Source organism: Microtus oregoni, unplaced genomic scaffold (assembly GCF_018167655.1).
Source record: "Microtus oregoni isolate MIOR12 unplaced genomic scaffold, Mior012 000011F_ref0000422, whole genome shotgun sequence".
NCBI classification, from domain to species: Eukaryota; Metazoa; Chordata; class Mammalia; order Rodentia; family Cricetidae; genus Microtus; species Microtus oregoni.
Genome location: NW_024543070.1, coordinates 3264785 through 3336873, shown reverse-complemented (window position 1 = coordinate 3336873; position 72089 = coordinate 3264785). Strand labels below are relative to the sequence as shown.

Here is a 72089-nt window from a genome sequence, read left to right as displayed (position 1 = left end):
TTCATATGAAATAAAAAACAACGCTCTGATCTTGATCGACACATAGTAAAGAGCAAACCACCTTACAAAGTGAGGGATTTTCTCAGTCCTCTCCACTTAATAAAAGGCTTTGTGAGGGATAAAGGAAACTTGATCCATTTTATTTGCATTGAGTAGTCAGTACTAAAACAGATCTGTGTACGACAAAGGAGAGAGGATGAGCAGAACGATGCCTCGTGTTTTCTTATATATAGCAACTGTCTTTCTGCACCTTCCATCCTTCATCCTCTCTCTCTACTATCAGATCACCCAAATAAGTATTTTCTAATGAATATATATGAGCTGTAACCAAGATATTTTAAATTTTGATGTATCCATTTTTATAGTCATCTAAAATGTTACACACAGGCAGAGTCTGTCTGTCTGCCTCATGCCTGAGCGTGGCTCACTAGCATTGGCTGCATTTGTCTTTTCTATCACGTTGAGACTCTTAGTTCACATTAATTGTGGAGGCTAATGACAAAAGCACAGATGTGGACCTAATTACACAAATAACGTTTTTGAGGCAAATGAAGGTTAGACAAGTATCTCTGAGAACTCTCAAAGCAATGGTTATGATGCTGGTTCCATGAAGAACGTGGAGGGCAGTGTGCATTGTTCCTGAGCATATGGTAGAGTATGCATGCCAAACTTCTAAGGGCCTGCCTTGAAACAGTTGGGTTCGTCTTTTCATTTTGAGTAATGATCCAGATTCAGCAAACATCATCTGTCACAATGAGGCAATTTTTAAATAAAAATTTATATTCTCATTTAGTTTGGCTTTCATTTTATTTATGAGATTATTTCCGAGCTCATAGAAGTGATGGGAATTAGAGGGAACTTCACCCTATCTCCAGCTACCATTGGATAGAAACACAATATCAATATACTACTATATGCACTGCTATTTTAAACCAAGAAACAAAAAAAATGAGTCGTTTTTTTATAACTCTTCCACATTCAGAGACTTTTTAAAATGGGTAGTTTACCAACAAGCGCAAAGCTCTTAACCATTTTATAATACTGATTGAAGAGAAGTGTGACTTGTTTTTTAATTACTAGAAGTTTCATATTTCTGAATATTGTCCTTATTTTGATAGCATTTCTTCCTGTATTTACTAATTGCATTTCATTCTACCCTCAGAAAACCACTCCTGTACCCCATGTGGTCCAAATAAAGCAGGCTACTGTTGCTTGCTTATGCAAAGTGGAGCCACGTGACCCTGATCAAAGAAATCAGACTCTTCCAGAAAAGTGAACATTTACTGGAGAGACCAAAGAGTACAGAAAAATGGAACCAAAATATTGCCCAAAAAATGACTCTTATATCATCACTATCAGAGTCCCTGGAGCAAAAGTGGGTTTCTATTTTGATTGAATCCTTGTTTAGTTCATCCTTTTATATTTTAAGTAATACACTAGTGTCATTATCTTCCCACTTCAGTTAACCAAATTCAGTTTCTGTTTATTACTACAAAGAATTTCCAATGCACTGCCACACACAAAATAGCCCAAACTCACAAAAATCTAAATATCAAAAATTACTCAAAGACATAGTGAGAATATGGAGTATGTCTTTTTTATAAAGCTTCTCTGATGACTTTTCATGGATCCTATGAATACCAAGACCTCTATAAATGAATGAATGAATTAATGAATGAATGAATGAGCAATCAATTCTGTTATAATATTGGTGCTTATCATTATTTATTGCTAAGTTTGTTATCATTGAAAAATGTGGGCTGGGGAAATTGCTCAACAGCTATCTGCACAAGCACAAGGATCCGTGTTCAAATCTCTATCACCCATGTAAAATTTCAGTGCAGTGTCTGCTTGAAACTCCAATGAGGGAAGTCAGAAAGGCAGCTCCCAGGAACCCATTGGCAAACTACTTGACCAATGATGAGCTCTGGTTTCAGAAAGAGATGCTATGTTGAAAAACTAAATAGGAGAAGCAACTGAAAAAAACATCGCCACCTCAACCTCTGGTCTCCACATATACCTGAACTACAAACACACAAATGCATATAGTGCCCCCTCATATACAAGAAAAATGTAAATAACGGGGAAGATACAATCGAATCTCTCCAAATAAGGTAGTACTTCATATAGGAACTTTTTTTTTTTACTGTGGTACTTAGTTTAATTACAATTCAGGTATATTTATAAGCACGTTTGTGCTATTTGTTGATGATTTATTACTAATATTCTCTTCCAATAATTGCAGAAGTTGAAGGAAAAGAGGAACATCATTACAATCACAGCAGCTATTTAAATAATAGATGATGTTTATGAGTACATTTTAAGGGAACTCCATTAGACATTTTATTTCCCTTGATACATATAAATTTTCTTTATTTTGTGACTAAAATATTGATGTCAAATTGTGACTAAATATGCTGTCAAATATTACTTAACAGAAAATTTTCAGTGCTAGCATGTCACTTAAGATTTAGGACATATTTTAACTGGAGGTATTGGATAGATATCTGTGGGAGCCCACATGTGACTCAGTCATTTCTGACTTAAAGAAGTCATTCGAGTTCAAGCTTGCCTGCTCTGCTTTTTCCAGTAACCTTGAGGGCTATGAGTAACGTCTGTGTTAGCTCCTAGAAAGAGTGTTTTTGTCCAGTTGAAAGAGCACATTTTTCTATTAAGATTTGGGCTGGCGTATGCCAGCCAAAGACACTCCTCATTAATGATTAGAAGCTGCTTAGCTGTGGAAGACAATGCAGCTGTTTGAGCTTCCTCCCAAGGACAGTGCAGGGATGTGGTTAGCTCTTTGTTGTGCCTTTTACCTGTGGTATATATACTGGTTGAGAAATAAACTCGAGGCTGTTTGGTATTGACCTTCAGTCTATCCAATGTTTCTTTCTTCATTTCTTTTAATCTTCCATTTCCTCAGTCTCAGCACTCCCTCCCAGGGTATCCCCAGCCGATTTCTTCCAGAGTGCACTCTGGCAGACAGCTCAGTTGACCCCTACAAACAGAAGGAAACCAGCTTGATGCCTGAAACCCAGGCAAAAATATTGGGGATGGTGGTGGGCACCTGGAATCCCAGCACTGAGGAGGTGGAGACAGAGGGAACCCTGAGACATTCTGTACAGGCAGCCTACTCTAACCACCAAACCTCCAATCAGTGATAGACCCTCTCTCAAAAGATGCACGGTGAACAACTCAGAAGTACACCTGAGGTTGACACCAGCCCTCTGCTTGATTGCTAGTTGTGGCTTTTCCTAGGAAGAAATGAACAAATGTCTATCACCCAAAGAAGGGCAACTATGACAGACCAAAGAAAGGATTCTACCAAAGTCCAACTTGGTGGAGCAATGACTATTCTGGGGTTATTTACATGAGTATGTGTAGAAGGAGGCCGCTAGTTCATTCCCAGCTGCCTGAAATAATCACACAGAAACTGTATTAATTAAATCACTACTTGGCTATTAGCTCTACCTTCTTATGGGCTAGTTCTTACATCTTAATTTAATATATTTCTATTAATCTGTGTATTGTCACATAGCTGTGGCTTACTGGCAAGGTTCCGTCCTCCATCTGTCTCCAGTGGGGCTAAAGGCTTCTGCTGAGTCCACCTTCTTTCTCCCAGCATCCTGTTTAGTTTTCCCTGCCTAGCTCTACTCTTTTGTCCTATCACAGTACAAGGCAGTTTCTTTATTCACTAACCAATGAAAGCAACACATATACAGAAAAATTTCCCACATCAAGTACGGGTTACTTACAGAAGCATGAACAAAGGCATCAATGAAAAGAACCATCACAGCATGGGGAATCATTATTCACAAAAACTGTAACCTTGAAGCTGCCTTAACAACTTGCAGACAGATTGACAGATTTCTGTCTCCTCTCCTGGAAAATTACCTCTTCTACAACTTATAGAATGGAGGGGTCTTGTGAGTCTTGTTAGTTTTAGGAACTTCCTGACATTAGTGAATTTTTCACTTTTTGAATCTTAATGAGTCACCTTCCCAGACAGAAATAGTTATTTGGAAGGATTTTGCTATGCAACACAGAGAAACACGCATGCACAACGTGTACACATGTATGCATATGCTCCTGTACATAAATAAATTCAAATGAAATTTTATTGCCTGTATTCACTATTCTGAACTACATTTCACTGAAATCAAGAATATGCTTTTTCAGCTATTAAAAGCACATGCTGCTCTTCAAGAGGGCCACAGCTCACTTCTCAGTAATAATGCTGGATGCCTCACAGCTGCTTGTAACTCCAGTTACAGGGGATACAATGACCTCCTCCAGCTTCCAAGGACACTGAATTGCTGTGCTCAATCCCACTAACATGCACAAACATATACACAAGATCAAAAATAAAGCTAACATGTTTTTAAAGATCCCAGATGTTCAGGAAATATGGCCAACATTTGACAAAAGGGGCCGCATGCAATTAAGCTTCTGTATTGCAAATGAATCAATCAAGTGAAGAAACAGATGACAGAATGAGAGAAAAATCTTGCAAACTGTATCTGACAGATTAATGTCTAGAATATAAGAAACTAAACCATACGCAATTAAGCAGAAAGTAAGAGTGTTTACTGTGTGAGTAAAAGGATCTGAATTCAAAATGCAGCAATAATATAAAAATGTCACACAAGACCTTGTGTACTTGTGTACTTATATGGCAGTATACAACACAAGGAGAGTAGGGACACTATCACTGTAGTTTTCTGGCTACAAAACTTATTGAAATATCATGTATCAAGAAAATAAGGCAGATAGTGATTTATCAGGATACCCTATGTCCTCTAGTCTTCGTGTACATGAAGGGTCATATACATCCACATACAGGTAGACATACACCACATAGATAGGACACAGAGAGAAAGAGAGGGGAAGATCAAAAAATTCATCCAATAAATGGGCTAATGAAATGAAGAGATAGCTTTCAAATAATTAGTACAAACTGCCAGTAAACACAAAGAAAACAAGTTTAACTTCACTAGTCAACATATAAATGCAAATCAAAATTAAATTGAGATTTCATTCTAGCCCGATTAGCATTTACGTTATTAAGAAAAGGAATGATAATAAGGATACAACCTGAGAGCTACCCTGCTCAAGTGATAGCCATAGCCTCTGGTCCCCTACTCTTTCCCCTGTCCTCCACCACTCCATCCCCTCTTTCCTCCCTTCTCACCCTCTCCTCAGAGGTCGACTCAAGGTTCCCACACTAGCAGCTGACTTTATTTCTGCACTTGTTGCTAGAAAATAAAAGGAAAAATGATATATGTAAAAGAAACACCACTAAAGCTTAAATCACACATTAAATCCCACACACTAATAGTGGAAAACTTCAACACCCCACTCTCACCCCTGGGCAAGTCTGCCAGACTGAAATTTTATAGTGAAATAAGGGAACTAACAGATGTTAAAACTCAGTTGGACTCAACAGACATCTATAGAACATTCCATCCAAACATAAAAGAAATCCAAGAAACAACAATCTTTACAAAGCCACATATAACATAAAATAGTTTGGATTAACTCTAACCAAACAAGTGGAAGACTTGCATGATAAAAATTTTAAATCTTTGAAGAAAGAAATTGAAGAAGACACCAGACAATGGAATGATCTCTCATGTTCTTGGGTAGATAGAATTAACATAGTGAAAATGCAATCTTACCAAAAGTAATCTACTGATTCAATGCAATGCCCAGCAAAATTCTTCACAGACCTTGAAAGAAGACTGCTCAACTTCATATGAAAAAGCAAATAAAACCCAGGATAGCCAAAATAATCCTGTACAATAAAAGAACTTCTGAAGGCATCACAATCCCTGACTTCAAACTCTACTACAGAGCTACAATACTGGTATTGGCATAAAAACAGGCAGGAGAACCAATTAAATCTAATTGAAAACATGGTATCAATCCACTCAACTACAAACACCTAATTTTTGACAAAGAAGCAAAAAATATAAAATAGAAAAAAAGAAAGAAAATTCAACAAATGGTGCTGACATCACTGGATATCAACATGTAGAAGAATTAAGAGTCATATCTATCACCATGCACAATACTCAAGTCCAAATGGATCAAAGACCTCACTGAACCCCATAGAAAAGAAAGTGGGAAGTACACTTGAACACACTGGCACAGGAGATCACTTCCTAAATATAACCCCAGCAGCACAGACACTGAGAGAAACAATTAATAAATGGGATCTCCTAAAACTGAGAAGCTTCTGTAAAGCAAAGGACACAGTCAACAAGACAAAACAACAGCCTACAGAATGGGAAAAGATCTTAACTGACCCCACATCGGACAGAGGACTAATCTCTAAAATATACAAAGAACTCAAAAAATTGTTAATCAAAATAACAAATAACCCAATAAAAAATGGAGTACAGACCTAAACAGAGAACTCTCAACAGATGAATCTAAAATGGAAATGCTCAGCATCCTTAGCCATCATAGAAATGCAATGTCTGAATCTCCTGTCCAGAATTATGTTCCAAAGCCTTCATTGAGGATTCTAAAGTATGAAGTTTGTCCGTTAGAGATAACATCTCATCTTTGGACATAATTTTTATGGCATAAACCATGCCTTCTTGTATTGACAATCTTTCCGTCAATCTGTCATAAGCTTTAGACAAAATCCAATTGTCACATTCAGCAGTTTTGATTCTCTCAGTTAATGTTTCAGTTCCTATAGAAAGGGACTGAAGCTTATGATCCAAATCAGCTGTTCCCTCTTCCATAGTAATGAATTTCTCCTTAACATCAGCCTGGAGAACTTCAAACTGATTCTTGAGAAGATTGTTGTCATTCTCAATTGTTTTTAAGCGTTCAATCTCTGCCTTAAGAATCCTGGATTCGTCTCATAAAGACTTTATCATACTTCTATTATCAAACCATTTAGTGCCAATGAAAACTATGAATACCAGAAGGATCCATAGATGTGGGGTGATAACACCTCTTGTAAAATCTCCCACATGGTACAATTTAAAAAACTGTTAAATTCTTGAACAGTAACGTGTTCAGACATTTTATTTATAAAAGAAAATTTTTTTACTTGCAATGATCGGTTCCTGCCAGTGGTGGTCTCTGTGTATTTGGAGCCTGTTCTAGAACTAGCTCTTGTAGACCAGGCTGGCCTCAAACTCACAGAGATCTGCTTGTCTCTGCCTCCCAAGTGCTGGGATTAAAGGCGTGCGCCACCACCGCCTGGCCGGCCTCAAACTCACAGAGATCCACCTGCCTCTGCTTCCCAAGTACTGGGAGTAAAGGCGTGAGCCACCACCGCCTGGCTGGCCTTGAATTCACAGAGATCCGCCTGCCTCTGCCTCCCAAGTGCTGGTATCAAAAGCGTGCGCCACCACCACCCAGCCAAGTCACTTTGTATCAGACCAAATCTGCCGCTGTGGCTGCTTTTGTTGCAAAACCGCAGGTACTTGAGCTTCTGCTAATTCAGGCACTGGAGTTCGCTGCAAACTCAGCCAAGGCAGGCAGAATGGGACTGTGTGGCTGTGTGGCTCGGACTCGGCACTGGGGCTGGAGTCACGAACTAAAGAACAGCACCCAGGAGGGTGCTGTGTTAGCTAGCAGGCTACCCGCTTGAGTCGGGGGCAAAATAGCCTGACGTTGGATGCCAAAATGTAACGGCATAAACGAATGCAGACAGATTGTAAAAATATATATACAGCTTTAATGGTGAAATAGGCTTACAGAACCACCGTTCCCGCCAAAGCAGAAGTAGCGGCTGGGAGCAAGCTTGCCAAATTTATAGGCAAACATTAGCCCGAGGAGAACACGCCCCCTAAGGGGCGGGACTTATCCCTACAAAACTTGACAACAAAGAGTAAACTAAGAGAGACATGCATTAATATAATCTACATGGGAAGTAGAAAAAGGCAAGATCTCCCGAGTAAATTGGGAGCACGGGGATCATGGTAGAGTGTATAAGAGGAAGGGGAGGAAAGGAGGGAAACAAGGAAAAAATATAGCTCAATAAAAAAGTAGAAAAATGAAATAAAGAATAATATATTGTTATCTCATCTATAGATCCTGGCTTTATATAGGTTGTAGAATCAAATTGTCTAGGGAAGGTTATGACCTATGCGTCATAACCCCTTTGGGAGTCAAACAAACCTTTCACAGGGGTCACTTAAGACCATCAGAAAACACAGATATTTACATTGCAATCCATAAGAGTAACAAAATTACAAAGTTATGAAGCGGCAATGAAAATAATTTTATAGTTGAAGATCACCACAGCATAAGGAACTGTATTATAGCATCACAGTATTAGGAAGGTTGAGGACCACTGGTCTAGGGAAACAAAGAGGATTATAAGAAGGGAAGGGAAAGAAAAAAAGAGGGCAGCAGGATATGAGAAAGAACTAGGATCAAAATAGATATATACATGTACCAAAGATTAAAAACAAATTAAACTAAACTAAAAACCTCAAGAAAACAATTTACCAGGAATGTTTTAAGTATATGCTGTGTTGTGCTGGAGCAAACACAGGAAACAGACATCACTATAGGAATACCATTCACACTGATGTTTATCCCTGGGTGCCTGGATATTATTTTATAACTTGAAGGCAATGTTTCATGATGTAATCCTGAAGGGCACTGGCTGCTGTCTCACCACGAAGCATATATCCAAAATCTCAGAGCTAAAAATGTGATTGGGTTTTGACAGTAGTTTTAAAATATAAGGAAAAGAAAAGCTTGGAAATTGAATGCACACATTTTTCTTTATCAAAGCAGTTAATTTCACAGATCCCTTTTGAACAGTAAAGTTTATAAACTCCTACTCCCAAAAGGCAGGGCTTACAGAAAAAGAAATACAAAACAGCGAACATAGAAAGAAAACTGTAAGACTTTTGCTTCTTATACTGTATATACTGTCATTTAATTTTACCATTTTATGGCACGTTAAGTTTATGAATTAAGTAGGTGTATGCTAAGAACTAAGCATCATTTTCTCTAATACGTAGAGTAATCTTAAAACAAATAAAATTTGAGGAAATCAGACTGAATTGTAGGCAGAAGTTTCTGTACCATGAGCTACCCCCAAATAATCACACAAAGACTTAATATTGATTATAAAGGCTCAGTCAATAGCTCAGGCTTGTTACTGTGCCTTATCTCGGTACACATGTCCACCTTGCTTCTCTCTGTATCTGCTCTTTAGTAAACTAATCACAGCAACATATATTCACACAGTATAAAGGAATATTCCACACTGAATGAGCTATGCAAAAAGAGTAATTCAAGAAGTAATAAGTAAGACCTAGTAAGTCACCACTGTGTGGCACAGACAGGTACCACTGAAAATAACACAAGACTGTCACCTAAAGAAATTCATGATGTCAACATAAAAATAAAAGCTTCATTTCACATCTGAAAAACAACCAAAGGAGCAAGTTGTAGAAATTATATCCTATTTATTTATTTATTTATTTATTTATTTATTTATTTATTAAAAATTTCTGCCTCCTCCCTGCCACAGCCTCCCATTTTCCTCCCCCTCCCCCAATCAAGTCCCCCTCCCTCATCAGCCCAAAGAGCAATCAGGGTTCCCTGACCTGTGGGAAGTCCAAGGACCACCCACCTCCATCCAGGTCTAGTAAGGTGAGCATCCAAACAGCCTAGGCTCCCACAAAGCCAGTATGTGCAGTAGGATTAAAACCCAGTGCCATTGTTCTTGACTTCTCAGCAGTCCTCATTGTCCGCTATGTTCAGCGAGTCCGGTTTTATCCCATGCTTTTTCAGACCCAGTCCAGCTGGCCTTGGTATATCTTGCTTTTCCTGGTTGGATTGCAGTGCTGAGTAGTTCACTTGAAATAACTTCATACAGAAGAAGTTAGTAGAGAAACAACCACAAACCCTCCTATTGAAACATTTGCTGAATCACATAGATGCTGGAACTCTATGTTTTTATCTTTATTTACTTCAAGAAATTACAATTTTATCCCTTTTGATTTTTATTCAACGTATTAGCTGTCCATGAGAGTGTTAATTTCCATGTATTAATATGATATGTAACATATCTTTTATTAGTGAGTTCCAATTTTCTTTTATAGATGATGCATGCTATGGCTCTGATTAGCATTTAATGTGTTGAGATTTGTTTTGTAGACAAACATGCCAATATATTCCTTGCACAAATGAGAAGACACTGTGTTCTGTAAGCATCAGATAGTTTGTAAATATTTGTTAGGTTTATGACCTAATTCCAAGTTCTTTGTTGATTTTTTTCTGTGTGAAATGTCCACTAATAAATAGTGGAATGTTAATTGCTTGACAGCATATTAGAATCTCTGCCTTATCTTGAATATAGAAATGTTTGATTAATGTATTTCAGTGTTACAGTAAGGTGTATATAAATACTTACTTTATACATCTATTTATATTAAGTATTTATTTAATCAACTGGTGATTGAATTGACCTTATTGGTCTCATATTATACTTTCTAACTTAATGTCTGTTTCAAATCAGTGCCATTGCCTTTGACTTTAGAGTTCTGTTCCCGTGTTTTATATTCTCCTATCACTTCTCCTTGGTTTTTCCATCATTTCTCCTTAAGTGTATCTGTGACTTTGTCAATAGTGCGCCCCCCTGAGGATTTAAGTAGAACAGTTCATCATGGCAGGGAAACATCAGCAGAGATGATGGTGTCTGGAGTGGTCCGGCATAAACTTCTCACATCTTGCCAGACCAGGAAACAGATGGGATAGGAAGCAGGACTAGTCTACAAAGCTCAGGACCTAATTCCAGAGTCTCAACACCTTAGTCACAGCTACACTTCCCAGAGTATCAGCAACCTCCCAAAACAGTGTCATCAGGGAACAATTAGTCAAACACGTGGGCCTGTGAGAGACATGGCACATTCAAACCCTAACAAGAGGGGACTGTGAAGCAGGAGGCAGGAAGAGGGACAAGAGAGGTAATATACACAACAGGACAAGCAGAAAAGAAGCTGCTGGAGGTGGGGGACTAGAAAGGTGTGGAAACCCGGACAGGGAAGACAGTGAACTGCTCAAAAGCAGAAAAATTGATAAATATGTATGAAATTTCCATAATGAAACCAGCTACTTTATAGGTTACAAATTAATTTTAACAAATTAAATCTGTAAAAATGGGCTGTCATCGCTGTTATCTCTTGCTTCAGTATAAATTTACTAAGACTCCCAGTCAATCATTATAGATGCAAATATGTGTCAATAAATATTCTGAATTTTGGGTTTTTTTTTAATGTTTAACTGAGTTGTTTGTTGTTTTTTAACTTGGTTGTTTTTTGTTGCTGTTTTCTTAAGTTATTACATAAAAGAAATCTAAAGATAAAAAATTATACTTTAGAAAGTTTTGCCATAAAATTTGTGACACATAATAGCTACCAGTCAAGTTAAAGAACTGAGCCATAAGCCTTCCGGCTGTCTGATGAGAAATCAAGCTGGGTCCAGTGAAACTAAAATGCATTCAGAAAACAGTTCTTGTTAGAGATGGGGACCACACACATCACAGTGAAAAATTGTAGTTGAGCGCCTCACGACTGCCACCTTGAGGACGGAAAGAGAACTAGGTACAAAAGCCTTAGCAGCCTTGTGGAAGTAGAATTTGAATTAGTACTCACTCTTACCATTTCTATATTCTATTTACAAGGGTTTGTTCTTTCTCACATTGTTCTCCTAGATTGCCTTTTCCTCCCTATTATTCTTGTTTTTTTTTCTCCTCAGGAAATTCAAATGGCTTCTTTCCATGACGATCGTGATAGTACTCCTCCATGTTCTCTTCAGTTTTATATTTGTTGTATTTTACCTTCAGTAACCTGCCAAAGCCTCACACACTTATTCCTGTCAACCAGCTCTCAGGTGCTTAGTTGCATCCAGAACTATCTATGAGACACAACAGTCGCCTGTGTCGTGATTTAGGAGCTCAGTAAATTTGCTTCTTATTCTTCCCACCCACATTACTGGAGTTTGCTCTTCTGCTCTCTACGCAGCACCCTGCACCGTCTGTGATGCTCTCGGTTGTCAGTTTCACACAAACGGGCGGTGGGAACCTCAGTTGAGTAATCGCCTCCATGAGACTAGGAATGTCTTTACGGCAATTTCTTCTTTATCCTGTTACTTCACAGAATATATTTTTAAACACACAAAATAAAATGAGATTGCAAAGGAAAGCAATCATGTTGAAACACAGCTGTGCTGGAGGGAAGCTGAACTGACAATACACACATTTCAAAATACCGAATTCAGAAAAAAAGCAAGGTGAGAACTCGTCAACTAACACTTTAAATAAACTGCAATAAACTTTCTATGTGTGTATTTTTTTTCTCAGTTCTTCTTAAGTCTGCAAATTTGGATGATGTACTCTAATTACTGAACCAGGTTTGTTGATGTGCGAGAAAAAAAGAAAATGTTTTTAAAATTATTAGAGATACACAAATACATTAAATAATGAAACTAAATCCAGAAGAAGCATGTCTTGATTGCTAACTGATGCAGGAGAGCCAGTGCCCTGGAAACAGTGCCATCTCTGGGCAGGTGGTCCTGGGCTGTATTGTTAATCTAAGAGCAAACCAGGAAGCAGCAATTCTCCCTGTTCTCTGCTTCAGTTTCTCCTCCCAGCACCTGCCCTGGGTGCCCTCAAAGGCAGACTGTAACCTGTAATCTGCATCAAACCCTTTTTTCCCATGATGCTTTATGTCATGGTGTTTATCAAAGCAACAGAAACCAAACTAGAACAGTAAGTACATAATGTATTTCTTATCTACCCCTAGCAGAAATACACATCTTCATATCAGCCTTGCCACATGCTGTGACGAGTACCTCAGGGACCTACATCCAACAGAGAAGTCGCAGTGCTCTGCCACAGGCATGTTGATTCTCTCTGCCTAATGCTATGCCACCTCACGTGACTTCGCAAATTTCAACTCACACGATGAAAAAGTGATATGCTCGGAAAGTCAACTTGGCACAAGCTAAAGTCATCTGTTTTGTTTTTTTTTGTTTTTGTTTTTGTTTTTTTTTCTTTGGTTTTTCGAGACAGGGTTTCCCTGTGGTTTTGGAGCCTGTCCTGGAACTAGCTCTTGTAAACCAGGCTGGTCTCGAACTCACAGAGATCCACCTGACTCTGCCTCCCGAGTGCTGGGATTAAAGGCGTGCGCCACCACCGCCCGGCTTAAGCTAAAGTCATCTGAAAGGAGAGATCCTCAACTAAGAAAATGCCTCCTTAAGATCTGGCTGTAGGACATTTTTTAAATTAGTGATAGCTGAGAGACGACCCAGTTTATTGTGAATCATGACACCCGTGGACAGGTTCTATAAGAAAACACGTTGAGCAAGCCGTGAGGAGCAAGCCAGTATGCAACACCCCTCCATGGCCTGCCTCCAAGTTCCTGCTTTGCTGTAGGAAATCCTACAGCCAGTAGCCTTTAAGTTATCCGTCCACTGGGGGAGGGAGGGGCTCGTATACTATTTATGCCGGTGTAACGTGTGCATCTGGCCTCTTTTCTGGCTACAGGATTCAGTTACTCTTCTCAGCTCCAGCAGAGGCTATTGATTTGTGAGTCTACCCCTAGAAAAATAACCATCTATTAGTCTCAATTCTGAGCTAGCGTGGAATTTCTTTTAAGCGTCCATCTTCACGGCCTTGCTTGTGTTCCTGCCCTGAGTTCCTTTAGAGATGGACTAAAATGTGAAAGTGTAAGCCAAATAAACTTGATTTTTTTCTTCAACTTACCTTTGGAACATGGCTTTTTGGCACAGCAATAGAAACCCTAAACTCACCGCGGATCACTATTTGGGAAAATGCCTTACATGGGGATTTCATGGAGTCATTTCCTCAACTAAAGCTACCTCATCTCCAATGACTCTAGCTTATGCCAATTTGACACATAAAACCTCTCAATACAACTGATCCCTTGTCCACTTGACACACAAATACATTACCATCAATCCAAAACCCTTCCTTTCTTATTTATCCTCAAGATCTCATATCAAAATCATAATTTTGGAAGTCCCACAGTCTTTACAAAGTCAAACATTAAGTTTTCAGTCTCTAAAATGTCCAATCTGTGGGCTCCTTTTAAATTCAAAATTAAATACCTTCTTCAAGAAGGAAGAACCAGGGCACCATCACAATCTGAACCAAGCAAAATCAAACTCCAACAGTATAAATAATTAATGTCCAATTATCTGGGATTCACTCAATGTTCTGGACTCCTCCAAAGGGCTTGGGTCACGTCATCAGCTCTGCCCTCTGCAGCACACACAGTTTGTCTTCTAAGGCTCCAACTGTCTCTCCACAGCCTCTACTGTTCTTGGTGGTCTTCCCATGGTACTTGCATCTCCAAAACACTGGACCTTGTGCCTTTTACAGTCTTTGATTTTGTTTGACTAATTCTCATTGATCTGATAAGAGTTCAACACTGAAGTACCACATTTTAATTTGAATTTTCCTGTTACTGTTGGTGATGTGCTCATTTTTCACTTCATTTTTCTTTCATCAATAGTATATGTCTATCCTTTGCCCATTTTTAAATCAAATTTCTTGACCATATCAATGATAACTTATAATACTTGGTATATATAATCAAGTATTTAGTTATAATGTTATTAATAATTATGGTAAATGAGATTGGACATGTTCAGGGTTGCATGGCTGTAGATATGTCCCTGCCCTACTAAGGAGCTATCAGCAGTTGATAGTTATTGAGGAGAAAGTGTCTTTCTTCATTTGTAACATGGCTGTGAATAGGTTGCTCATTGCTATATATCCATTTGTATAAGGGCAGAAGTGATTTAGTGGATTATTAATAACAAGTTTTTAAAATGAGATAATAGGCATCCTGGGCCTCTGTTTTTTCCAATATTTCTGTCATTTTCCCTGAACCTTAGATTTAGAAATTGTATTACAGATATACAAGTTGTGTTTGGGCACCCCATGCTCACTAACTCTCTGCATTTTCACGTTGTGTATCTCTATGATAGCCTCCATCTGCTGCAAAAATATTTTTTTCAGGAGAAGTGAGAGCTACACTGACTTATGAATATACAATTTCTTTCCAAATAATATGGGTAATGAAATGTCAGGTCTATCAAGGCTAACCAAATGTGTTTTGTGTGTGAATATATATATATATATATGTATGTATATATATATACAAATTCTAATTGATATTAATGATCTTATAAAGAACTATAAATAGTGATAAGAATTTTAGATTTGCAGACTTCTTTTATCTCTATTTTAGCTATTTATAAGTTTTACATACAGTATGTATAGACAATGTAACAACTCTATAAGTCTTTAGGGGTGTGCTACATACAACTCATAACAAAGCTTTCTATTTTTATAATAAATATTTATTGTGTCTTATTAGAAAAATGAGTGAGTTTTAGTGGATTTTTAGAGATTTAACTGAATTTTTGACATGTATTACTTCTATGCTTTTTTATTTTAACTTCTATATCACAAATAAGGTATGATCTTATTAGTGCAAAAGAATGCCAATTGTGTTTTTAATTGTCTTCTATTACTCAGACAAAATTTGGTAGGAAATTATATGGTTTTGGTTTATTTAGTTGTTTTTGTTAGATAGATAGATAGATAGATAGATAGATAGATAGATAGATGGATGGATATTGTGTGTGTGTGTGTGTGTTTAGAATCTTTCCTTTTTTTATTTTATTTTTTTTGAGAAAAGGAAAAAAAAGTATCTGCCTCCTCCCAGCCTCCCATTTCCCTCCCCCTCTTCCCACCCGTCTCCCCCTCCCCAAAACTCCTCTCCCCCTCCCTCTCCAGTCCAAAGAGCAGTCAGGGTTCCCTGCCCTGTGGAAAGTCCAAGGTCCGCCCCCCTCCGTCCATTTCTGGAAGGTGAACATTCAAACTGGCTAGGTTCCCACAAAGCCAGAACATGAAGTAGGGTCAAAACCCCGTGCCATTGTCTTTGGCTTCTCATCAGTCCTCATTGTTCGCCATGTTCAGAGAGTCCGGTTTTATCCCATGCTTTTGCAGTCACAGTCCAGCTGGCCTTGGTGAGCTCCCAATAGATCAGCCCCATTGTCTCAGTGGGTAGGTGCACCCCTCATGGTCCTGACTTCCTTGCTCATCTTCTCCCTCCTTCCGCTACTCATTGGGACCTTGGGAGCTCAGACCAGTGCTCCAGTGTGGGTCTCTGTCTCTATCTCCATCCATCACCAGATGAAGGTTCTTCTTATTTAGCTCCTTTAGGTTCACCAATTGTAGACTCCATGACCCTTATTTATGGCTAGAATTATGAGTGAGTACATCCCATGTTCATCTTTTTGGGTCTGGGATACCTCACTCAGGATTGTGTTTTCTATTTCCATCCATTTGTATGCAAAATTCGAGAAGTCATTGTTTTTTACCGCAGCGTAGTACTCTAATGTGTATATATTCCATACTTTCTTCATCCATTCTTCCATTGAAGGGCATCTAGGTTGTTTCCAGGTTCTGGCTATTACAAATAATACTGCTATGAACATAGTTGAACAAATGCTTTTGTCATATGCTAGGGCATCTCTTGGGTATATTCCCAAGAGTGATATTGCTGGGTCCAGGGGTAAGTTGATCCCGAATTTCCTGAGAAACCGAAACACTGATTTCCACAGTGGTTGCACAAGATTGCATTCCCAATGGATGAGGGTACCACTTCCTCCACAACCTCTCCAGCAAAGGCTATTCTTGGTGTTTTTGACTTTAGCCATTCTGACAGGTGTAAGATGATATCTCAAAGTTGTTTTGATTTGCATTTCCCTGATTGCTAAGGAGGTTGAGCATGACCTTAAGTGTCTTTTGGCCATTTGAACTTCTTCTGTTGAGAATTCTCTGTTCAGTTCAGTGCCCCATTTTTTAATTGGGTTGATTAGCCTTTTGCGGTCTAGTTTCTTGAGTTCTCTATATATTTTGGAGATCAGACCTTTGTCTGTTGCGGGGTTGGTGAAGATCTTCTCCCAGTCAGTAGGTTGCCTTTTTGTCTTAGTGACAGTGTCCTTTGCTTTATAGAAGCTTCTCAGTTTTAGAAGGTCCCATTTATTCAATGATGCCCTTAATGTCTGTGCTGCTGGGGATATACATAGGAAGCGATCTCCTGTGCCCATCTGTTGTAGGGTACTTGTCACTTTCTCTTCTATCAGGTTCAATGTGTTCTGACTGATATTGAGGTCTTTAATCCATTTGGACTTGAGTTTTGTCCATGGTGATAGATATGGGTCTATTTTCATTCTTCTACAGGTTGACATCCAGTTGTGCCAGCACCATTTGTTGAAGATACTTTCTTTCTTCCATTGTATACTTTCAGCTCCTTTATCAAAAATGAGGTGTTCATAGGTTTGTGGGTTAAAATCCGGGTCTTCTATACGATTCCATTGGTCGACTTCTCTGTTTTTATTCCAATACCACACTGCTTTCATTACTGTAGCTCTGTAATAGAGTTTGGAATCAGGGATGGTAATGCCTCCAGAAGATCCTTTATTGTATAGGATTGTTTTGGCTATCCTGGGTTTTTTGTTTTTCCATATAAAGTTGATTATTGTCCTCTCCAGATCTGTGAAGAATTTTGATGGGATCTTGATGGGAATTGCATTGAATCTATGAATTGCCTTTGGTAGAATTGCCATTTTTACTTTATGTTGATCCTCCCAATCCAAGAGCAAGGGAGGTCCTTCCATTTTCTGGTATCCTCTTCAATTTCTTTCTTCAATGCCTTGTCAAACAGCTCTTTCACTTCCTTAGTTAGATTTACCCCAAGATATTTTATGCTGTTTGTGACTATCGTGAAAGGTGAAGCTTCTCTGATTTCCCTCTCTGCTTCCATATCCTTTGTGTATAAGAGGGCGACTGATTTTTTGGAGTTGATCTTGTATCCTGCCACATTCCTAAAGCTGTTTATCCACCAAAACTCTTTGGTGGAGTTTTTCGGGTCACTTATGTACACTATCATATCATCTGCAAATAACGAAAGTTTAAGTTCTTCCTTTCCAATTCGAATCCCCTTGATCCCATTATGTTGTCTTATTGCTATTGCTAGAACTTCAAGCACTATATTGAAGAGGTATGGCGAGAGTGGACAGCCTTGTCGTGTTCCTGAGTTTAGCGGGATGGCTTTGAGTTTCTCTCCGTTTAATTTGATGTTAGCTGTCAGCTTGCTGTATATAGCTTTTATTATATTTAGGTATGACCCTTGTATCCCTAATCGCTCCAATACTTTTATCATAAAGGGGTGTTGAATTTTGTCAAATGCTTTTTCAGCATCCAATGAAATGATCATATGGTTTTTTTCTTTCAGTTTATTTATATGATGGATTACATTGATAGATTTGCGTATGTTGAACCAGCCCTGCATCTCTGGGATGAAGCCTACTTGATCATAATGGATAATTTTTCAGATGTGTTCTTAGATTCGGTTTGCCAGTATTTTGTTGAAGATTTTTGCGTCGATATTCATGAGTGAGATTGGCCTGTAAGTCTCTTTCCTGGTTGAGTCTTTGTGTGGTTTTGGTATCAGAGTAACTGTAGCTTCATAAAAGCAATTTGGTAATGACCCTTCTGTTTCTATATTGTGGAATACATTAAGGAGTGTAGGTATTAGCTCTTCTTGGAAGTTCTGGTAGAATTCCGCATTGAAACCATCTGGTCCTGGGCTTTTTTTGGTAGGGAGGTTTCTGATAACAGCTTCTAATTCTTCGCAACTAACAGGTCTGTTTAGATTGTTCACCTGGTCCTGGTTTAACTTTGGTATATGGTATTTATCTAAAAAAGTGACCATTTCTTTTACATTTTCCAGTTTTGTGGCATACAGGCTTTTGTAGTAAGATCTAATGATTCTCTGAATTTCCTCTGTGTCTGTGGTTATGTCCCCCTTTTCATTTCTGATCTTATTAATTTGCGTTTTCTCTCTTTGCCGTTTGATTAGATTGGATAGGGGTTTATCTATCTTGTTGATTTTCTCCAGGAACCAGCTTTTTGTTTCATTGATTCTTTGGATTGTTTTCTGTGTTTCTATTTTGTTGATTTCAGCCCTCAGTTTGATTATTTCCAGTCTTCTACTCTTCCTAGGTGAGTCTGCTTCTTTTTTTTCAAGAGCTTTCAGGTGGGCTGTTAAGTCTCCAATATGTGCTTTCTCTGTTTTCTTTAAGTGGGCACTTAGTGCTATGAACTTTCCTCTCAGGACTGCTTTCATAGTGTCCCATAAGTTCGAGTATGTTGTTTCTTTATTTTCATTGAATTCAAGAAAGACTTTAATTTCTTTCTTTATTTCTTCCTTAATCCAGGTATGGTTCAGTAGTTGACTGTTCAGTTTCCATGAGTTTGTAGGCTTTCTGGGGGTAGCATTGTTGTTGAATTCTAACTTTAATCCATGGTGATCTGATAAGACACAGGTGGTTACTAATATTTTTTTGTAACTGTGTAAGTTAGCTTTGTTTCCGAGTATGTGGTCAATTTTCGAGAAGGTTCCATGAGCTGCAGAGAAGAAGGTATATTCTTTCCTCTTTGTGTGGAATAATCTATAGATGTCTGTTAAGTCCATTGGCTTCATTACCTCCATTAATTCTCTAATTTCTCCGTTAGGTTTCTGTCTGATTGACCTGTCCATTGGTGAGAGAGGAGTGTTGAAGTCTCCTACTATTAGTGTGTGTGGTTTGATGGCTGCCTTGAGTTTTAGTAATGTTTCTTTTACGTCCATGTGTGCTTTTATATTAGGGGCATATATATTCAGGATTGAGATATTATCCTGGTGAATTGTTCCTGTTATGAGTATAAAATGCCCCTCTCCATCTCTTCTGATTGATTTAAGTTTGAAGTCAACTTTGTTAGAAATTAGTATGGCCACACCTGCTTGTTTCTTAGGTCCATTTGCTTGATAAGCCTTTTGCCAGCCCTTTACTCTGAGTAGGTGCCTGTCTTTGTGGTTGAGGTGTGTTTCTTGTAAACAGCAGAATGTTGGATCCTGTTTTCGTATCCAATCTCTTAGCCTGTGCCTTTTTATAGGTGAGTTGAGCCCATTGACATTAAGTGATATTAATGACCAGTGGTTGTTAACTCCTGTCACTTTTTAGTAGTAGGGTTTGTGTGTCTCCCTTCTTTGAGTTGTGCTGGTGAAGGGTCTCTAGATGTCTGAGTTATTGTGGTCATTGTTGGACTCCTTGGTTAGTGATTTTCCTTCTATTATTTTCTGTAAGGCTGGATTTGTGGCTACGTATTGTTTAAATTTGTTTTTATCCTTGAAAATTTTGTTTTCTCCTTTTATAGTGAACGAAAGCTTGGCTGGGTATAGTAGTCTGGGCTTGCATCCATGGTCTCTTAGTTTTTTGCAGTACATCTATCCAGGACCTTCTGGCTTTCATGGTTTTTATAGAGAAGTCAGGTGTAAGTCTGATCGGTTTACCTTTATAAGTAACTTAGCCTTTTTCCTTTGCGGCTCTTAATATTCTTTCTTTATTCTGTATGCTTTGTGTTTTGATTATTATATGGCGAGGGGATTTTTTTTTTGATACAGCCTATTTGGTGTTCTATATGCTTCTTGAACCTTCATAGGTACATCTTTCTTCAGGTTGGGAAAGTTTTCTTCTATAATTTTATTAAGTATATTTTCTGGACCATTGAGCTGCACTTCTTCTCCTTCTTCTAGTCCAATTATTCTTAGGTTTGGTCTTTTTATTGTGTCCTATATTTCCTGAATGTTTTGTGATGAGAGTTTGTTGGACTTGCTGTTTTCTTTGATCAGTGCATTTATTTTCTCTGTTATCTTCAGAATCTGAGATTCTTTCTTCTATCTCTTGTATTCTGCTGGTTATACTTGATTCTGTAGTCTCTATTCGTTTACCTAGATTTTCCATGTCCAGCCAGCCCTCTGTTTGTGTTTTCTTCTTTGCCTCCATTTCAGTTTTCAAGTCTTGAACTGTTTCCATTATCTGCTTGATTGTTTTTCCTTGGTTTCCTAGGGTATCATTCACTGATTTACTCAATTCCTCAAACTTTTGTTATACTTCTCATCCATTTCTATAAGGAAGTTTTTTATATGCTGTTTAAGGGCCTCTATCACTTTCATAAAGTCAGTTTTTTCTACTTCTTCTTGATTAAGATGTTCATGTCCTCCTGTTGTGAGGTCGCTGGGTTCTGGTGATTTCATGTTGTTTTTCAGATTGTTGGATGAATTCTTGCATTGACGCCTGCCCATCTCTTCCTCCGAATACTCCCCTATGGATCTTCTTTTACAGGATCAGGTCTTCTTGCCCACTGTTGTACCTTCCCAGTGATGTCATTCCCCAGTGATGGTTCTCCTGGTGTCCAGATCGGATCTCCATGCTGCTTGGGAACCTCGCAAACAAAGGGCCCACTCTGCTTGCTGCAGGCAGGCTATGAAGACAAAGGAACTACCACCCTCCCTTTTGCCCTCCCGATTCAGGTTCGGTCCCAGAGCCCGAGCAGGCTGAGCTGGGAGGTGCTATGCCGCCAAAGAGGGGAGGGAGGGAGGGAGACAGGGGGTAGAAGGTTCTGGATGTAAGCTGGGTGGGATAGGAAGAGAGAGAAGGTATCGGGCAGTATAGCCCCTGCAGGATGACCAGGAAGTCTGGATAGAGATTTTTAATGGATTGTCAAAGTGCTTCCTGGGCTCCTGCTTCTAAAACTATTGTGAATCTCTTCTTCCGTATGAGGTATCTCCTTTATATGGTAATTTTCAAAGTACATTTTAATTAAAATATAATTACATAATGTTCACAATGCCCCCTTTTCTTTCCTCACTCTATCCCCTGCCATTATGGTCTGTGGTGGCTTAATGAGAATGGCCTCGTGGCTCTTGTGATTTAGTGCATGGTTCACAGTTAGTGGGCTATTTAGGACAGATGAGGAAATGTGGCTTTGCTGGAGAAGGTATGGGGATTGAACTTTCAGGTTTTAAAGACCACCATTCATGGTTAGCTCTTTCTCTCTCTATCTTATGGTTGTTGCCTTAGAATGTAAATTCTCAGCTAATCTAATGCTCTGAAAGATAAAAAAAAAAAACTTAACAATATGGTTTTTGTTGCTAGAGTTTAACCATATAACATGCTGACTCTGAAATCGTTCATTTTTTCTCATTCTCTGCTCTTGGAGGTGACATTAAAGTAATGTCACCCATTTTCAATGTAAGAAAGAGACACACAATGAATAAATAAAGCAGATGATTAATCTTTCACAACTATCCTTTAACACAAAGGAGACTGTCAAATTATCTCTCATGTAATTCATCACTGTCCTTTATTTTCTGAGAGGAGTGGAGTGGTGTCCTTGATCCTGGTAGCATGGCATGACACATTTGATTCATTTCCAGAAATACATAGGAAAATGCCAAAAATACTACTCTTAATTGGACTGCTTAATTGGACCCTTTATTCTTGTGTTTCCTCTTCTGTTGTTCTTCTACTATGAACTGCTAGGAGCTTTGGTAACAGTGGATGACAGTATTTATGGATACTGACTCTTTAGACTAGAATTTAAGTACCTTCGCAAATGATAAAAGATGTATGATTTTTCTCCACTCTTTTGTTTTGAAGTCTAATAACTCTTTATTACAGATTCATTTACTACCTTGTTTAATCCCAACCAATAATTTAATATTGAATGAATTTAATATTAATTTGTTACTGTTTCCTCTCTTAAAATTTTCCACTTTTTTGTCTTCTGTGACCTATATTTGGGTCTTCTCCAAAAGTCAAAAATCTTCTTGTATTCTTTGGAGCCAACTCATATGTCACCTGCTTAACTAAGCCTCCTGAGGTTACCATTAAAAAATTTAGTCAGTTAGTTAGTTAGTTAGTTCATTAGTTAGTTAGTTCTTTAAGGATAGTAACATTATTTCCTATAAAAATTTATAAGAACAAGATAACAATGGTAATTCCATTTTTAAAATAAATAATATCAAACTGGATTATGAGTTTGAATGTGAGGTCAGATGTGCTGGCAATATAAGACCCAATTTGTACTCAGTATAAGTCAAACCCACAGTATCTAAAGTCAACCAAAGGTCAGAGTGGGAAGAAGGGACAGGAGGATGTTGAGTACAGACAAACTTACGTTTAAAATAATATAGTCCTTTTGTAATTATTTCGGGGCTGAGCTGCCAGGAATGAACAAACAGCCTTCTGCCTACAAGGCACAATGGATTCTAGTTCAAATGGGAAGTGAAATCCATGTAACAGTTAAAACAACCTGAAATGCATAAACTCAATGTACATTTGCTTTCATAACCTAAAGAAGACCATTTTCTTCACAGTGATGAAAAACTTTGACTGTCTCCTTTAGGGTTTCTATTGCTGCAATGACGCACCATGACCAAAAAGCAAGTTGAGGAGGAAAGGGTTTATTTGGTTTACACTTCCAGATCATAATCCACCATTGGAGGAAAGCAGGACAAAAACTCAAGCAGGGCAGGAACCTGGAGACAGGAGCTGATGCAGAAGCCATGGAGGGGAGCTGCTTACTGGCTTGCTTTCATGGCTTGTTCAGCCTGCTTTCTTATACAACCCAAGACCAGCCCAGGGATGACTCTGCCCACCATGGATTGAGCCCTCCTCAATTGATCACTAATTGAGAAATTGCATTATAGCTGGATCTCATAGAAGCATTTCCTCAACGGAGGCTCCTTCCTCTGATGACTCTTGTGTCAAGTTGACACACAAAATCAGCCAGGATAGTGACCAACCAGATAGGAGTCCTTTCCAATTCCAGTAACAGTATTGTTGATACTACAATCTGATATCAGTGATATCAAACACTAAAAGTGTCTTCCCAACATAGACTATTTTATATCTCCAGTGCCCACCGATGCTGCATTAACTTACCATTCTAAGCCATCTTTACTCTTAAACTAGTGACATAGCACACACCACAGTTGAAGTAAAGTTTCTAGTGCCGCTGCAGTTTCTTTAACAGATAGAAGTACTTGAGAAGGTATAAAATCATCATAACTAACTTACAAAACTAAATTGTAAAGCACCACTTACCTGTTCCTTCAAACATTTGTTTAATTAATATGATTTTAGTGGTAACAGTTACATGCTTACTGGGAAAGCTTAATTAAGAAATACAATGATGAAATTAGTAAAGATACTAACGGAAGCCATCTGGACGTTCAGGATCTCCACCCATAATGCCTGTGCTCATGTTATGTTTTTAAAGTGCATCTAGGAACAATTTAGAGAGCTGATAGAGCAAGACCAGATGCACTTTCTAAACTGATTATGAAGCAGATGGTTTTACGATCACATTTGTGTCGTAAAAGGTGCTATTCTATTATGTAAGATTCACATTTATGACACATGCTCCTCGTTTAGCATAGTCCTCCTGTCAGATTATCTAAGACACTTCTTTCTACACATCTGTTCGGTAAGTGTGCAGACTGATTCTCTTAGGAGGATGGATAAATTTCCCAATTACATTGTTCAAAGGATGTTGTATACACAGCTCTAGTTTTCATACTGACATGATGACATCAGCACAACTCACAGTATGGGGAAGGGTGAAAAATTAACACGGATGTTTGAAAACGAGGCTGGAATGAATCCATTTCACAAAATCTATAATCCGTGTAACCTAGTGAGATTGGATAGAGCCATTCTGTTCTTTTGCAAAAAGAAAAATCACCACAAGCTTGTTTAAAGTCAAGGTACAGTACAATTTAGAAGTAAATCTAGATTAAGAACTATAATTTAGAGTATTTATCTGAAACTTCTAAATACTAAATAATATTTGCCATTACTTAACCATAATAGAAAACAAGTGTTTCTGTTGAAATGGTCATACCTTTCAGAATAAACCAATTGGGTAGCTGTGCCTGTTGTTTGTACAGTAAATTTTAATTTTTTACTATTTTTAGATGCAGTAAAACTGCTAGCATAAGCTTGCCTTTTCTATAAACTCAAGCTTATGTGTCTTCAAAACCTGGCACTTTTCCCTGACTAATCTGTGGAAGTAAATTGATTTCAGATTTGAGTGGTCTAGTGGGAATAACACTGCAATCTGAATTTGCTAGATTAGTGCTACTGGGAGAAGACCGTATTCATTCAATTAGCATTTCTTAACTACCTACAAATGTTCCTAGGATTGCCACTGGGAAGAAAAATATAAGTGGATCTTTGTACTTGCCTTCAAGCAAATCTTAGTCCAGCTCAGTAAAATATTCCCAGTGGGGTAATAGTGGCACTATTACTTTGGGAGTAACCAATAACCATCTAATGGGACTTAAGAGTCACTCAGTAGGGGGTAATTTATGCCTGGAACTGAAAACCTAAACAAGTACCCACAGCTGATGAGGTCATAAATAAGGACAACCTATTACTGCCACTTTTCTTTTTCTTTCTTTCTTTCTTTCTTTCTTTTTTTTTTTTTGGTAGGGGCGGGTTTTTTTTTGATATAGGGTTTCTCTGCAATTTTGGAGCCTGTCCTGGAACTAGCTCTTGTAGACCAGAGCTGGCCTCGAACTGAAGGATCTGCCTGCCTCTGCCTTCCGAGTGCTGGGATTAAAGACGTGCGCCACCACCGCCCAGCTTTACTGTCACTTTCCAAAACCAGTAAAATTCCTAAAACAGTCTAAATATTTGTCCCTAGATGAACAGATAAGTGTGATTCTTTCCCTTTGTCAAAGAAGCTTCCTTTTGTAGTAGATGGAAACCATCACAGAAAGTTGCAGTTATCAATATCCAGGAAGAACAGACTGTGGAGTGTACAGCCCAAACTGACATACCCACAACACAACTCACACCTATGGCTCAGAGGACTGGAAGACAGGCAAAACCATCGGACCATGATGCTTATTGTGAGGTAGTGTTTTCTAAGTATGAAAGGGAAACTCCGCCCTTAGAATATCAAAACTGTGGTCACCTAAACAAGACCCATACAGCGACAACACCAGTCGATAGGCCAATGTGGATGGGAAAAATCCCACAAGGTCCTACCTCTGAATGAAGAGCTGCAAGCAATTAATGGCTGCTGAGAGACAGAATCAGTCTTCTCCAGGGGTGATCTCTGATAGGTTACCCAATCTCAAGTGATCAGCCCTAAATATAAATAAATATGAGCAGCAGCAAGTGAACTCAGCAGGCTATACGAAGTCATGAACTTGAGAAAGGGTGGGGTGACAGGAGAAATGGAGGGGTGGAGGGAAGGGTGGAAATGAAGTAAATATAGTATTCATATATGAAACTCTCAAAAAATGCTCTAAATTTTTTATTAAAAACATACATAATTAAATAAAGATTATCCCCCCCCCAAAAAAAAGAAGAAAAGGAGAAACATGCCTGATGATAAATCAGGCTGAAATTTTTAACGTATATTTTAATTATATATTATAAATTTTAATGAGATATATTACAAAGTAAAGTTTATTAATATTTCCTAAAACTCATTAATAATAGCAACTTTTGACACTTTGTGTTTTAATGGTTGCCTTGAGATCAATTTTAGTTTTTAGAATAAATGGAAAATTTTTATTAAGTAGCAAATAAAATCATTCATTGTTGCATAAAACTGAAAATAATTGTATGTGTATATAGATCTATATTGTAAGTCTTGGAGAGAATTACATATTATGTGTATTATATATATAATATTTGTATATAAATATTATGTATAGCTACAAAGTTGTAATGCTATACTATAAAACAAAATTACACACATGATTATATGTATTGAGAGAATTTGCATTATTATAAACAAATATTAAAATGTAATTTAATGAAGGGCCTGAATGGCCACCAGAATGGGAGCATGGGAGAGCTGGTCCCCGCCCTCATTTGCCATTCAGCGGAGTGAGCAAGGAAGAGATGCCTAAACTATCCCCTCACTGCCTGTGGCAGGTGGGATAGTTGGCCTCAGGGACCTAAGAGCAGGAGAGCTGGCTCCGGCCCTCCCCAGCTGCAGCAATGCAGAGAGTGGGCCCTTCACCTCACCTGGGCAGCACAGTAGAAGTGGCCTTGGTGGTATGGTTGTGGGTCAGCCAAACCTGAGGGCATGAGAACAGAATTGGCAGCAGCAACCCTTGCTACCTGTGGCATTAAGTGAGCTAGCTGCGGAAGTGCTGGGGCGCTCCCTCTGGTGGTGAAGATGAGGTAGAGCTGGCAGGCTGACCAACCCAGCTACTAACCGGGCCCAAAACCAGACTTATGAGTTGGCCCATCAGGACAACCTCCACCCAGCCACAACATCACCTGCGGGAGCATGTGAAGGGGTTGGTCCTCCAGACCCAATGCTACAGTATCTTCACGAAACAGAGCAAGAACAGAATATTCAAGGAGAGTCCCAGTGAGGGCCCATCCTCAGTAGTGTAGCCGAAGCCAGAGGCCTCAAACCAGACCAAAGACTCATTGTGACAAACACTAGCAAGTAAAGATGTATAGAATAAAGGGTAAACTGTGTGACTCACTGTGTCGTGCTACAGCTTCCACAACGGAGTTTTTTTCTTTTAGATTTTATTTTATTTTATTTGCGGGCGGAGGTTGCAAGGGCAGAGGGCAGATATGAAGGGATGGGAAGAGGAATGGGATTAGGGTGCATGAAATGAAATCCACAAAAAAAATCAATAAAACATTTTTTGAAAAATGAAGGGCCTGAAGATATAGGTGATGGAAGACAAATTGTAAGTTGCAGAAAGCATACCGGAGGAGTTTAGAAAATTCAACCATTTAAGGATAGAAAATGAAATCAGGTCAGGTAAGATATACAAATTACAGCAGTGCACCAGATTAAACTAACAGTTCACAGGAAACAGCCCTATGGGTTTCTCCCAATACCAGCTGGAGTGATATAACACTTTGAGTGATGGAAGGAATTAAGTATCTTCCAGAAGCATGCCCTAAAACTACACATTCATCAGGTAGGAAAACCAAGCAGTGGGACTAGCCTCCGCAAGGTTTCAGAGCTTTGGCTTTATAGGAATTACAGGTCATTCCTGAGAACTGGAATACTCAGTTGAAGGCAGAGGGAGGGGTCAGAAAAGACCCTTAGATGTCAGTTACTTAGCTACAGTTAGACAGGAGGGGGGTGCTCTAAGGCTGTTACAGTGTATGATTACACCTGATAATGAGGCAATGCACATTTTTTATATGCCAGAAGAAAGAGGTTTTGGGGGTTTTTTGTTGTTATTGTTTGTTTGTTGGGAGCCAACAGAGAATATTTGATAGCTTGTAGACAAGAGTATCCTTTCCTTTTCAATCATGATTCCTTTTGACAATGCAAAAGTTGAGCCCGTCATAAAGTTTAGTCAACAACGCAGACTTCAGGCCCCATACCCCTCCATCCCCATCATACTGCAGAACTGCAATTATATATTATCACAAAAATAGCAAAGTTGGTTACAAGTTTTCTACAGATAACTTAGCATCTGTGGCTTGGAGATTTCACTACTACAATATAACTCACTTTTTACTAACCAATACCAGAAATGGTCTGTACACTTAGCTTTACTAGATAAATATTACCTTTTAGCAACTCTCCAGATGACCACTTTCTTGTGTTTCTCTATTTTTTCCTCCCCACTAAAATACATGTATTTTAGTCATCCTTCCCCTCCCACCTCCAACTCCCCATATGTCTCTACTACCTACCCCTATCTACATGTATTTAGAACTTGTCTGTGGAGAAGCATTTACCCTCCCTTTCCAGTCATTGACTGCCTATAGTTTTTTCACTTAGGGCTTGTAAAAGAAGACTTTTCTCTGTCTTGCCCGGTCCCAGTGGACCAGTTTCTCTCTGTCCGCTGGTACCTGTAGTCACTTATGAAATAATCGCTCAGAGTCTAAATGTTAAAAATAATTGTTTGGCCAATGGCTCAGGTCTCGTACTGGCTAGCTCTAACTATAAATTAATGCATTTTTATTGACCTGTGTATCACCACATGGCCATGGTGTTAACTCTAACCTGCAACTCTCTTCTTTGGTGGCTATGTGGTGTCACTTCTTCCTCATTCTCTATCTGTCTTGTCTGTCTGTCTGTGTTCAGATTTCCTGCCTAGGTGTATTCTATCCAGCCATTGACTGGGGAACAGCTTTATTCATCAACCAGTAAAAGCAACACATATACAGAAGGACATCCCACATCAAGGGCTGGTGCCCTATGGGATTCTTCCACATTCATGAAGAGAATTAGCTACTACCATCTTGCTAAGTTGCTAGTTTCCAACTATCTTCTAAGTGCAGATCCTGATACCCACAAGTAAGTGTAACTCTCACACCTCCCCAAAGAAGCTCCTCTTTTTGCAGTGGACAGAAGCTATTACAGACATACTTAGTGGGTCAAAATGGAGAGAATCAGCAACAGGGGTTTTCTCAGTCCTATGTAGGCCCTCTATAACACAACATCAACAACAAAAAGGGATATTGAAAATTCTTAGCTTATAGCAATGATGAGGGAGGCTGTAAATTCATTCAAATCAATTTAAACACTATGCATATGCATCTATATCAAACTGTCCTGGCTAGTTTTATGTCAGGTTGATACAAGGCAGTGGTTCTCAGCCTGAAGGTCATAACCCTTTTGGGAGTCAAATGACCCTTTCACAGGTGCCACCTAAGACTATAGAAAACACAGATGCATTGTAATTCATAACAATAACAAAATTACAACTATGAAGTAGCAATGAAAACAATTTTATGGTTGGGGTCACCAAACATGAGGAACTGTATTAAAGGGTTGCAGAATTAGGAAAGTTGAGAACCAGTGAGCTAGAGTCATCAGAGATGAAGGAGTCTCAACAGAGAAGTAATCCCACAAGGTCAGGCTATAGGCAAGCCTGTAGGGCAATTTCTTAACTAGTGATTTATATGGAAGGGATCAGCTCACTGTGGGTGAAGCCATTTCAGGGCTGATGGTGTTTCTTGACTCTACAATAAAGTAGGCTGAGCATGCTGTGGAAAGCAAACCAGTACACAGCTTCTGCCTTAGTTCCTGCCTCCAGGTACCCACCGTGTTTGAGTTCCTGTCCTCACTGCTTTTGATGATGAACTTTTATATGGAAGTGTGAGGGACACAAACCCTTTCCTCCCCAAATTGCTTTTGGTCATGGTGTTTCATCACAACAAAAGCAACCCTAACTAGGACACAAACATCATGTGGTGTTCTATTAATGTTCATTGCTATGTTTTATGCATCGGTTTAAAACACATTAAAAATGCCAAATTGGGAATATATGGAGCTGCAGAGAGCGTGCTCATTTTATGGTAAAAAATATTTGGATTTTATCTTGTGATCAGTGAGGAAATACTGTCCAATTTTTGGAGAGAAGTGGTGTGGTTGCACATTCTATTTCTGATTACTCCTCTAGGCACAACATAGAATTTACAGCAAACAACCAGCCAGGAGTACTATTCTAAGGTCAAGTGAGAGATGATTAATGTCCCATACTGATGTGTGGCAGTAAAGGGCAAGTGAAAGATGACTGGTATCCCAGACAGAGATGTAACAGGAGGGAGGAAAGGCCTGAAGAGAAGAAGACAGGGGAAAGGACCACGTCAGCCATTGATGCAAAAGCTTGAAAGGGGAAAAATCCATGATATTGGACTTGTGGACCAAAGCTAGTCATGATATAAGTAATGGAAGGGTTTGTATAGGGAAAGTAATGTGAACTTTTTTATGACATAGGAGGAACACCAGTGTGAACCAATCAATCTTAACAGTTTTCAATACTGAGGTGTCAATGTTCAGTTCCCCATCAGTCATAGATAGACTAAATACTCGAATATAAAAATAAAAATTAGCAGGAGAAAAAAATGGAAATCAAAAGAAGTTTACAAGATTCTGACAAGAGTATATATTCTTGCTTGGATAAAAAGTGCATTTAAACATGATCAGCAAACTGCAAGCAGTCTTCACATTCTTAAAATAGCCAACAAGTTGAGTTAAATCACTCTGAATTGTCCCAATACCTTAAAACACATGGAACAAGGACCCACATCGCTCCTCTTTTCTGCTCGGCATTGATACTATTTTTTTTTTATTTGATAACAGTTAGCTATGTCATCCTGAAAACCGCAATATGAAGTCAGTGATGAAGTCAGGTACTCAGACCCTGGGAGATATGTTAAATAGTGATGCATTACATAGCTTTTTTCTTTAAATGAAGCACTGAAGCAGAGAGAATTAAGACACTCAAGAAGCTCATGAAACTGACAAGGATCCCTATCTCCAAGATTATAAAAGCAGTGAACAATCACTGCAGAGGGCGGGGGGAGAAGGAGTTTTTTGTGAAAATGCCTGCAAGTTGCGGGAACTTCAGTGGTACAGCTTTCCTTAGTTGTCAACATGCTGTGTAGTACTGCAGCTGCCTGGGTCACTCTCCTGCGAGTAATCCCAATACACGCAGTGTTTCACAAAGCAAGACTTGATGGAATTATCCCTTTGTTCCGTTGCTGTCTGGTCTGCCATAGCTGTTTGTTCTCATGCACACATGGTAAGAGCGGGGAGCCCTTTTACTGTTTCATAGTGGACTTTTATATTTGGTATAATATTCAAATACTCTTATGTCATTAAGTGTTTCTGTACAGAGGCTGAGGATGTGCAGCGATACACCACCGCCATCAACCACTGCATTTCAAGGTATTAACCTTATGAAGCTCTCTCATGTTAAATGCAATAAGGAAATTAAAAGGTATACTGCCTGGAAATTAGAAAATAATGTCACGTTCATTTCTATGGATAGACCTTTAATTTCACACTGTTGCAGAGGACATCAATGATCTTAACTATGAAGTAATATCAACATATAAAATGTTATATTTATAAAGCCAAAAAGCTTTGACTTTCATTGTTTAAAGCATAGCTATATGAATAATTCATTACTCAGCTAATTTTATGAGTTCATTTTCTTATTTCTGTTTAGATTCAGAAATATATACTGAAAGTACACAAAATCATTTAATATTAAAATCTTATTAAATTCATAACCAAAACTGGCATTTGTCAAACTACATCTCTCAGTACATAGATAGCATTCCATAAAACTGAGCATAGGTCACACCTGGGGACTGATAGGATTGGAAAGCCATGATATGGTAGTACTAAAACACACTAAATGGTCAGGGGGCTTGAAAGGCAGGCTAAACCACGTCAGACCTTATACAACACAAAATAGAAATGGAGAGATTAAAGGTTGTAAATTGGATAAGCAACATAGTCTCCTCTTGAGGGAATGGCCTGGCAGCATATAAAACTAGACTTAGGAAGAATCATCAGTTTTCTAGCAATTTTTCCAACCCAGGCAAGATATGATGAGTATAGATAATAACACAGAGAGAATGAATGGATTTGAAAGACATTTCGCTGCCTTTTGAAGGCAGTCAACATAAGACAGATTGTCCCATCGCAGGCATTGGGAACGAACTGAGCTCATTCACAGCCATGACAACCTTACCACCGAACAGGTGCAGCTAAATGCATGAGAGAAAGCAGCCAACTGATTGGGAGCATTTTTCTAAATGGATTTTCATGCAAAGTACGTTTTTCAAAGACAAGCGCTGACATTTTTAAAGTGTACAAGTATATTACTAAAATTTAGCAAGAAAACTGAAGTAACTGTTTAGAACAAAGCCAAGTACCTGTTGGCTTTACAAACTATTACATCTATCAATCAATATAACTTTTAAGAAAGCAGAATTTCATTAATGGCCTTTGTCACAAGCTTATAGCACATATTAATAATAAAATCAAGTTTAATTTAGTATATTTATTGATTTTGTACTCTCCACAGAAGTCTTCCCCTTCCTTGTTCCCACACACAGAGCTAGCCTCTGCATAACCCAGTCCTTGGTTACCCTATGCAGTTTGTTATTTCAGACATGATCAAGGAGTAGGTTTCAACAACAGCATTATTGACAATTGGGCTATGTAATTCTTTGTGGAATTAATAGTGACCATGTGGTTAAGGAAGAATGTGAAAAGTCTGCTATGAAAAATCTTACTATTCAGCAATGATTCTAAATTAGACAATAATACATGTGGGAGACAAGAAAGGAAGCCATTAGCTCATCCCACACTTTCAAATGACCTAATTGGCAAATAACTGGACTGACAGTCTTTATGTAGACCACTGTGGCACAGTTTAGTGTCCAGATAACTGGTAATTGTGACTAGAGGGTGTTATGGCATTAAAGTAGGAAGCAACTGATGCAGCAATTATTTCCAACGAGATGAAATTGAAATAGTACTTGACGTCACAAAATGGATCAACAACTATCAATTCTCTTCAAGTCTACCCCTTGGTAGGTAAACAGCATCCCTTAGAGAAAAGTAAAGGACATGCGCACTAGCTCCTTATGCTAGTCATCATGATTCTATCCATTTTATCCAAAATTTGCTTTTAGGTTGCTTTATATTTCTTAATAAAATTACTTTAATGAATGCATATTAATTGTAAGCTTATGTCATGTAAGATTGTCAACATAGTAAGCCTATGTAGAATAGTAAGCTTTTACATTTTCATACATACATATACAGGAAGTACAATAGTGGAATTATATATTAACCATATTTTTAAGGTTTAGATTTGGGGATTTTTAAACCTCTACACTTAATTCCATAGTGTCCAGATTAATATATGACACTATCAAAATTGTTCAAGTGTTCCTTTTCCTAAATTCAACATCTGTAGTTTGTTTTCTTTTTCTCTTAGACTTTGGGGGCTCTATCATCCAACTCCCAAATAAATAAATACATGAAGACTTATTATTACTTATTAATGCCCGGCCTTAGCTTGGCTTATTTCTTGGCAGCTTTTCTTTTATTTTTTTTAAAAATTATTTATTTTATATATATGAAGTTCTATCTGCATGTATGTCTGTGTGCCAGAAGAGGGCATCAAATCCCACTATAGATGGCTGTGTTTTACCATATGGTTGCTGGGAATTCAACTCAGGACCTCTGGAAGAGCATCCAGTGCTCTTGACAACTGAGCCATCTCTCTATCCCCATGGCCAGCTTTTCTTAACTTAAATTATCCCATCTATCTTTTACCTCTGGGCTTTTCCTTTTTTCTATTTCTGTATACCTTTTCTTTCCTTCTTACTCCATGGCTTGCTGTGTGGCTGGCCCCCAGTGTCCTTCTCTTTCTTTTTTTTTTATTGAGAAAAAAACATTTCTGCCTCCTCCCAGCCTCCCACTCCTCCCCCCTCCCCCCACTCTTCTCTTTCTTCCCTTGCTCCTCCATCTCTCTTCTCAGATTTCTCCTCCCATTTATTCTCTCTGCATGTCAGCCCCTCCTATCCTTTCTCCTGGTCAGCTGTTGGCTATTCAGTTCTTTATTAGATCAATCAGGTGTTTTAGACAGGCAAAGTAACACAGTTTCACAACGTTTAACAAATACAACACACCACTGCATCATTTAAAAAAATATTCCATATCATAAACAAACATAACACATCTTAAAATAATATTCTACAAAAACAGCCTCACCACATTTATTGTTACTTACTAGATGACAGAAATTCTGCTAGGGGGGTCTATCCTGGTTTGGATAGACAAGTGATCCAACATATCTGCAACAAAATCCTTTTCTTTTAAATGATAACAAATTTAAATTTAAAATATTTTCTCTGAATAGCATTTAACATAATTCAGTTTGGTCTCTCCCAAATTTCCATCTTTATGATTGAATAGAATCCAGCAAAAGTTCTAAAAACTGGCTCTTATGTTACACATCCATATTCACAGATATCTTGAAACATGCTTCTACCAGTTTAGTAAGATTCACAAATTGTTTTTTTTTCTGAAAAAAAATGCTTTGTTTTGAATTTAAAAATTTTAAAAACAACAGTAGTCTTAATTTCAGTAGGAATGTAAAAAATATATTTAAGAAATTTTAACTTTTTAAAATTCTCCATCTAACAATGTTTGAGGCAACCTTTAAGAATTCATTAAAATTATAAAATCTGTTCTAATGATTAGACAGTGTCTTTTATTATTTGCTTTATTTAACTAATTTTCTCTGAATTTCTTATTTGGGCTTTTTATAGAAATATTAATTCTTTTTTTCAAATCTGAACTCAAAGACAACCTACTCCAGAAACCTTCTGTTCATGCTACCTTTGCTTTCCTACAGTGTCTGTTGCATGACTCTTCCTGGGACAATGTAAAGAAATATCTCTTCACTCCAAACAGAACCAGCACAGACAACCAAAGAAAGCCTTCCATCCAGGTCCAGCTTAGCTTGTTTGGTTTACATACTGAAGCATGAGAAACTTGAAGGCAGCTACATCACTAAAAAAGACCCACTCCAAGCATGTAGGAACCAAAGGCAATGGCACTAGTGAAGAGCATCACTTCAATCAATTGTTTACGTCACATCATATCAGGAAGGAGAAGGGCCTTGTGAAGCTATCAGGAGCCTTCTGAGTCACATGAGCCTCCTTCCTCCAGATGAGAGAATGTTAACAGGATTGGTTTCTACAATGTCTCCTTTGGGCGGCCACAAAGGCTTTGTTTAGGCACAAAACAAGCAGCTTCACGCTATTAGGACTCTATTGGACATTTATACTACTCTTTCATGTGATAAAAATCTTTCTACCACAATTTTTAAACAATATATTGACTAATGTTTAGTCTACTGAACATAGCAAATCATTTTGCAAATAGATGATTAAAATGATTGTTAAATTGAATCAAAGCCCACTACTGTATTGAAAATGAATTGTAACTGGGCTTAAGTGTTTTCTAAGCATAAATTTCAATTACTATAGGTTTTGGTTCAATAATCTTGAGTTTTATAGTGAGGGAATGTGTAAATAATAAATCCTGCATGTCACATGTATGAAGGGACTTAGAGTTATTAAATGCATTAAAGCATTAATTGTTGAGTAATTGGTAGATAGCTGGATGAGAAAGAACAGCATGGGGCTCAGAAATTATTAAGATATCAATGACTGCATATGAGAGGGTATGGGAGGTCCTTCTGTCTATGTGTTGCTTTCATTGGTTAATGAATAAAGGAACTGTTTTGGGCCTATAGCAGAGTTATAGGGGAACAGAGCTAGGTGGAGAAAACTAAAAGGAATGCTGGGAGGAAGAAAGAGTTGGAGAGATGCCAAGGATCTGCTGCAGGATCTAGACGTGCTAAAATTTGCTATGTAGGCCATGACCTTGTGGTGATACACAGATTAATGGAGATGGGTTAAATTAATATGTAAGAGATAGCCAATAAAAAGTTAGAGCTAATGGACCAACAGTGGTTTAATTAATACAGTTTCTGTGTGGTTATTTTGGGTCTAAGCTAGCCGGGCAGCCAGGAAACAAACAAGCGGCCTCCATACAACAAATTGGCTCCCAACTTCTTTCCACAATGATGAGTCTTGAACTGCCTCTGTTAGCACTATGCCATTTGGGTTATTTGCCATTCAAGAGACATAAATCATTCATATGCAATGTTAAGATCAAACACAATGATGAAAATAATAGCCATTTAAACTATAGAGAAGCAAATATTCTTCAACTGTATGTTGGGTTTCCACTTAAACTTCACAACCTGCCAGGTTATTACTCCCATTTTTTGCAAGTAAAAATCTTGGCATACACGATTTCAGAAGGGCAGACACTACAGCTGTTAATAGATAGAACTGAAGACTAGCCTTTTGCAATCTGACTCCAGAGCTCAAGTCCTTAGCTACAATTATGAGTTGCTAAGTAGGCGTTGGCACCCTCACTTTATATTTGGTAAAATGAAGTTTTGTAAAATGTTAATTAGCCTTTTCAGAACAGTGTGTTCTATAATTTCAGCAATAAGACTTTTAGATTAGTAGTAAGTATAAAGTCATAAATTTAATGAAATTATTCCATTAAAATTCAAATGAAACCTAAGCAAAAAAAAAAAAACTTTTAGAAAATGTTGTTAGGAATATTTCTTAAGAAAGCCTCTCCGCTGACACAAATAATTCCAAACAAACATCCCAGACTCCTTGGGTATAGGGGTGTCAGGGGGCTGGGGTCTCACTTCCAACCAAACAGATGTTAAATTTGTAAAGATGTTATTGTAACTTGAATATTTCCTGTCTCCTACTAGTAGTGTATTCTTTAGTATACTTATTAACTGACTCTTCAATCAATCTGGTTTACTGTAGTTTGTGAGTCATTTAAAATAAAAATCCAAGACTTTATCTTTTGCTAAATATAAATAGATTCAGAAGACCCATCAAGTTTCTTTTTAATTTGGAAAAGGTTCTCACACACCATTCATGTAACTTTCCTCAGCTTTCCAACTTAGCTTTGGTGCCCAATTTAGAAAGCAATACTGCCACCAAGAGGATAAGAGGTGGAAGTGCACAGTCAAAAGAAGGAGCGTGTGACTTGGTTCTGGATGGCAGAAACAGTTGTGTTGTGACCTGTTTCTTGAGGAATTACTGAAACAGTCCAACTACTAAAGGCTGTAATTGGCATGTGTGAGAAAAATGATGCAATTTTTGGTAACTTATGCTTTCACCCTCGAAGAAAGTAAAACACGGTTGTACGGATATAACTCTCTTCTTGGCAAAATCTATTAACTTCCCAACAGCTACATTGGGGTTCCAAAGTATATGAAAAATATTCTAGATAGAAAAATTTGGCTAAGTCGGTCAGCATTGAAGAGAACAATGAGAACATCTAGCAACCAGTGCTAACCCCATCTAAAAAAAAAGTGACTAAATCATGTCTCCCCAGAGTTCTGGGGGCTAAGAGTTCAAACCACAAGGCGTATGCTTACAGCAGAAGAAAGATAATGACTCATGAAGTCATTGTGTAATTTACAAAATTCTTCTGTCCCCATGTGCTTTCCTTCTTCTAATGTGAGCCCTGGAAAGCAGAAGGTGTGTCATTGATTCAGTGTAATTCATCAATATATTTCCAAGTGGGTTTTTTTTGGGGGGGGGTTTGTTTTGCTTTTAAGAAATCATTGCATAATACAGAGTCATAGGGTTTATAACCTAAGTTATTTTCTGCAAGTCTGAGGTTCCTCGTTTTGGTATATGCAACTTCTTTAGTTTTGGAGTGGTGTGATACAGTGCTTCATACAGATAAACAATTATTCACTCACGTGTTGCTTAAAAGGCTGTCATTCTGCCTACTTATTTACCTTCATAATTTTGTTTAAAAAACTGTCCACATACATGTAAATGTAGTTTTTTATTCTTTCCTGATGCTAAACATCTAGGTTTAGATGTGTTTGCAAACACGGCTCCTATTTACAAATTGAGAAAAAAGATAGAATTGGCAATACTAAGGCCTAAAGTCAAGATCTCTTTGAAACAATCTAAGAGTGTGCCCCCTGAACTAGATATTGATTTTGCCGACTCTTCATCCAGATATTCAATTCTTAATCCCTGGTGTGATGTAATTTAGGGATAAAACATTTGTGGGAGTAACAAAGGCTTTTTTTTCCTTTTTTTTCCCTCTTTTTTTTATTGAGAAAAGGAAAAAAAAAGTAGCCGCCTCCTCCCAGCCTCCCATTTCCCTCCCCCTCTTCCCAACCTTCTCCCCCTCCCCCAAACTCCTCTCCCCCTCCCTCTCCAGTCCAAAGAGCAGTCAGGGTTCCATGCCCTGTGGAAAGTCCAAGGTCCGCCCCCCTCCGTCCATGTCTAGGAAGGTGAACATCCAAACTGGCTAGGCTCCCACAAAGCCAGAACATGCAGTAGGATCAAAACCCTGTGCCATTGTCCTTGGCTTCTCGTCAGTCCTCATTGTTCGCCATGTTCAGAGAGTCCGGTTTTATCCCATGAATTTGCAGTCACTGTCCAGCTGGCCTTGGTGAGCTCCCAATAGATCAGCCCCATTGTCTCAGTGGGTGGGTGCACCCCTCGTGGTCCCGACTTCCTTGCTCATCTTCTCCCCGGACAGGGGAGCACGGAAGCACAATTCTTAGTTAAGAGATCCACCTTAGGGTTGGCAAGAGACTTGACCCTAGAGCGGCTCCCAGGAGCCGATGGTGATGTCCCCAGTTAGTCCCTTGGGCAGCTGAGGATAGGGAACCTGAAATGACTGTATCCTATAGCAATACTGACGAATATCTTGCATATCACCATAGAACCTTCATCTAGTGATGGATGCAGATAGAGACAGAGACCCACACTGGAGCACTAGACTGAGCTCCCAAGGTCCTAACTAGGGCTTTTTAAGATCATTACTGTGAGATCTTAATCCAAGAGGGTTGTGGCCGTTGAAAGAGACACTAGAGAGTTCTCCACATGTGCAGAGAATAAAAGTCATATAAGAATATGGCCAAAATTAGATGTCTGCAACTGGAGAGCCTGGAAATGAACCCTAATGGCAACGCTTGGGAACACAGACCTCTGCCATGTAATCTTCCCAGCCTGTGGGATTTTGTTAGATCAGCCCAAGCACAGTAACACCGCGGGAGTTCAGGGCCTTTAAAGAACCTAAGACAGGGCTGGGCAGTGGTGGCCACGACTTTAATCCCAGCATGTGGGAGGCAGAGGTGGGTGGATCTCTGTGAGTTAAAGGCCAGCCTGGTCTACCAGAGCTAGTTCCAGGACGGGCTCCAAAGCTACAGAGAAACCCTGTCTCGAACCCCCACCCCCCCAAAAAGAACCTAAGACAGGGAAAACTGAGTCCCTGGTGATCGTGTTTGTGGACCCTCAGTTTCACTAGTCTTTATTTATTAATTTATTTATTTATTAAAGATTTCTGTCTCTTTCCCGCCACCGCCTCCCATTTTCCTTCCCCTCCCCCAATCAAGTCCCCCTCCCTCGTCAGCCCAAAGAGCAATCAGGGTTCCCTGACCTGTGGGAAGTCCAAGGACCACCCACCTCCATCCAGGTCTAGTAAGGTGAGCATCCAAACTGCCTAGGCTCCCACAAAGCCAGTACGTGCAGTGGGATCAAAAACCCATTGCCATTGTTCTTGAGTTCTCAGTAGTCCTCATTGTCCTCTATGTTCAGCGAGTCCGGTTTTATCCCAGGCTTTTTCAGACCCAGGCCAGCTGGCCTTGGTGAATTCCCGTTAGAACATCCCCATTCTCTCAGTGTGTGGGTGCACCCCTCGTGGTCCTGAGTTCCTTGCTCGTGCTCTCTCTCCTTCTGCTCCTGATTTGGACCATGAGATTTCTGTCTGGTGCTCCGATGTGGGTCTCTGTCTCTGTCTCCTTTCAATGCCTGATGAAGGTTAATATTCAGAAGGATGCCTATATGTTTGTCTTTGGGTTCTCCTTATTTAGCTTCTCTAGGATCGCGAATTATAGGCTCAATGTCCTTTGTTTATGGCTAGGAACCAAATATGAGTGAGTACATCCCATGTTCCTCTTTTTGAATCTTGCTTACCATACTCAGGATAGTGTTTTCTATTTCCATCCATTTGTATGCAAAATTCACAAAGTCCTTGTTTTTTACTGCTGAGTAGTACTCTAATATGTATATATTCCATACTTTCTTGATCCATTCTTCCATTGAAGGGCATCTAGGTTGTTTCCAGGTTCTGGCTATTACAAACAATGCTGCTATGAACATAGTTGAGCATATACTTTTGTTGTATGATAAGGCCTCTCTTGGGTATATTCCGAAGAGTGGTATTGCTGGGTCCAGGGGTAGGTTGATCCTGAATTTCCTGAGAAACCACCACACTGCTTTCCAAATTGGTTGCACAAGTTTGCATTCCCACCAGCAATGGATGAGTGTACCCCTTTCTCCACAGCCTCTCCAGCAAAGGCTATCCTTGGTGTTTTTGATTTTAGCCATTCTGACAGGTGTAAGATGATATCTTAAAGTTGTCTTGATTTGCATTTCCCTGATCGCTAAGGAAGTTGAGCATGACCTTGTCTTTTGGCCATTTGAACTTCTTCTGTTGAGAATTCTCTGTTCAGCTCAGTGCCCCATTTTATAATTGGGTTGATTAGTCTTTTACGGTCTAGTTTCTTGAGTTCTTTATATATTTTGGAAATCAGACCTTTGTCAGTTGCGGGGTTGGTAAAGATCTTCTCCCAGTCAGTGGGTTGCCTTTTTGTCTTAGTGACAGTGTCCTTTGCTTTACAGAAGCTTCTCAGTCTCAGGAGGTCCCATTTATTCACTGTTGCCCTTAATGTCTGTGCTGCTGGGGTTATACGTAGGAAGTGGTCTCCTGTGCCCATGTGTTGTAGAGTACTTCCCACTTTCTCTTCTATCAGGTTCAGTGTGTTCAGACTGATATTGAGGTCTTTAATCCATTTGGACTTGAGTTTTGTGCATGGTGATAGATATGGATCTATTTTCATTCTTCTACAGGTTGACATCCAGTTTTGCCAGCACAATTTGTTGAAGATGCTCTTTTTTTTCCATTGTATACTTTTAGCTCCTTTATCAAAAATCAGGTGATCATAGGTGTGTGGGTTAATGTCAGGGTCTTCTATTCGAATCCATTGGTCGACTTCTCTGTTTTTATGCCAATACCAAGCTGTTTTCAATACTGTAGCTCTGTAATAGAGTTTGAAGTCAGGGATGGTAATGCCTCCAGATGATCCTTTATTGTATAAGATTGTTTTGGCTATCCTGGGTTTTTTGTTTTTCCTTATAAAGTTGATTATTGTCTTCTCCAGATCTGTGAAGAATTTTGATAGGGATTGCATTGAATCTATAGATTGCTTTTGGTAGAATTGCCATTTTTACTATGTTGATCCTCCCAATCCAAGAGCAAGGGAGGTCCTACCATTTTCTGGTGTCCTCTTCAATTTCTTTCTTCAAAGACTTAAAGTTCTTGTCAAATAGATCTTTTACTTCCTTGGTCAGAGTTACCCCAAGATATTTTATGCTATTTCAGTCTATCGTGAAAGGTGATGCTTCTCTGATTTCCCTCTCTGTTTCCTTATCCTTAGTATATAGGAAGGCCACTGATTTTTTTGGAATTGACCTTGTATCCTGCCACATTACTAAAGGTGTTTATCAGCTGTAGGAGTTCTTTGGTAGAGTTTTTGGGGTCGCTTATGTATACTATCATATCATCTGCAAATAATGAAAGCTTAACTTCTTCCTTTCCAATACGAATCCCCTTGATCCCCTTATGTTGTCTTATTGCTATTGCTAGAACTTCAAGCACTATATTGAATAGGTATGGAGAGAGTGGACAGCCTTGTCGTGTTCCTGAGTTTAGTGGGATGGCTTTGAGTTTTTCTCTGTTTAATTTTATGTTAGCTGTCGACTTGCTGTAAATAGCTTTTATTATATTTAGGTTTGACCCTTGTATCCCTAATCTCTCCAAGACCTTTATCATAAAGGGGTGTTGAATTTTGTCGAATGCTTTTTCGGCATCTAATGAAATGATCATATGGTTTTTTCTTTCAGTTTATTTATATGGTGGATTACATTGATAGATTTGCGTATGTTGAACCAGCCCTGCATCACTGGGATGAAGCCTACTTGATCATAATGGATAATTTTTCTAATTTGTTCTTAGATTCGGTTTGCCAGTATTTTATTGAGGATTTTTGCGTCGATATGCATGAGTGAGATAGGCCTGTAAGTCTCTTTCTTGGTTGGGTCTTTGTGTGGTTTTGGTATCAGGGTAACTGTAGCTTCATAAAAGGAATTTGGTAATGACTCTTCTGTTTCTATATTGTGAAATACATTAAGGAGTATAGGTATTAGCTCTTCTTGGAAGTTCTGGTAGAATTCTGCATTGAAACCATCTGGTCCTGGGCTTTTTTTGGAAAGGAGATTTTTGATAACAGTTTCTAGTTCTTCGCGACTAACAGGTCTATTTAGATCGTTCACCTGGTCTTGGCTTAGCTTTGGTATATGGTACTTATTTAAAAAAATGTCCATTTCTTTTGCTTTTCCAGTTTTGTGACATACCGACTTTTGTAGTAAGATCTAATGATTCTTTGAATTTCCTCTGTGTCTGTGGTTATATCCCCCTTTTCATTTCTGATCTTATTTATTTGCGTGTTCTCTCTCTGTTGTTTAATTAGTTTGGATAGGGGTTTATCCATCTTGTTGATTTTCTCCAACAACCAACTTTTTGTTTCATTGATTCTTTGGACTGTTTTCTGTGTTTCTATTTTGTTGATTTCCGCCCTCAGTTTGATTATTTCCTGTCTTCTACTCCTCCTGGGCGCGTCTGATTCTTTTTTTTTCTAAATCTTTCAGGTGTGCTGTTAAGTCCCCGATGTATGCTTTCTCTGTTTTCTTTAAGTGGGCACTTAGTGCTATGAACTTTCCTCTTAGCACTGCTTTCATCGTGTCCCATGGGTTTGAGTATGTTGTCTCTTTATCATTAAATTCAAGGAAGACTTCAATTTCTTTCTTAATTTCTTCTTTGACCCAGGTGTGGTTCAGTAGTTGACTGTTCAGTTTCCATGAGTTTCTTGGCTTTCTGGGGGTAGCATTGTTGTTGCCTTCTAACTTTAATCCGTGGTGATCTGATAAAACACAGGTGGACACTGATATTTTTTTGTATCTGTGGAGGTTTCCTTTGTTTCCGAGTATGTGGTTAATTTTCGAGAAGGTTCCATGAGCTGCAGAGAAGAAGGTATATTCTTTCCTATTTGGGTGGAGTCTTCTATAGATATCTGTTAAGTCCATTTGCTTCATTACCTCCAATAATTCTCTTAATTCTCTATTAGGTTTCTATCTGATTGACCTGTTCTTTGGAGAGAGAGGTGTATTGAAGTCTCCTACTATTTGTGTGTTTGGTTTGATGTCTGCCTTGAGTTCTATTAATATTTCTTTTACATACGTGGGTGCTTTTATATTAGGGGCGTAGATATTCAGGATTGAGACGTCATCCTGATGAATTGTTCCTGTTATGAGTATAACGTGTCCATCTGGATCTCTTCTGATTGATTTTAGTTTGAAGTTAGTTTTGTTAGAAATTAGTATGGCCACACCTGCTTGTTTCTTAGGACCATTTGCTTGAAACACCTTTTCCCAACCCTTTACTCTGAGTAGATGCCTGTCTTTGTGGTTGAGATGTGTTTCTTACAAACAGCAGAATGTTGGATCCTGTTTTCATATCCAATCTCTTAGCCTGTGCCTTTTTACAGGTGAATTGAGACCATTAATATTAAGTGATATCAATGACCAGTCGTTTTTTACTCTGGTTATTCTTATTGTTTTTGGTAGTAGAGTTTGTGTGTCTCCCTTCTTTGAGTTGTGCTGGTGAAGGGTCGCTAGATGCTTGAGTTATTGTAGGCAGTGTTGGCAATGTTGGATTCCTTGGGTTGCAATTTTTCTTCTATTACTTTCTGTAGGGCTGGATTTGTGGCTACGTATTGTTTAAATTTGTTCTTATCCTGGAATGTCTTGTTTTCTCCATTGATAGTGATCAATAGCTTGGCTGGGTATAGTAGTTTGGGTTTGCATCCGTGGTCTCTTAGTTTCTACAGTACCTCTATCCAGGACCTTCTGGTTTTCATGGTTTTTATAGAGAAGTCAGGTGTAAGTCTGATCTGTTTACCTTTATAAGATAATTGGCCTTTTTTCCTTCGCAGCTCTTAATATTTTCTTTAACCTGTGTATTTTGTGTTTTGATTATTATATGGTGAGGAGTTTTTCTTTGATCCAGTCTTTTTGGTGTTCTGTATACTTCTTGAATATTTAAAGGAATATCTTTCTTTATATTGGGAAAGTTTTCATCCATAATTTTGTTAAAAATATTTTCTGGGTTTTGAGCTGTGACTCTTCTCCTTCTTCTATTCCTATTATTCTTAGGTTTGGTCTTTTTATTGTGTCCCATATTTCCTGAATGTTTTGTGATGAGAATTTGTTGGCTTTGCTGTTTTCTTTGATCAGTGCGTTTATTTTCTCTATGGTGTCCTCAGAATCTGAGATTCTTTCTTCTATCTCTTCTATTCTATTGATTATGCTTGTTTCTGTAGGCTCTGCTCGTTGACCTAGATTTTCCATATTCCGCTGGTCCTCAGTTTGTGTTTTCTTCCTTGCTTCCATTTCAGTTTTCAATTCTTTAACTGTATCCATTTCCTGTTTGATCATTTTTTTCTTGGTTTCCCAGGGTATCATGTACATATTTACTCATTTCTTCAAACGTTTTGTTAATACTTCTCATCCATTTCTATAAGGGCGTTTTTCACATGTTGTTTAAGGGACTCTATTGCTCTCATAAAGTCAATTTTTTCCACTTCTTCTGTGTTAGGGTCAAGTCTTTCTGTTGTAAGATCATTGGGTTCTGGTGTTTTCATGTTGTTTTTCAGATTATTGGGTGAATTTTTGCCTTGGCGCCTGCCCATCTTCTCCTATCGATGCTATCTAATGGGTCTTTTAACACTGGATCAGGTTTCCATGCTGGCCAGGGGCTCCTCTTACAAAATGCCCTTTCTCTGTTTCCTGGCTCCTGCCGGGGGCCAAGATCCCTCTCACCCCTCAGAAGGGTCTTCAGGAACAGGACCCGGTTCACCAGGGACCTCGCCAACAAAAGGGCTACTACTCTGCAGGCCAGCCACCAAAACAGAGAAACTCCCGCTCCCCTCTGCCCTGAGCTCCCGACCCAGAGCCCAAAGAGGCTAAACTGGGTGATCCCGCAGCCCTGGGTAATGGTAGGGGAGTGAAGTATGCCCCTGGGCGCAAGCTGGGATGGGTCAAGGAGAGAGAGGTTGCCACAGAGGAGGAGCAGCCCCAGCAGAGGGTACCTGCCCTCGCAGATTAACGGAGGGGGGGGGGAGTCAAGGGGGTCAGGGAATGCCCCTGCTCTGTCTCCTGTGTCCCACCTCGGGCCCAGAACACTCTCCCCACTCAGGAGGGTCTTCAGGGGCAGGACCAGGCTCCCCGTTCCCCTGAGGACCTCGCCAATAAAAGGTCTACCACTCTGCCGGCCAGGCCTTAAAAAACCTACTTGATTTAATAGTAGTGGGGCGATCTGCTCTCAGTGTGGGCTTCACTGTTTCATGCTTGGACTATCCCGCATCTGCCACCGGGGCCTATGCGCCGGGTCTCCCTCCACTAGTCTTTAATCCAATCTGACCCAACACTCCCACTCAGCAACTGTTACCATCTTGTTCGAACGCATATTCTTGAGTCTTAAGCAGAAATCGCCACCTTTAGGAATCCATACTGGTATTTCTGTAACTTTGTATTGTAGTTGAGAAAACTGACAAGGCACCACAGCAGTTTCATGGGGTATTGTTATTATTATTATTATTATTATTATTATTAGTGGAGACACAATGCAATAAATATTTTACTGCTTTTTAAATGAGGGGGGTCTTGCATTTCCGTTTTGCAGTGGACCCCATATTCTATGCAGTGGTACCTGAAGTCGTGTGTGTGGTCAGCCCCAGCTAGCAACTTTGAACAAGGCAATTAATTTCGATGTCAGGTTTTGTTTTTTTGTTTTTATGAAGATAAGATTCTGGAGTTAATTCGTGTAAAGAGTTTGACCCAGGACATCCTCCTTTATAATGGTCACTACTAGAATGTGTAACTAACTAGTAGTTGATCTAGTTCAGAGTCTCGTTTTATATTTCTTATGCCCACAGATCCAGCTCTTCAAACACAGTTCTCACAGAGAGTAACAAATGTTCCTCTTCTATTTCAGATATCCGTTTTAGCAAAACTCAGCCTTTCCACATATTCGCGCTTCGGCCGGTAAGAAGCAAAAGACACAGAGGAAGGCTCTTAAAAAGATGTCCTTGATAGAGCAAAAATCTTCACAAGCGCTAGATTTTAGAACTGAGCAAAATCTGTAACTCAAGCAACTTGATCTGTTCAGGAAAACGTTCTCCGCTCCTCCTCAGTACCCTCCAGCTATAAGGGAACACAGTGGAACAATCCCCGGGAAAATTTCCCTTCTCTGCAAACATCAGCTAATACCACGCCCACTGGAGCGCTCGCTTGCCTGGTTTCCACGGAAACGCTCCATTCCGGCCCTTCCCATTTCCGGTACCGCCGGAAAGTCCCGACTCTTTTTTTTTTAGGCGTTTGCGCGCAGGACTGTGAGTTTTGGGCGGAAGAGGCCGCCATCGGTGGGCGTGCCTGCGCAGCCGCGGTGTAACCTCCGGCGTTCACGTGCGGAGATGGCGGCCGATCCTCTTCCTCCGGCTGCAAAGCCTCAGCCGGGAACTCTGAACCTGAATAACGAGGTGAGCGTCGCGGGCCGGGACTGTGGGGTGTAGGGCCCCCTCTCTGCCTCCGGAGTCCCGCCGCGTGGGTGGGGAGCGCGGCCTCCGAGGACCCGTCGGGTCGGGAGACGGCAGCCACGCGCCGCTGGTCCCCTCCCTGGTCTCAGGCTCCGCACACTTCCGTCCCTGCGACGAAGGGGAGGTCACTCGGTGTACGGTCACTTTTAATTGTTCTCTGTAGAATGTAGCTCCACGATTGCCCCTTCCTCACAAGCGGGTAAGGTTTAAATTTGCTGAGCTCAGTGCCTGGCCCTGAGTAAGCTCTTAGTAAACCTGCGTTTTCTTGATTGTCAGAATTGAAGGGAAGAGAATTCAAACTGCAGCACGGTTTGTGTTACAAGTTACAGATCTTGAATGACCCTGTACGCACTCCGGACACCTCTTTTTTTTTTTTCCTGATAGTGTCGGTCCCATTGATGTTTCCTTTCCAGCTGAACTCTTAAGAGCCATTTGCACTCGCTTATCCCCCTGTATATCTCTTCCTGGTTTCGTGCTTAATTCTCTCTCGTCTCACACCCACCTCCACTGGAGTGCTAGTCTTTACAGGCCCACCAAGAGTTTTCAGTACATGCTTTTACCAACGTTCACATGGCATCCCAAACACCGTAAGCTTGGAGGAACGAGAATCGAACAGACACCTCACAGCTGCGTATCGTGAAAGAGTGCCTTACCCTGCTTGTCGTTTCTATGCGGGTCACTGTCCCAATTACAGAGCTGTGTAGGATTTCTTTGTTGTTGTTTTTCGTTTTCCAGTAACCTGTGATAGAGAATAAAGGAGGATTCTACACCCCCCCCCCCAAATAATTGTGCGGAAGTTTTTGCAGAAGCAAAGTCAGGTGTGTGATAGAGTCCTTAATCTTCTAGGGGAGCCCTCTACAGGAATTGCAGACAATAATTGAGTGATGTATTGGAAGACATTGCAGGCACGGGGACTCTTGTAACCAGAAAAAGGTTGGTGGTAGGAAACTCTGAATAATAAACAGCTAGAAAGCATTCACTGGTGAGAATTAACAAATATGTCAGTCTTATGCCCGATTGAGTTTTTTGTTTTTTTTTTTTTTGGTTATTGTTTTTTGTTTTTAGAGACAGGGTTTCTCTGTAGCTTTTTGGAGCCTGTCCTGGAACTAGCTCTTTAGACCAGGCTGGCCTCGAACTCACAGAGATCCGTCTGTCTCTGCCTCCCGAGTGCTGAAATTAAAGGCATGCACCTCCCGGTCATATTGAGTCTTCATTTCAGTAGGTAATGGGTTACAAGGTATCAAAGAAGGAGAAACAAGGTGTTTAGAATTTCCTGATGTTTTTCACCCATTTAAACTTGTATTTTGTGCAAGAAAATTGTTGGTGGGTGTTTCTCATTAAGTTATGTATGAACTGTGAAAGATCTTAATTGTCCTTGGAAGTTCAGGGAAAGGGATAGTAACATTTAGGTCGGGTTTTGATTTCAAGGGTCACAATGTCAGGTAATCAGTCCAGCAAGGTTCCTTTCCACTTCTACAACTTGTAGGCTTTTTCAGAATAACTAAGTAAGATCATTAGAAAGAATTCACTAATTGATTTTAACTAGATTGCTTTCAGTGATGTGACCACCTGTTTCTGTCATGTGTGCATGTAAGGATGTTCCCCTGACACATACATGCTCTAAAAATGTTTCCTGGGTGATTGGATGAAGTTACCAAATGAGAAATCATACATATCCCAAATTTAAATTAAATATGTCCTCACAGATACCGAATAAAGAATGACAGAAAATAGTGGAAATGTTGATGTCATCATTCAGATCAAAATAAGAATACAAATGGAGTCGTGAGTCACTTAGTGGAAACAGGTTCGAAAATACATGGCACTGGGTAATTATGTCGTTGAGCCACAAAACCCTTAATGATTGTGACATCACTATCACTTGGTGATAAATTATTATGGGACCCCTGTCCTGTGTATGTCACAGCTTCAGAATTTTTGTGCGCATGACTATCGCTTGACCTACCTAAAGGCTGAGAAACATGACGAAAGCAAGAGCAAAGATGACTGCCTAGAAAAAGCTTGTCAGGCCTGACGTGACTGCCTAGAAAACGCTTGTCAGGCCTGACGTGACTGCCTAGAAAACGCTTGTCAGGCCTGACGTGACTGCCTAGAAAACGCTTGTCAGGCCTGACGTGACTGCCTAGAAAACGCTTGTCAGGCCTGACATTTTTGTCATAGAAATTTGGCAAGGGCTTACTCTCAAAAGGAAGCAGATGTGAAAAGTTGAGACTCAGTGTGTCACACTCTGCTGCTCTGGCCATCCAGAATATTCCCCGACAGAGCTGTTCTGCTCTCCTCCTAGCTACTGGGGTTGGCGCTGTTGATCGTCTTACCTGCTGCTCAGTTTTTTCTTCAGCTCGGATTTAAGAGGTCATTTCTGTGTTTTAAACCCACTGGCTTGCTTATGGATAAAATTAAACAACATAAGGACACCTGTCCGCCTTGTTTTCTCCTGTCCCTGTTAACCCATGTTCTCAGCTGCATTGGCTCCTTCTAGCCCTGCTCTAGGTCCTTGACACATGGTACTCCAGGATCTAGAATTTCCTCTCACCAGTCCCACCCACAACTTTCTCAGGAAACCTGTTGCTAGCTTTTATCCTTTGCATGTATATATGACATTACAAAATATTTATATCATAGGTGCTTAGTATTTGAAAATTATTAAAGTGGTAAACATGCTCATCTTAAAAACACACCATCTTATTTGCTTGTTAACTGTTCCCATGAGTTTTGCTAGATGGCAGCATAAGCTCAGTAGTGGCTAAATTATAGGCAATCATGCATCATTTTAGATTTTTTTTTAATTCTTGTTGATCAAAAAATAATTCAACAGTAAGTTATAATCTAGATGACTAACTTAAAGTTTCCTTATAAAGGCATAATAAGGTTCATAACTGTGAAAGTGATTGAACATATGTTTTTGTAACCTACTTTTATTTAAGATTTCTCAGATTTTTCTGCCTCGTACTTAAAACACCAGCTTCTCTTTTCTACGTTGGAGGTAATTATTACTCTTCTGGTGTAGTTTCTCACCTATATGTCTCATTCTTTTGTACTATTTCTATAGCTAGTGTATAGTATTGATAAATATTTTTAAACTTTGCATTTGTGATACTATACTGTAGAAATATGTATGTCCTTTTTGTGTACTCTTTATATATATTGTATCCTCAGAAACATTTTCTAATAAGTGGAGCATGGAAAACATTGTGTGATTCTTTACTGTTGAAACATGGCTTCTAATAGACTCTCAGATGTAGAATTTTTATTAAAGATGGCAAAAATTTCCTCCATAAAGACTATAGAAGTTGCCTTTTCTACCAGCAGTTTCTGAGCATGCCTGTTTTCCCCTAGCCCTGTGGTCTAAGGTTTATGATTTCTGTATATCCAAGAGTGAATAAGCAGACGTTACAATGTATTCTAAAGTACCACAGATGTGCTCAGCTTTTCCTAATAACTATCAGTTTTGTTAAAGATTGCTCGAATCCAAGAACATGACAAAGTAATGCATTACTTGGGAATTAGCTAATTCACTAGATAGCAGATAGTCAGCAAGAGTCAGTTCAAACTGCTGAATTTTGTCTATGGTCTGTAGTATTAAAAATTTGTCACCATGAATCCTGGAATATAACTCTTTTTCTCACAAGTGGATTATCACTAATCATTAGCTTATAAGAGATGCATAGCTTATATAAGTAAACATGGGTAAATGGTTCATTAAGGAATGTTTGGAATGTAGAGAGGATGTTCACATTGCAAAACACTGCTCCTTGTCTGTGATCATTACCAGCAGTGGAATGTTGGACTGCAGAAAGAATTTAGTGCATAGCTAGAGAACTCTTTGGACAGAACGTCCTTCCTTTCATGATAGCTTTTGCTTGTTTGTGGTTCCTTCTCTTCTTTGAGTTGTCTTTCCATTTGTTCCTCTTTTTTTTAATATTTATTTATTTATTATGTATACAATATTCTGTCTGTGTGTATGCCTGCAGGCCAGAAGAGGGCACCAGACCCCATTACAGATGGTTGTGAGCCACCATGTGGTTGCTGGGAATTGAACTCAGGATCTTTGGAAGAGCAGGCAATGCTCTTAACCTCTGAGTCATCTCTCCAGTCCCATTTGTTCCTTTTTTAATAAGAATGCTAGGTTTTGACTTTATTGTATTATTTTGTTATTTATCCAAGAAGTGATGTAGATTACTTCAGTTCTAGTCATATCTCACTGCCAGCACAGAAACACTCTCACTGTGAATTTTCAATCTTTTAATGGGTTATTTTAAATGCTTTCTTTGGCTGCTTGGAACATCAGCCGGAGTAAAGATGAGTTAATAGAGTTTTACTTCAGTTTCTCTCTTCGAACTCTTCATACTTGTTATTCATCTTGTTTCCACTATTATCTCCTTACCTATTTTACCTAATTTCTTCTTTCTCACACCTAAACAGCATTATAGTCTAACTATCTCAGTTGGGGGTTGGTTGGAGTAGTTTGTTCATTCTTACTCTCTTTGTCTTTCTGTCTCTCTCTTGTGGGTGCAGTAAACTTTATTGATGGTATTCAAGAAAGTGAGGCTCTCTAAGCTTCTCCCCTTCTTCTGGGGCTCTGAGATGGAAACTGTGAGGAAGATGCTGCAGGGCCTGAGTTGGGACAGGGACTTTGCAGCAACTATGTTGCTCTTATGTTCTTGCTGGGGTGGGTGGGCTAATGTTCCTTACTCCTTGGAGGCCATGAGGTCTTTTGCTATATGTACTTATTATCATTCCAGGAAATGAGCTTTGCAAAGCTGTCATTGAGAAAAATGCCAGCCCCAGCATCAAAGATGGAAGAGTGGGCGTCACTATTGAGGTCACAGGAGACAACCTGGTCCTCACTGTCGCCCAGGATGCCCTTTAGTGGGCCCTAGTATGCCTGCCTTCTCCATGTCATCATACTTAGTAGCTTTCTCCAAGTGGTATGTCAGATCCAAGGCGGACACGTTGTGGGTAGGAACACAGAAGGCCATACCAATGAGCTTCCCATTCAGCTGTAGGATGACTTTCCCTACAATCTTGGTACATTGGATACAGGGATGATGTTCTGGGCAGCCCATAGCCATCATGCCATAGCTTCCCAGAGGGACCATCCACAACTTCTGGGTCGCAGTGATGGCATGGACTGTGGTCATGATTTCTTCCACAATGCTAAGCTTGTTATGAATAACCTTGGCCAAGGGGGTTAAGCTGTTGGTGGTGCAAGAAGCATTGCTGGCAATCTTAAGTGAACTGTCATACTTCTCATGGTTCACACGCATGACAACCGTGGGAGTGTTAGTAGAAGGGGCAGAGATTATGACCCTCTGGGCCCCCCCTCAAGTGGGCCCTGGCCATCTACATGGTGGTGAAGAAACCAATAGACTTCACAACATACTCAGTACCAGCATCATCCCATTTGATGTGTGGGTGGAATCTCGCTCCTGAAAGATGATGGCCATGGCCATTCTGTTGATGACAAGCTTCCTGTTCTCAGCCTTGACTTTGCCGTTGAGCTTGCTATGGCTAGAGTTATGCTGGAACATGCAGACCATGTAGTTGAGTTCAGTGAAGAGTTAGTACATTTATGGCAACAGTATCCACTTTGCTAAACAAGAAGGAAGCCCCCAGTAGGGCCAAATCTGTTCACTCAAACCTTCACCCTTGTGACTCAAGTCTCACACACTGCATCAGATGTGACTGTCTCTGGAACTGGGAGGAGCAGAGCATATTCATTCTCTCTCTCTCTCTCTCCCCCTCTCTCTCTCCCTCTCCCTCTCTCCCTCCCTCCTTCCGTGTGTGTGCGTGTGTGTGCACATACGTGTTCATTCTTTAGTTTTTCAGAAAGACCTTGCTAGGTAGTCCGGTCTAGCCCTCAAAGTCCAAACTCTGCAGCCCTGGCCTCTGAGTGCCAGAGTCATAGGTATGTCCCACTATAGATACCAGCTAGTTCTGCTTGCTTTTGGTTAGAGAATTTGCTGAACTGTGACGGCCTTCTGCCACACACAGGCCTTCTGCCCTATAATTCCTGGATGACAAATGAATTGATAGCCTTTAATGGCCTCACAAAAATGGCACTGGTAATGTTTTACAAAAGTAAAGCTAAGTTTTTAGAGTAATAAGTAGGGAGAAAATCAAAAATTTCTTTTTTTATATATAGTGAATCCTTATTATGTGCTATACTTAAATTTGTCTGTTGCTTGTACATGGATACTGAGAAAGTTAAACAAGAAAAACATGTTTGGTTTGGTGTGAAATGTGACTATGGAAAAAAGCATTCTCTTTGTTCCAGAATTTCTTACCAAGTAATATCGAGCATACCCTTTTTGAAATCAGAGTTTTGAAGTTGGAGACTAGCTTTCCTGTGATTGGAATGTAACCAGGGACCAGCTCTGCTGAGATATATTAGTTAAGTTTGCTATTAATAGTAAGTGTTATATTATCATTTCATAAACCTGCAAGGTTAAGCACTGAAGAATATGTTTTAATGTTTTAAATTGACATGTGATAGTACTTTTTTTTCATAAATGACTTAATTTTGCAATGTATCATAACCTATTATGATTCTGTTTCTCAATTTTTAGGTTGTTGTTTTTTTTTTTTTGAAATAATCTCATTCTGTAGTCCTGGCTTATTTCAGACCAGGCATGCAGTACAGGCTGTCCTCAGGTTTGTGGTATTTTCATTCACTTCATCCCAAGCAATGGGATTGCAGATGTAGCCCCAATGCCTATCTTCTGCTTGTGAGAAAGGGCAGTAAAAGACTTGGCGTTCATGGTTAGTGGTTTTTGTGGGGTTCTTTAATTCCTTGAAGAAAATTTATAGTAAAATCAAAAAGAAAATTTCAAAGATGTTGCTGTATTCTAGTGGGAAAGATTGTGATTATGTTCTTTTAATATAGCAGACATCTGAAGCAGAAAATGAACAAAAGGTGTGCTCTATTCTGGTTTTCAGCAAGTTTTGTTGAACATGGTCTATATGCCGTGTACTATTTTAAATGTTTAGAAATAATGTTGAGTAAAATAAGATTTTTAACTTTCATGGAAGTATCTGGGGGGAGACACATTAAACATAATTAGATTAAAAGTAAGACATTAATGTTCTTGTAGTAAGTTGTAGAGGTGCCCTTAATTGCAATAAGAGGAAATTTGTGACCTTCATAAATGATGTTGAGCCAGTCAGGAAGAATAGATGGTAACAGGCTCATGGGAAGACTTTCCTATCTCAAGAAGACTGGGGTAACAGCTGTGATGGTCGGTACGAGCACACTGAGGCCAGAGACTAAGAGACAGCCCTGAACATCCAAATACTTCCATGAAACTGTTGAAGAAAGGTGATAAAGATGAGTCTTTGATCTCAGAGGTGAAAGGTATTTCTCATAGAAAAATCGTAATTTAGTATGTTCCAATCCTAACTGAGTATAACAGTAAAATGCTAATTTGCTGGAAATGTGTCTTTAAAAATAGAATCCTAGTGGTTCTCCTTCGATCCCTGGCATGTACAGTTTTTTACCTTTGTGTCCTAGACTGTTTATGGAAGAAGTTTGCATCAGTCTGAGAATGTCAAGCAGAGCTTGTAGAATTCTGTGTAATAATATTCAAAATGTCTTTTTTCCCATTAATTTTGTCTTTTTTTCCTCTAAGGTTGTGAAGCTGAGAAAGGAAGTGAAGCGAGTTCGAGTTTTGGTTATCCGAAAACTTGTCAGGAGTGTTGGCAGACTGAAGTCCAAAAAGTTAGTTGTGTGAAGTAATAATCCTGTAACTAATAAAATATCAAAAGTATTTTAGAGGAAAATGAGTATACACTCAGCTCTGAAGTTTTCTATGATATGATCTAGGGTGGAGTGAGCTGTTCAGCGTGCCCTTGTATGTATGTATTGAACCTTTCTTGCTTAAGATACAGAATGATATCTTCCATTTTTAAGAAAGTTCTCCCTTTCCTCCTTCCAAATTGAAATTGCTTGCAGGGTTCCTTATGTGCTTTATGTAACTAGAAGTTATTTCTGAGTGTTAGTAAGTCTAAGATGTATCAGTTATGTATCAGTTATGACTTTATTTCATTCACCTTTCTTTGTCATAGTATTTTGAAATTTTTTGGTATCTTGTGGAAATATTTATCAGTTTATTATATGCTGTGATGTTTTTGAATAAAAGAATATTTTTTATTTCCAGCATCAGTAGTGTCAATGAGAAGCTGTTTGCAGTTCTTAGGATTTAAGCACAAGAATTTAGATAGCCATTAAACGTGTGGTTTGTGGTTTTCTGTTTCTCCTGCCTTTAGTTGTGTCTTAGGCGGCTTTTGTTACTTTAAACAGAGTTTCTGTAACTGACATTGTCATTAAAAGACTAGAGAAATCGACCAGCCAGTGAAATGATTCCAGTATAGCGTGTGTCTCCTCCCATTTCCAACACAGTGACAGCAGGTGTGTGTGGCAGGGGGTTGAAAACAGCAGTACCGGGTGCATGCTTGTCACATAGCTTTCTCAAAAACTTAAAACACTGTTTATGACATGTCTCTAAAGCTCATGTTTTCCTTGGTAATAATTGTCTCTTTGCAGGGGCACTGAAGATGCACTGTTGAAAAATCAGAGACGAGCCCAAAGGTTGCTTGAAGAAATTCACGCCATGAAGGTAAGGGCATGCGAGTGGGTGTTGTGTGCTGTTTCTCCTGGCAGCCCGTGTCTTGTGTGCATGGTGCCTCTTTAAGGACTCCTGGGTTGCTCAAGGCTTATTTGTGTGGCTGAACTTGGTGACGAGTGGCACATTTGCAAAACTGTGATATGTGGAAGCTTGCATCGTTCCCTGTTTTTTAAGTACTAGACTAACTTGAGTTGAAACTGCCAAACTAAACTCATTTGTGTTTTATGATGCCTCATGTCTAAGGCTTTTATTTTTACTGTTACTGAGGCGTGTATTCTAAACTAAGGTCAGTAGTTAAAGGGTTTGTGCTATTTGGAAACAGGGATAGTGATGCTGGTTGCTGACATCATGCTTCTCCTGTTGCCAACTCAATAAATTTCTGTGTAGTGGTGTCAGCGTTTTATGAGGTTCTGTAGAACTTAAAATAAATGTAGTGTTGAACCAACATGGTTCATATTGTCGTCTTTTCAGTAAGACTCTTCACTAGCATAATTTTTAGGTCTTCTTGCTGCCCTTTTTTTGTGGAAACTTTCATTTACAAAATGACATACCATTAAATGTCTGGAAGACTTTTTTTTATTGCTGAACTTAAAAACAACATTTGGTACCAGCAATTATCTTAATTGCAGGGTAATTTTCTGTGTAAGTTTTGACTTTTATAATTTAGTGTAACTTTCAAGTTTGGTTTAGATAAAAGAACAAAAGAATTCTTTAACAATATTTTAATTGAGTTGAATTATCAGTGCTATTCACTGCCCTTTTTAAGGAATGTGAAAGTGTTGAGTAGGATGCAGTTATCCCTGTTACTACGGGGGTGGGCAGTGACTCTTGGGGATAAAGAGCCCCATATTTATTAGTAGTTGTCACTCCTATAGGATTGTCAGATATAAAATCCTTTTGGTAGATCCTTTCCTGTGATTTCTTCTAAGTATTAGTCTTTGTAATTTTAGTTGTTCACAGATTTTGAACCACTAGATAATTGCTGATTTCTCTGAAAGAAGAATTCAGTACACATAACAGACTTGCAGTCTGTAAGGAGTTTGGTGACAAGTGACTCCTTTAGGTCTTTAGAATCTTTAGAACACCTGCATTTTGTAACTCTCAATAATATGCTTTTGTTAGTTAGCGAGTTGTCGTATCTGATCTGTATATGAAGCTTGTTTTCTGTTCTTTAGTTTCATCAACAGGGAAGTCAGACCCTAGAGATGTTTGCAACGTTACTACATATGTCTTTCCCGCTATGTGAGAACACTTGCCGTTACCACATAGAGCCACAGTTTACTGGCTGTGTATTGAATTCATATACTTTATAATAAGTATACGTATTTGAATTCCTGGTGGGGATTAGGCTATTCTGGGTTGGCCAGTCTGACTTTTATCTTGTTTCTTTTGTTTTTAATCTCTTTTTATATTGATTTAAATATGGCAGTAATTGAATTAAATATAAAAATCCAGACTAGGAATACTAGATCAACTATTTGTTTACTTAGCTAAAGTGTTTAATTTCATTTCTGATTTGTGGTACTTTTACAGAACATATCTTTTCTGAAAGGGGTAAATATACTTATCATTTTTTTTCAGTTGAAAGGTCTTTCATAATTTTGTAAGGAAGTGTTTTTCATACATATGGGAGTATCAGAGAAATAACCACAAAACAATAGATTCATGGTCACACAATTAAATTTGGAGGAGAACCTCTACTTACTATTTTTCTGGAGGAGTTGTTTCTTTAGCGCACATACCACTAGACTTTAATAGTTGTGCTCACGACATAGTTCTATACTTGCTTGGTATGATAATAGGGTATTTTGGTGCAAGATGTCATCCTCATGGAGAAAACCCCATATATTTTTAGAAGTGGGAGTAGTTTCTTTTTGGCCACAGTGTAGGATACAGGGACCAGATCTTTATGATTCTGTAAAATGATAGGTTCTAATTTTATATAGTGTTAAGGATGCTTCTCTGATGTTGTTTCTGATAGTATTCATACTCTTAAGATGTTAATGTACACACTGGCTTCTAAAACAAGTTTTTTCTCATTGAGAGGCAGCTTATCAACTTAAAGATCCCCATGTTACTACTCTGGAGACCACAAAGGTGAAACTGAAGCAAGGTAGTACAACAAACTTAGTTGGCTTTTTGTGTGAATGCTGGGGGTTAACTCAAATCTTCCTACTTACATGGCAGCAACATTGTCTACTAAACCACCTCCCTGGTCCCTAACACCTTACTCTTCATGTTACCAGTCCTAAGAAACCTTTCCCAGCACTACCGTTGATTCCAGAACTATTGACCCCCTTAAGTATAGCTTATTACATTTCTGCTGTGGTCTGTTTTCACAGCATTCCTACTCAGGGAAGGTGTCTTAAACTAGTGAGTCGGCTTCCTCAGTTAATTCTCCTAACAGGTAGTGATGTGCTTGGCATATGGATGGTTAAGTGGCTTTTGATACAGCATTTTTTGATGCTAAACTATTATTACTAAAAGGATATGAAATTGAGGGTTTTTATTACTTATTAGTAAGTAATAAAGTTAAGTGTCAGAAATATAAAGATTAAAAAAAGCTAGTTTTTCATTATATAAAAGTCACCTTAGTCAGTGTCCTAAGGCCATATAACTTTGTGTTTTTGCAGTGTTATTTGTTTGTTTTTGCATGTGTGAGTACGCGGCAGATGCATAGAGGTCAGAGACAACTTAAAGTTGTTGGATCTCATGTTTCTCTGTGATGTAGGTCAAGGGGATCAAACTAGTCTCTGCACTTGGTGTCTTTACCCACTGACTCATCTCACCATCCCCTATTTCATTTGTTAAAACATAGAACTTTTCTTCTTAAAGTGGACAAGACCCTAAAGTCTTGTGACTTTTGAAATGATCAACAGGAAATGTTGGCGGTGTTACAGAGATTAATATATACTGCCCCACTCATACTCCGGAAACACCATTTAAAAAGTAGTTTTTAAATGGAAATCCCACTTTGCTTCCCGGAATGCAGTTTCTTCAACTAGAAGTCTGAGCTTTGAATAGGCCATATTCCTGACCCCTTAATATTGTTTCATTGTAGGTCCTGTAATGAGGACATTATGTCAAGCATATGGTGGCCTCACCTTACTCTTCTAAATACAAGCAGATGTTTCAAATGTAAGTGGTGTCCGTCCTCTGAAACTTCCTGTCCCTGGGGGAAGCAGGCCAGGCTGCAGGATGAGTTAGTAAACATGAAATGCTCAGATGAGGTTACAGTACACACCAAGATTTTGAGTAAAGAACTGATTCTGGAATTGATACATCCAAATAAACCTTCTCATCTGAGTAGGTATAAAAGATTTAGAAGTAGAAAGTGCTCTGTGCGGAATGGGGGGAAGGGTTTTGTTTTTATTTGATTTTGATTTTTCAAGTTTTGTAATTCTGGAAACATGAACTTTTCACCTTGTCAGGATGTTTCCTAATAACCATGAAAGTATCCAAAGCACTTTCCACCATTAATGTAAAAAAATTTGAACAAGCAATGCTATTGTAACTCCAGTAGGATATAATGGGTACTCGAAAAGAAGAAACTATTACCAGCATATTTTGTAGGAAATAGCAATAAAAAAAAAGTTCATACCTATAAATGGGTATGAACTCAGTTTGGGGGTGAATTGGAAACAGATTTTTAATTGTTTCTGCTTAAGGTTTAACACTTTAAGCTTAGGGTTTTTTGTTTTGTTTTTTTAAAGATTTGTTTACTCATGTTTTTCCTGTCTGTGGGTATTTCACCTGCATGTCTGTGTGCCTGGTACTCAACGCTAGGAGATGGCAGCAGAGCCCAGAAGCTGAGTTGTGAGCCATCAGATGTGTGGTGGGAACCAACCTCGTGTCCTCCTCAAGAGCAATAACTGTTGCTGACCACTGAACCCTCTCTCCATTCCCCTAAATTGATCTTTTAAAATTATATATTGTAACATAAGACTTTTTTCATGCAAGTACACAATGTACTTAGTGCGTATTATTCCCTGTGAGTCGCTTAAAATCCCTCTTGTCAGCTTTCCCCATGGTTCCAGGACAATTAATTCTGCTTCTGCCCTAAAGTCATCAGTACATTGGTGGTGGAGGCTGCTTGTTGGTTCCCAGCTGCTCAGCCCCAAAATAATCACATAGAGACTATATTATATAAAATAACCACATAGAGACTATATTATATAAAATAACCACATAGAGACTATATTATATAAAACACTGCTTGCCCATTAGCTCTAACTTCTTTTTGGCTAACTCTTACATATAAATTTAACCCATCTCCATTAGTCTGTATAAAACCACGTGGCAGTGGCTTACCCAGTAAAGTTCCTGTGTCTATCTCTGGCAGGACTACATGGCTTCTCCTTGCTCCGCCCTTCTTTCTCCCAGGATCCAGTTTAGTTTTCCCCGCCTAGCTAAGTTCTGCCCTAGGTCCAAAGTAGTTTCTATATTCATTAACGGTAATCACAGCATACAGAAGGAAATCCCACATCAGTACATATGTGATTTTATGTATCTATAAATTTTAGGATTCACAAGTAAGAAAAAGCATGCAACACTGAGACAGATTAGTTTCAAATATTTATACATATCAACTTGAACATATAACAATAATTTTTATGATGAAAATCATGTACTTCGGGTTTTTCTGTATGTTATAGCACACCAGTACTATGCACATGAAGTTAATATGTTGTGATAGCAAGAGAAGCTCATTAATGTGTGTTTTTCTTGAATATAAAAATTTATAGAGTTTGGGGAGATGGCTTCACATTTAAGAACACTGGCCTCTCTTCACAAGACATTGGTTCAGATCCCAGCACCAATGTGGCAGCTTTGAATCTAACTCCAGTTCTAGGGGCTCCAGCACCCTCTACTGGTCTCAGTGGGCACTGCATGCACATGATTTCAAGTTTTGTAATTCTGGAAATCTGAACTTTTCCCTGTATCCTAATAACCATGAAAGCATCCAAAGCACGTCAATTGTTAATGTAAAAATTTTGCATCCAGCCAAAACACTCATACATATATAAAATAAATTAATCTTTAAGAATAAAATAAAAATTATTTCAAGCAAGGAAAATTGCTCCAATTTTTAATTCTGGCGATTTCTAGTAAAGTCGTAGACCTCCCCTTTACCTGCTCCCCTTTCCTCTCTAGAGCAGCCACGCCTTTAATCTATCATTTTTATGTGGGGGGAATTAGGGAGTGAAATTTGCTTTTTTAAACCCTCATAATTGTTGAAGTACATTATAATAGAAGTTGCAGGTTTGGGGAACATTGGTTCTTCTATTCATCATGGTCTAAGAAAGCATCTTAGTTTTTAAGGATCGTATGTCTGATTAGTCATAAAATTGTCATAAACTTTAAAGAAACTTTAAAATGTAAAGGATGTTTCTAAAAAAGTTGTTAGAATTCCATGTTGTATGTGCAGGTTTTATACATCTTAGTTTGAAACTGTGTGTGCTGTAGATTTCTGATGTCTCTGCAGGTGTGCTGTTCTGTTGGGAACAGACATAAGTTAAAAGGTGTTCACATCTAGGGGAATGATTGATTAGTTTAGTGTCTAACATGATTTTAGGGAGATGCCACAGAGTGAAGACACTAGAGACACTTAGAACTAAAAGCATAAATATGAGGTACCTAGAACTCGGTACTCTGGTAAGGAGAATGTACTGCAGACAGCACGCAGATCAGTCTTCTCAGCTCTCTCTAGCTCTGGTACACTGAACTGTGCTTGCACTGTTTGAGCATCATTTTTATTTTTTTACTTAACTTGGTTTTTTCAGAATGGATGTTATTATGTCTCATTGTTTAGTTTCCATCTCAGTTCCCTGGCTGCAGCATCACACAGATGGTTAGTGTATGTCTCTAGTAAAGTAGCCAGCATTACTGGTTACGGAATGAGTGGAGATGTAAAGGTCTAGCAGGTGCTTAAATTGCAGGAATCATTCCATTTCAAAGACTTTTGAAAGTTTTTTGAGCAATTGTGTTTTCTCAAATGATGAAACTGAAAGGAGAATAGAGGAGTAACTGGCTAAAAGAGAGTAAGTTGGATTAATAATTGTGTATAAGAGACAGTGGTTTATAGATTATCGTACCTATGTAAAACCGATATCTTTTAAGCCTTTGTTTTTGCACGTATGTTTCATGACCGCTTCAGTTATCTACTAACTTAGTTACGGTTTCTGTTGCTGTGATAAAAACACCATGACCAAAAACAACTTTGGAAGAAAGGTTTATTTCACTTCCTCTTCCACATCCCAGTCTGTCATCAAAGGAAGTCAGGGCAGGAACCTGGAGACAGGAGCTAATGAAAAGGGCATAGAGGGCCATTGCTTACTGGCATGGTCCCTATGGATTGCTCAGCCCACCTTCTTATAGCACCTAGGACTATCAGCCCAAGTATGGTACTGCCCACAGACCAATCTAGTGGGAGCATTTTCTCTATTGAGATTTCCTTCAAAATAGTGCTAGCTTGTGTCGACTTGATGTGAAACTAGCCTTGCCAGTTTCACATGCAAATACATCACTATTTAAATAGAAACCTTTCTTTTTCATTTATCTCTAAAATGTCAAATTAATAGGCAACTCAAATAACTTTAAAAGCTCCGTAGCCTTCAAAAGTCTCTTTAAAACACCCAAGTTTCTTTAAAATTTCAGTCTCTGGGCTTCTGTAAAATCAAAAATGCTTTCTTATTTCAAGAGGGAGGAAGCTAGGGTACACATTTTTCTCTTAACAAAGCAAAATCAAACTCCCAACAGTGAAAATAACCTGCAGTCTAATGTCTGGGATCGTTTTGACTACTTCAAAGGTCTTGGGTTACTTCCCCAGCTCCTTTCTCTGCCGCACACACAACTTGTCTCCTAGGCTCAGACAGGCTCCACTCCACAGCTACTGCTGCTGTATGGCTGTTACCCCATGGTACTGGCGTCTCTAAACTGCTGGGGTCTTTCTTCTGCTGCAAGTGGGCTGCACTTTGACCAGTAGCCTCTCCTGGTCTCTTTTCGGGAACTCTGGCCCTGCTTCATGGTTTATTAGTTCTAATCATGGTGGCATGTGCATGTGAGTGTAGTTTCCTGAACTGGCCAGAAGTATCAGTCAGATCCCCTGCAGCTGGAGGTACAGACAGTTGTGAGCCGTGTTATGGGTTGTTAAGAATCAAATTCTGCTCTTCAGGGAGAGGAGAATGTGCTCTTAACCTCTAAGCGTTCTCTGATGAGTATGAGTGTTATGGATACATTCTGTCCTGGTACCCGTAGAGGATGGAAGAGGGTACTATATTGCTGGAACAGTTGTGGGAGGCAATGCGGATGCTGGGACTTGAACCCAGGTACTCTGGGTAATCTCTCTTTATAGTCTGTCCATTTTAATGGCCTCCTTTGGCTCCTGCCACTTTTCCATATGTATAAAGTAATGACCTCTACAACCTCCTTCTGTTCCTCTGCTGTTTTTCCAGTTGCAATTTTTCTTTGTAGTCAAAGTAATGGGTTCATCTGTTGTGCTTTTCTTCTGTATCAGTACAGTTACTCCTAACCTGCAAATCCATACTCACTACAAGTATTGCTAATAAAGTTACTTCTCCCAGGCTGATGTTCATCTTTTAGAGTACCCTTCTACAGAGGATTATGTATATAGTATTCCTTGCGTTTCTACAAGTTCAAAACTGTTTATTTATTGTATTTGTTTTTGTAGGCTTGACATTTAAAGACTTTCTGACTGCATATGAATCTTTGGGTTACCTATAGTCCTTGAAAATGTACTGAACTTGTGTCTTGATGTGATCAGATCAGAATCGACACAACACTTAAAGGCATTTGTCATAGCTTTTCTAGTGTGTGGTAATTTCTTAACTGTGATAGATATTATACTCCTTTTCTAGAAGTTAACATTTTAAATACCAGGTTTCTTAAATCAAGATACAAAAGGAATTTTAATCACAATGATCATAGATTTTCTAAAATTGGTTTCTTTCACAGGAATTAAAACCTGATGTCATAACTAAATCTGCTCTTGGTGATGATATCAACTTTGAAAAAACTTGCAAAAAGGTATGTGTGTGGTAGAGACACAGTACCTGTGTGGAGCGCCTCATCTGCTGCTTAGTGTTCTCTCATTGTCTTCCGGATTCGCCTCTTTCTCATCTCCATTACCAAATTTTCATAGCTAAATGAAGTAGTGGAAAGTATTATAAGAAACTAACTTAAACCACTACCAAAAGTTAAAGTATCTTTTCTTCTAGTTCTTGATACTCAGGTCTTTCCCCCAGAATTCATCTTTTCCTGTCATTAATGTCCAGTGGCTTGGCAGTGTTAAAGGAGTGTGTTGTTGTTTTGTTGAAAGATTCATCTTGCCCTCTGCCTACTTAAACTATATGTCAACTATGCGATGTTAAACATCAATTTCTACTTATTTTTCCATTTATTTTTATTGTTTTATTTTGTTTTTGTTTATTTTTGGTTTTTGAGACATGGTTTCTCTGTAGCCTTGGAGCCTGTCCTGGAACTAGCTCTTATAGACCAGGCTAGCCTTGAACTCACAGAGATTCACCTGCCTCTGCTTCCCAAGTACTGGGATTAAAGGCATGCACCACCAACACCCAGCTCATTTATGTATTTTTAAGAGACTTATTGTACTTACTCTTATTTTATGTGCATTGTTGTTTCTGCCTGCATGTCCCTGGAATTGGAACCACAGACAGTTGTGAGTTGCCATGTGGGTTCTAGGAATTGAACTGGGATCCTCTGCAAGCATAGCCAGTGCTCTTAACTGCTGAGCCATCTCTCCAGTCCCTCCATTTTTTATCATTGTTTTTCATATGCTATATTGTATGTTTAACAAAGACATAAAAACATTCTGTGTTTGGAATGTATCCATTTCTTTTCTCATCTCTATAAAGTACTACAGAAACAGAATATATTTTGGCTCAAAAAATTAAGGAGCTATTGTTCACTGAGATGGATTGTTGGAGGTATAGAGTTTATTACTAGAGTATCAGTAGCATAGATAGGCAGATGCACAGCAACAGCGTGATGGAGTCTCCGGGGAGAATGCAGAACCTAGCATCAGAGAGGACAACTTGCAGGGTCTCTTAGAAGAATTGAGAGCCCTTGAGGTCAGGAGTAGGAGTCTCTTACACTTTCTGAGGATGAGAGTGATTGGCATCTGAGAGCCAGGTGCTCAAGTGTTTCCCAGAGTCAGGGTAGGTGTGAGGAGCTGGATATCTGGTCTCTAACACCTCCTTTGATAGGTATTTGTCTGGTACAGCATCTGTCAGAGAGCAGTCTGTTAGCCAGGGTCTCACAGTCAGTGCCTCAGTAGCACTTCTATGTCTGAAAGGATAACTCTAACATTACATCTGTCCATCATGATGTAGAAGGCATGGTAGCTAAGGTTTCTCCATCCATGACAGTGGCTTCCTGTGAGGCATGGTTACATTTTGATGGGTCCAGAAACAAACAATATGGATACAGGCAGCATTGTACATCCAGGCTCACTAGTGGTGCCAGTCAGTAGGCCTTGCTTCTCAAAGGGTCCTTAACCCCCTAAAACAGCTCCTAACTGTGACTGCCTTTTTGATGTGCCCCAGTGTGTTTTTACGCACCCTGATTCACGAATGTCTTTGTTCTTTGAAACTATAGAATGGCATGGAACTGCTTTCATGCTGGGGTTCCCTAAGTCTGTGTACTTGGGCCATGGCTCCAGAGTAAACTGCCTCTTACACTCTCTACGGTGAGAGCTGTGCATTGACAATATAACTTGTTGATTTATTTCTTTAGATAAAGTGGAGTGGAACTTAGTCCCAGTTTATTATTACAAGCATTAATATTCATACTCTTCCAGCTTATTTAGGTGACCTTTCCGAAATTAGTGCAGCGCATAAGTGAACTTTCTCTCTTAGACACTTGTTTTCATCCAGAGGATATTTGAAGAATTCTTTTCAAAATTGAATAACAAATGCCTTTGTGTTGATAATAAATACCCAATTGCCAAAATAAAATTTTTCCATTAAAAGATGAGGGTGTTTTCCACTTTTTTGTTTAATTTATTTGAAATGAAAGAAACTGGAGGTGTGTGAAAAACCACAGTTTCCTGAGAATTTTCCATGGCAAACATTGTGTCAGTTTTAAATAAGGAAAAGCTGTGGTTTCCTTCATCCAGCCTAACCCTGTGAAGGCTTCATGCAGCCCTGAATTACTGCACGGGGTCTGCTCCTTTTATGTGTCCCTGTGGCATTGCCTCTCGGATGAATTTTATCACCTTGTGATTTGGATTAATCATTTGTGGAGAAGTTTTAGCCTTTTAAACTAGAATCACAACAGTTAGTCTGTAAATGGATAGAGGGACTCGAGCAAGGAGGGTGGGTCTTCAGGGTTCCTTGCCCCTTAGTTTCTGCACTGCACACATGCAAGTGCAGACGGCAGAGCAGCCGAGAAATGGGCCTGTGCCCACTACTACTTGCAAGCCTTTAGGTTGGGTTTGGCTTTTTTCACTAATGTTTTTATTCCTTTTTTTTTTCTAAGAAGACTTTAGTGGACTTTAAACAATTTGTAGTTGTCACTAATGATTTGTGAATTAGAGGAAACTTATGGGGCATATTAGACCAAATACACAAACCTGAATTTGAGATCCAGTTTGTTTCTACATAGCTAAATTAAATGATCTTTTTTTTTTTTTTTTTGGTTTTTCGAGACAGGGTTTCTCTGTGACTTTGGAGCCTGTCCTGGAATTAGCTCTGTAGACCAGGCTGGTCTTGAACTCACAGAGATCCGCCTGCCTCTGCCTCCCGAGTGCTGGGATTAAAGGCGTGCGCCACCATCGCCCGGCTTTAAATGATCTTGAAGTCAAGATTGTTGGTTTGTTTTGTTGAGAAAAAATAAAAGCCCTTGGCCTATAGTCTTTTGTTAATATTTGAATTCTAAAATTGAAATAAATATTGTCAAAGAAAAGTCTTAATAAAAGTTTGAGATGTTGAGTTTGCTTTCTTGGGAATAAAATTAAAGAAATGCTTAAAATATTAAATTTTGCCTTCTTAGGAATCCAGATTAAACTTTAAGGTGTCCTGTGCTATATGAAGGAAGGAAAACTGATGGCAGAATCTTTATCTGAGCACCTAGAAGGGAAAATATATTCGGGAAATGGAAAGCATTGTAGGAGGACCTTAGGAGGAACTTTAAAGATCTCTGTTTAGATCATGCCAATGGAGATCAGCCCGATCCCGGGATGGAGCTAGAGCTAGGAATGTGGATGAGGTCGGTCCCAGTGGCCATGTAAAAAAGTGACATGTGTCATGAATGTCTTAATTTGTGAACACAATAAATCCTACATGCTTCTATGTTCCTATCCAGTAATCAAATATTTGTGAAGTGTTAGTAATGTACCAGGTTGTGTTCTGGGCATACATTAAAGAAAGAAGACATTCAAAACAGGAAGAGAGAACACCATATTATTCTAGGTTCCATTAAGTGAGACTTACTTATTGTCCTCATGACTTAGCACTAATACAGTAATTGAATCTTTTCTTATTAACTTCATTTTCTTAGACATTTAAACTCTTTGAAAGTAAAAGCTATGATTTTTTTTTTCAGAACCCATGATGTCTGGCACAGTTTTTAGTTTTTATAGACTTAAATTGTAACATTTTAATTATTAAAGATGAGTTATGTTTTTATCAATGTGATCTTTGTCTTTAGAGTAGATTCCATGGGTAACTTATCTAGAGAGAATATTTGCAAAGTCTGTGACCTAAGACATACAAAGATTGATAGATATCAATTCAGTCATTTCCAATAGTGACAGGTTAATTTTGATGCTGTATATTTATTGCTTTCAATTTTCAGCCAGATTCTACTGCAACTGAAAGAGCAATTGCCAGATTAGCAGTTCACCCTCTTCTAAAGAAAAAAGTAGATGTGCTAAAAGGTAGGAGTTAAATTATAATAGTGTACCTAATGCATTTCGATATATGACTTTGGATAGATGATAAATATCTTTAATGTATAAAGCTATGGATATGCGTCTATAAGTATAAAAGATTTTGATATAAAAAAGATTAAATCTGTATTTTCCCAAATTTTAATATGTGTTATATGTAAAAATTATAGAAAATATATATACAGGCATGTTGAATAGTTTTAAATATTGATAGTCATATTATGTCACATAATTTTTATGCATCTTTTATAAAATATGTTTATGAAATTAAGTGCTTTGTCAAAGATTAAATGCCACTTATTTTTAGGCCTGAAACTAATTCAGTGGCATTAACATAAATTAATGTTGTCATTTTATTGCTTTCAGTGATATTTTTACTTCATAATTCAAAGCCATGAAGAAAGTAATTTTTTCATTTTTCAATTCAAGATGGATATTTTCTAGTGTTCCTTTTATGAATTTGGTATTTAAGTAATGAAAAGATTTCTTTGTGACCTCAAACTCCTGTTCTATACATACTGTAGATTCCAGTTCTCAAATATTTCCACATAGCTAAAGCAGTACTGTGTGGGGACAGTGACACTTTGTGCCAATGCTGAAACAGAGTCATGTACTATATTCTTACAGCTGCTGTGCAAGCCTTCAAAGATGCAAGGCAGAATGCTCCTGAAGCTCAGTCATCAAAGAATACTTCAGAAGAAAGCCAGTGTAAGGACACTCGGTGTTCAAAGGATGATGCAGGCGAGTCACAGCATCATGAGAGAACTGTTGGCAGGGAACAGAGAGCAAAAGCAAAAGAAGCTAAAACAGTAACAAAGAAAGCAGAAAGTGATTCAAAAGAAAAAACAGCCATGATAGAGCATGGACCCAAAGCAGTGACCACTCCATGTTCTCCAGGGATGCCTTCGGGAAAGGATGCCGTGGCTACTTCTGCACACCAGAAGGTGTCATCCACTGACTCAAAACGGCAAGCCTCAACCAAAACCACAAAGACGGAGAGTGAAGGCACCCTTGGTGAGAATAGTGGCAGCGAGGAAGAGGTGAGTGAGAGTGAGAAGGAGTACTTCGACGACAGCACTGAAGAAAGGTTCTACAAACAGTCCTCTGCGTCCGAGGACAGTGACAGTGGTGATGACTTCTTCATTGGAAAAGTCCGACGGACACGAAAGAAGGAAAATAGTGTCCGGTCCTCAGCTAAGGAACAGAAACCCCTCCCAAAGGTCTCGCCCAAAGCTAATACCCTTGAAACCCATTGGGATACACGAAATGATAAACATAAGCTGATCCCAGAAGCCCGGAAGTTAGAATCCGTGTTTTTCCACTCTTTATCTGGACCTAAGATTTCCAGAAGGTAAGGGCATTTTTTATTCTGAACTGATGTAATTCATTTGTTTACTATATGGAGTGGCTGCGTATCCTCATAGCCTGGGAGAAAAACTCCTCATGAAGCTGCTTTGTGTTAGCCTTGCTGGGTTTTGGGCTGGTACTCTTTCTTCGTCGTCATAATTGGGAGCATGTAGCGATACACATACAGCAGTGGTACACTGCCCAGCATCATGAGAAAGGGTCCATCAATCCCAGAGACATGCCTGCGTAGTTGTGGTTTTGTTCTTTCTATGTATCAGACTTTCAAAATTTGGGATTTTTTTTTAATGTAAAGCTTTAAAAATATTTATGTCTGTCTTGATAAACAGAATTTTCTGATAAATGTGTGATAAGCTGCTGCCATTCCAAACATGGCTCCTTCCCATGTTTTAGTACATGCGACTGCCTTCCTCCACCCAATTTATATTGGGATATTGCCTTTCATCTCTGCTGACAGCCACTTTCACAGCTGTTCCCCAGAGAGTTTCATTTATCACTCTTCACTGATAGAGAACACTGGCGAATTTTTAACTAGAGGCTGTGACTAGCTGATATCATCAGTAATGACCCTTTTTCTGTATATTTATTGACCAGAGATACTCTTTAATAAAATAATACAATGTAAATACTTTTTCTAAACCTAGCATAGAAAAGAACTTCAAACAATGTTAAAGCTTTCAGAGTAAATAAAATATTTACCTATCTAACTCAATTGTGCCCAAAAGATTTCTAGATTTTTCTTGGTTCTGCACTAAAAATGTAGATGCTAATTTTCATTATCAATCATTCTCCTCTTTAAAAAATTTTTGAAGTTCTTTATATAGACAGTATTCAAGAGCAAGATAGACGAAATGGATTGTTTTCCATTGAACAGAAGTTCCTATGTGGGTGTAAAGGAAAGGGTGTGTGTGTGTGTGTGTGTGTGTGTGTGTGTGTGTAGGTATTTTATTTTATTGGCTGATGGTGGAGTGAGCAAGTGAATGCTGAGGGTGAATTTTATCATTCATTCTGTCATCAGAGGATTTGTTTTGTCTTTTAGCTCCTAATGTTGTGTTTTGTTTTTGTTTTTTGTTTTCTTTTCTTTTTTTAGGGATCCCAGAGAACAGGCCCCGAAGAGTAAAGCTTCAGGTGTGTATTCATGACTGCTCAAGCCGATAAGCAGCACTGTGCCACAGGGAAAGGAAGAAAGTTGTCGTCTCCTAATAGTTACTGAATTGTGTACCCACACAAGTGGAGATGGGGTGTCTTAGCATTAGCAATATCATTTTGTATTGGCTCCTTTTGGCTGTAGCAAAACTGCATGCTCTCTTGATGCTACTCTAAGAATAGACTCACTAAGTAAGGATTTCTGCTGTGTGTCCGCTTTATTGTTTTGTTTTGTTTTTTTGTTTTTCGAGACAGGGTTTCTTTGTGGCTTTGGAGCCTGTCCTGGAACTAGCTTTGTAGACCAGGCTGGTCTCGAACTCACAGAGATCCGCCTGCCTCTGCCTCCCGAGTGCTGGGATTAAAGGTGTGCACCACCATCGTCCGGCCTGGGTGTCCGCTTTAAATTGTGAGATATTTTGTCTAAGTAAAATGAAATTCTTCTTTAGTAATTGGTGTGAAGAGATGAAGTCTGTCCTTTTCAGGTATATTTAGTTGCAATTTTTTTTTTCTTCCCAGATTTTCCAGAAGATGAACTTCCAGTCAAGAATGAGTTTGCAAAGAGTGCACGCAGAGGGTTTGAGCGTGTGAGGCAGCAGGTGCAGGCTCCTCTGCACCCTTCTTGGGAAGCGAGCAGGAGACGGAAAGAGCAGCAGTCCAGAATTGCCGTGTTTCAGGGGAAAAAAATCACATTTGATGATTGATTGATTGATGCCTTTTCTGCCAAAATTTTTGTTTTTATTTTTAACTAGCCTATTTAAATAAGTCCTTTTGAAAGTTAAAAAATATATTGCTTGTCTTTCCTTTTATGTGTGAGTTTGGGGAGTGTTTATATAATCTTTTACAGATCTCTAAATTTGATTTATAAGAGTGTTTGCCCCAAATTATTTCTTATATAATTTAGAAGTTACAAAATTTTAGGTCTTATCATCCATGATTATGAAATATATTTCACTAGTTAAACTTTACCTATTGTCTTAAAAAATAAGGCAAAACGGGGCTGATGAGGTGGTTCACTCCTGCAAAGCTCATGACCCCTGAAGTTCTCATAGTGTAAGGACAGAGCCAACTCGCAAAAGTTGTTCTCTGCATGTATACAGTGTGGCACATGCTTGTGAATACACTCACACACAGTGATATCATAAAAATGTTAAGATATGATAAAAATGTAGTATTTAAGCAGCTTGCTTGTGTATAGTAATCAAAAACTGAGTTCTTTATACCCCTGCAATAAGTATCTCCACTTAATGAAGAAGAACGTATATCTAGAAATCCTAATTTCTTCTGTCCACCTTGTATATGTTAACAGTAGAGCAAGTACTGGATAAGAAATGTTCGTGATACAGGAAAGAAGAACATGGTGTCTAGTTATTCTAGCTATATATTAGTTTTGAGGGCACAGTACTGGGAATTGAACTAGGACCTTAGACATACTAGGTCTTCTTCATGTGTTATCACTGAGGAGCTTGCTGTGTGGCTCAGGTTAGCCTAGTTTTTTACTTTCCCAGTGCTGGGAAGCAGGTATGTTCCACCATACCTTGCATTGAAATGTTTGTAGAAGAGGCCTCAAGGGTTAACCTAAGTACAAGTTCTTAGTAGAGGAGATGGGACCCCTAAAGAGCCACCTACTTTATGGGTAACTGGGGGCAAAAAATTTTTTGAAAGGTCTTTATTTTACTGGTGAATAAGATATGAAAGATCATTGGTTAGTTAAGGGATGCTGACTGAATTCCATGTTGCCTGCAAATTTAGTGCTCTTAGCCGGGCGGTGGTGGCGCACGCCTTTAATCCCAGCACTCAGGAGGAAGAGGCAGGCGGATCTCTGTGAGTTCGAGGCCAGCCTGGTCTACAAGAGCTAGTTCCGGGACCGGCACCAAAGCTACAGAGAAACCCTGTCTCGAAAAACCAAAA

At 39.0% G+C, this 72089-nt stretch overlaps 1 protein-coding gene across 2 annotated transcripts; it reads left to right on the top strand.

Moving 5' to 3' along the window:
- Positions 1-46958: 46958 nt before the first annotated feature.
- On the top strand, positions 46959-70987 carry LOC121453394 (serum response factor-binding protein 1-like). Of its 2 annotated transcripts, XM_041660136.1 has the most exons (8): positions 46959-47039; positions 54746-54834; positions 55660-55732; positions 63716-63787; positions 67577-67658; positions 68298-69021; positions 70126-70163; positions 70698-70987. In XM_041660136.1, exons 1-8 carry the CDS (start codon positions 46974-46976, stop codon positions 70880-70882), a joined length of 1329 nt encoding a protein of 442 aa, XP_041516070.1. In that variant the 5' UTR covers positions 46959-46973; the 3' UTR covers positions 70883-70987. The 2 variants fall into 2 exon arrangements, with proteins under 2 accessions (XP_041516070.1, XP_041516071.1); XM_041660137.1 differs by lacking the exons at positions 46959-47039; positions 54746-54834 and adding an exon at positions 55449-55524.
- Positions 70988-72089: the final 1102 nt, after the last annotated feature.

What these genes read in the sequence shown, in the direction of transcription:
- LOC121453394 (XM_041660136.1), top strand. Translation starts at nt 46,974, where the DNA reads ATGGCGGCCGATCCTCTTCCTCCGGCTGCAAAGCCTCAGCCGGGAACT. An exon ending in GGACCTAAGATTTCCAGAAG is followed by an intron (nt 69,022 to 70,125) that starts GTAAGGGCATTT and finishes TTCTTTTTTTAG; the next exon opens with GGATCCCAGAGAACAGGCCC. An exon ending in CCCGAAGAGTAAAGCTTCAG is followed by an intron (nt 70,164 to 70,697) that starts GTGTGTATTCAT and finishes TTTTCTTCCCAG; the next exon opens with ATTTTCCAGAAGATGAACTT.